Raw genomic sequence first — 72,089 nt, forward strand, 5'->3', positions numbered from 1 at the left:
ACAATTTTTGAGAAATATGAAATGTACACAAACAAAACAATTGAATGTACTACTAACAACTACAGTAGTTTTTATGAAGTAATGCAGTAATAATGTACTGCATTTACCTTAGAGACTGGACTTTTATAGTATCTTCTTCCAGCTGCTTCTCAGTTAAACACACTTGTCTTCTTCTCTCATGGATAAATGTTTAGATATTATTTTAACATTCTTGGCTGGCTTTAGACTTATTCTGCTGCAAACTAGCAGTGATACGCTCAAATTGCTTTGCCAAGTAGGCAACAGGCTCAGTAATGTTTTTCTTTCTTTAATTAGAGTTCATCCACTTCTTCTGAGCACTGTCCTACACACAGAGATGGGTAGAGTAGCCAGAAATTGTACTCAAGTAAGAGTACTGTTACTTTAGAGATTTATTACTCAAGTAAAAGTAAGGAGTAGTCACCCAAATATTTACTTGAGTAAAAGTAAAAAGTATGTTGTGAAAAAACTACTCAAGTACTGAGTAACTGATGAGTAACATACACACACATATCATATATATATATATATATATATACACACATATATACAGTATATAATTTATATTTATTTATTTTGCCGTTTTTGTTTACATGTTAAAGGTGTTTTAATGAATATACATGCATGTTTAACACATATAGATTCCTTTCTTTCATGAAGACAAGAATATAAGTTGGTGTATTACCTGATTCTGATGACTTGCATTGATTGTAATCAGACAGTAGTGATGATAGCGTCCACGTTTTCAAATGGAGGAGAAAAAAAGTTCCTCCTTTCTGTCTAATACCACATGAAAGTGGTTGGTTTTTGGCATTTTATTTGTCCAGCTTCCATATTCGTTTTTATACACTTTACAAGAAATACATTGGCGGCAAACTCCGTAGCTTGCTAGCTTGTTTGCGCTGGCTTTCGGAGACTCTTATTTTGAAAGCGCAGTCGCGATGGAGCGGCACTTTTATTGTGAAGACAGGAACTGTGCAGTCAGTCTTTAGGCTTTTGACGGGATGTACGGTTGAAATAAAAAAAGGGTATTTTTTCCTTCACACTTTTGATTGATTGATTGAAACTTTTATTAGTAGATTGCACAGTACAGTACATATTCCGTACAATTGACCACTAAATGGTAACACCCCAATAAGTTTTTCAACTTGTTTAAGTCAGGTCATGTGACCACTGGCTCTGTTTGATTGGTCCAACGTCACCAGTGACTGCATCTGATTGGGGGAACGAAGTGAACGTCACCAGTGACTGCATTTGTTGAAACGCAGGCACTATGAAGGTCTGTCTGACAGACCAAAACAAACAAAGCGTGCATTAACAGATCGATCAAAATTAGTAGCGAGTAGCGAGCTGAATGTAGATAAATGGAGCGGAGTAAAAGTAGCGTTTCTTCTCTATAAATATACTCAAGTAAAAGTAAAAGTATGTTGCATTAAAACTACTCTTAGAAGTACAATTCATCCCAAAAGTTACTCAAGTAGATGTAACGGAGTAAATGTAGCGCGTTACTACCCACCTCTGCCTACACACTCACGTACTTCCTTCCCATGGTTGGAAAAACAAAGTTATGTCGATTTCTCGCTATAAGCTAATGCTACGGCGAGAAAGATAGGATTCTTTGGACTTACCTTTTGAGGGTCACTGTGACTTTAGCTACACCAACTAATGGCGTTAATACTTGTAACTTGTAATTTCTGCTTGCAACTTAAAGCATAACAATTAACAGAGAGACAGCTCATAATTCAAAACACTCTTAACTTGGGGCACTCTTTAGTTGAGGTATCATTATACTTTTTCCCTACCAGTATAGTTAATGATATTTCAACTACGACTGAGAAGATTAAACTCTCGGCACAGTCCTGTTATGTAAAATATTCTTTATTTATTTTTAAAATATGGAATCACTCTAGTCTCAACATGCTGTCAGCAAAAATACCATGTGGCAATATTTCAGTCCTGTTACTCATTTTGGCTTAGGAACCTTGCACAACATTGTTAAAAAGTTACCTAAAATAAACCAATGCACATTTTTAATAGTTCAATGTGTGTTTTATCAAGTTTATTTGAGTGAGTTCCAGCAAGCAAATGGTACCGATTGGGTGTAATGGCCCTGATGGCCTTATTTACCTCACTATTTGCAAGAGGTGCATTTTGCAAAGATGGACGCTATCTAAGGTTATCCAGGGTAAATCCCACCTAACCTTATCCTTGTCCACACACACACACACCCAATGGTCGTTTAAGACCCCCTGCCCCCACCCCCTCCGTCCACCGGCGCAACGCGTCCTAGTACGCATTCGTGGAAAATAGTCACCTCTAGTGTTGCTTTGTGTGCAATTTCTTAAATTAAATTTAACTTATCTGAACAATGTCCAGTGTTGTGGTATTTCAATGAACTGGAATCCAGTGTGCTGTGGGGCCCTATTGTAGTGAATCACACCTGAGACATCATAAATTAATCACATTTTTATTAGACACGTAAACAATGTGATAAAGAACATTTTACAACAATCAAACTAGGGATTTAGATATCTGGTCAGGACACTCCTCACTCTTTTGCCTTCACCTTCATTGTCCATTCCTTTTTGGTGACTTTATATACTCTGGACCTAGACGTTGAGTCTGCGACATACATGGCACTCGCACCACAGTGTCAGGCGAGCACGCGGCAAGTGTGCGCTCTTTTAGTCAGTTAGTGCGTGAGGAATATATATATATATATATATATATATATATATATATATATATATATATATATATATATATACAGGTAAAAGCCAGTAAATTAGAATATTTTGAAAAACTTGATTTATTTCAGTAATTGCATTCAAAAGGTGTAACTTGTACATTATATTTATTCATTGCACACAGACTGATGCATTCAAATGTTTATTTCATTTAATTTTGATGATTTGAAGTGGCAACAAATGAAAATCCAAAATTTCGTGTGTCACAAAATTAGAATATTACTTAAGGCTAATACAAAAAAGGGATTTTTAGAAATGTTGGCCAACTGAAAAGTATGAAAATGAAAAATATGAGCATGTACAATACTCAATACTTGGTTGGAGCTCCTTTTGCCTCAATTACTGCGTTAATGCGGCGTGGCATGGAGTCGATGAGTTTCTGGCACTGCTCAGGTGTTATGAGAGCCCAGGTTGCTCTGATAGTGGCCTTCAACTCTTCTGCGTTTTTGGGTCTGGCATTCTGCATCTTCCTTTTCACAATACCCCACAGATTTTCTATGGGGCTAAGGTCAGGGGAGTTGGCGGGCCAATTTAGAACAGAAATACCATGGTCCGTAAACCAGGCACGGGTAGATTTTGCGCTGTGTGCAGACGCCAAGTCCTGTTGGAACTTGAAATCTCCATCTCCATAGAGCAGGTCAGCAGCAGGAAGCATGAAGTGCTCTAAAACTTGCTGGTAGACGGCTGCGTTGACCCTGGATCTCAGGAAACAGAGTGGACCGACACCAGCAGATGACATGGCACCCCAAACCATCACTGATGGTGGAAACTTTACACTAGACTTCAGGCAACGTGGATCCTGTGCCTCTCCTGTCTTCCTCCAGACTCTGGGACCTCGATTTCCAAAGGAAATGCAACATTTGCATGGTTGGGTGATGGTTTGGGGTGCCATGTCATCTGCTGGTGTCGGTCCACTCTGTTTCCTGAGATCCAGGGTCAATGCAGCCGTCTACCAGCAAGTTTTAGAGCACTTCATGCTTCCTGCTGCTGACCTGCTCTATGGAGATGGAGATTTCAAGTTCCAACAGGACTTGGCGCCTGCACACAGCGCAAAATCTACCCGTGCCTGGTTTACGGACCATGGTATTTCTGTTCTAAATTGGCCCGCCAACTCCCCTGACCTTAGCCCCATAGAAAATCTGTGGGGTATTGTGAAAAGGAAGATGCAGAATGCCAGACCCAAAAACGCAGAAGAGTTGAAGGCCACTATCAGAGCAACCTGGGCTCTCATAACACCTGAGCAGTGCCAGAAACTCATCAACTCCATGCCACGCCGCATTAACGCAGTAATTGAGGCAAAAGGAGCTCCAACCAAGTATTGAGTATTGTACATGCTCATATTTTTCATTTTCATACTTTTCAGTTGGCCAACATTTCTAAAAATCCCTTTTTTGTATTAGCCTTAAGTAATATTCTAATTTTGTGACACACGGAATTTTGGATTTTCATTTGTTGCCACTTCAAATCATCAAAATTAAATGAAATAAACATTTGAATGCATCAGTCTGTGTGCAATGAATAAATATAATGTACAAGTTACACCTTTTGAATGCAATTACTGAAATAAATCAAGTTTTTCAAAATATTCTAATTTACTGGCTTTTACCTGTATATATATGTATTTATTTATTTATTTTTTCCGGATGCACAGTAAGTGAAGTGAAATATATTTTCTCTAGAGACTCAAAGCGCTTTAGTGTAACCCATTAATTACATCTTTAAGTTACATCTAAACCAGTGTGGGTGGAACGGGGAGGGGAGTTGGTTGGTTAAGTGTCTTGCCCAAGGACACAACGGCAGTTGGCAGAATCGGGAATCCAACCTGGATCCCTCAAGTTGCCGCTCAACCGGGCGAGCCACGCAACCCAGTAAATAACTTATTAAAATTAGTAGGGGTGTCAAAAAAACAGATTTTCAGATTATTCGAAATTATTATTTGTAACGTATCTTAATCGATTAAAAAAAAATAATCTATTTTTATTTTTTTATGTTTCCCAATCTGTCTGGTCCAGCCACTCAGGCAATCATTTTGTTGATGTAGATATGCCCATATCTGTTGTACTCTAGGAAAGAGAAGTGTTGGGTACTTCTCTTGCTGCCTTATTTGTATTTGACTTTATTAAATGTTTGGGAAGCATTTTAATAAACAAACCAGTTTTAATTTTAAGTTATACAGACATTGATCAGAGCTGTTTATCTATTTCATGGAGGAATGTAGTTCATCACAGAACTGGCATCCAATATTATTAAAAAGTATAGATTTTGAATCGTGAACTTGATTCTGAATCTAAACGTTACCCCCAAGAATCAAATCCAAGCGAATCGTGTGGTGCCTAAAGATTCACAGCCCTAGTGGATAGTAGATCCATGCTGCTATACAAGCTGCACACTGACTACTGTTGCGTTTTGGACCAGTTGTTCCTCCCAGGGAATTCAAGTCACAATTCGCTCCCAAGTTCTTTCCGACACTTAAAGCTGAGTTGAAAAACCACCAGAGACAGAATAGGTATTTTGTTGTATATTCTCAAAGCTTTGCCAATATACATTGATTGAGACCAGTCTAACCCTAGAACATTCTATTGCGCCTCCCAAAATGGTCTGTCTTCCCGATCCCACCACCCTCTCTCTCGTCCCATCTCTGTAGACAAAACAAATGCTAGTCAAAACACATTCCAAAGAACTCAAGGTTAACACACACAGTATACTTGCTGACAGAGCATCAAGAGAAGAAATGGAAAACACGAGCTGTTTTCCATTTCGCCACACCTAGTGTGTGTGTGACAATCATTGGTACTTTAACTAACTTCTCTTGCTGCCTTATTTGTATTTGACTTTATTAAATGTTTGGGAAGCATTTTAATAAACAAAACAGTTTTACTTTTAAGTTATACAGACATTGATCAGAGCTGTTTATCTATTTCATGGAGGAATGTAGTTCATCACAGAACTGGCATCCAATATTATTAAAAGTATAGAATTTGAATCGTGAAATTGATTCTGAATCTAAACGTTACCCCCAAGAATCAAATCCAAGCGAATCGTGTGGTGCCTAAAGATTCACAGCCCTAGTGGATAGTAGATCCATGCTGCTATACAAGCTGCACACTGACTACTCATAAGTATAGCCAACTTTACTTTCTATCATCTCGTCCCTCGAGAAGATCACGTGTCCTACAATTCCACTCCACGCCTACAGGGGGAGCCTGTGTGCAAAAAATATTAGGAGAGCGTTTACACTGTACATTGGTTTGTGATATCTAGAACATACTTGCCAACCCTCCTGGATTTTCTGGGAGACTCCCGAAATTCAGCGCCTCTCCCGAAAACCTCCCGGGACAAATTTTCTCCCGAAAATCTCCCGAAATTCAGGCGGACTCAGGTCCTCCACAATATAAAAAAGCGTACCTGCCCAATCACGTTATAACTGTAGAATGATGGAGGGCGAGTTCTTGGTTTCTTATGTGGGTTTATTGTTAGGCAGTTTCATTAACGTCCTCCCAGTGTGGCAACAACACACAACAACAGCAGTCACTTTTTTGTATACCGTAAAGCAGTTCGTCTGCCGTAAACAGCAATGTTGTGACACTCTTAAACAGGACAATACTGCCATCTAGTGCATTTGATGAAAGCACTTTTGTGCGTGCCACACAGCAATGCATCATCATCAGAGAGGGTGTTCAGCATGGTTCGAAAAATAATGACAGAGAATAGAACAAGGATGGACAATTCAACCCTTAACTCAACAATGAGTAGGTGAGTGTTATGTGTGTGTATATGTGTAAATAAATGAACACTGAAATTCAAGTATTTATTTTATATATACAGAGGTGGGTAGTAACGCGCTACATTTACTCCGTTACATCTACTTGAGTAACTTTTGGGATAAATTGTACTTCTAAGAGTAGTTTTAATGCAACATACTTCATATCTACATTCAGCTCGCTACTCGCTACTAATTTTTATCGATCTGTTAATGCACGCTTTGTTTGTTTTGGTCTGTCAGACAGACCTTCAAAGTGCCTGCCTTACTGGTGACGTTTCACTTCGTTCCACCAATCAGATGCAGTCACTGGTGACGTTGGACCAATCAAACAGAGCCAGGTGGTCACATGACCTGACTTAAACAAGTTGAAAAACTTATTGGGGTGTTACCATTTAGTGGTCAATTGTACGGAATATGTACTGTACTGTGCAATCTAATAATAAAAGTTCCAATCAATCAATCAAAAGTGTGAAGGAAAAAAGATACTTGTTTTATTTCAACCGTACCGTCAAAAGCCTCAAGACTGACCGCACATGAGGACGTTCCTGTCTTCACAATAAAAGTGCCGCGCCATCGCGCCTGCGCTTTCAAAACAAGAGTCTCCGAAAGCCAGCGTAAACAAGCTAGCAAGCTACGGAGTTTGACGCCAATATATTTCTTGTAAAGTGTATAAAAACGAATATGGAAGCTGGACAAATAGGATGCCAAAAACCCACCACTTTCATGTGGTATTAGACAGAAAGGAGGAACTTTTCTTCTCCTCCATTTGAAAACGTGGACGTTATCATCACGACTGTCTGATTACAATCAACGCAAGTCATCAGAATCAGGTAATACACCAACTTATATTCTAGTCTTCATTAAAGAAAGGAATCTATATGTTAAACATGCATGTATATTCATTAAAACACCTTTAACATGTAAACAAAAACAGCAAAATAAATACTTATAAATTATATACTGTATATATCAATGTATATGTATGTATGTATATATATATATGATATGAGTGTGTATGTTACTCATCAGTTACTCAGTACTTGAGTAGTTTTTTCACAACATACTTTTTACTTTTACTCAAGTAAATATTTGGGTGACTACTCCTTACTTTTACTTGAGTAATAAATCTCTAAAGTAACAGTACTCTTACTTGAGTACAATTTCTGGCTACTCTACCCACCTCTGTATATATATATATATATATATATATATATATATATATATATATATATGTATATATATATATATATATATATATATATATATATATATATATATATAATAAAAAAAAATAAAAAAAAAAAAAAAATATATATATATATATATATATATATATATATATATATATATATATGAAATACTTGACTTGGTGAATTCTAGCTGTAAATATACTCCTCCCTTTTTTTAGCCACGCCCCCGTCCCACCCCGACCACGCCCACCCACACCCCTCCCCCCACCTCCCGAAATCGGAGGTCTCAAGGTTGGCAAGTATGATCTAGAATAGCTTTTGCCTTGAAGTGTTCAAATATCTGTCTTTTTCTCTGGTGTTAATTGTTTTTTTTCTAAGCAAAACCTTTTGCTGTGTCTTTAAATGCAGCACTAGCACCTCCTAGTGTCCATAATATGATTAACTGCATGTGGGGGGGCTGCTTATGTACTCAGTGATGCATATAAGAGGAGTTTTTCTAATAATTAACTCATTATTTTAAGCATTTAACGTTCAGTTTGGTGCCCCAGCAAGTCAAAAGTGACTTAGTATGGTCACAGTAGGTAATGTGGTGTTTTTGCTCAGTTGAATAGAGTAACAAAATAGGCACATTGCTGGGTAGTCTGCATTCCTGTCATCGCAAGAGGCATGCCTATCAGCATCACGTCTGTCACACCCTAGCGCGCTATGAGACTTTCATACTTTTGATCAGTCACGTAATAGCGGCACTCCCATAGCACCCAGTACGCTCGCAAGTCTTCTACAGTAACCTGTTCCCCTGGTAAAAAGAAATTCCGGCCTTTACTAGGTGTGTGTATTGATTTTTTTTTTTTATAGTTCATTCCAAGAGTAACTATTATGAATCAGCGGGCTGCTCTGCTGCCGTTTAGTCATGTGATGAGACCGTGAATGACTGGGATGTTTGTAATGGCTTCGGTATTATTGCTACTGTATGATCATGTGAGCTGTTCAGTTAACACGCTTCCCTCATAGAAATAATGGAAATAGAAATAAAGATGGAAAGCCCTTATCGCCTGTAGAGGTCCTGTTTGAAAGCTACATTTTGACTTTAAATGCCATTTAAGTGTAAAAAGAAGTAATCCACGGCTAATAATCTTAAAGTAGAACTGCACTTTTTTTTTCTAGGAATTTTGCCTATCTTTCACAATCATTATGAAAGACGTGACGATGGATGTTTTTGTTCTAATGCATTCTAACCCATAAAACCCAATAAATAACCATCCAAAAATCGCCAACAATGCTCCATTTACATTTCGTGACTCGAATATTAACCGAATATTAGTTATATTGTTTTGATAAGTGCTAACACTATTTGTAGCGGCGCCATAATCAAATCATTGTGTGCCAATGTTGACATGATCGATTGTTTAGCTGCTTCTTCATTTCCGTGCTTGTCAAGCTTTATTGTAGCTCATAAATCATGCCTCTCACCTGGATAGTAGAAGGACAAGGACGTATTCCAACATGTTGGTAAAAGCTGACATCCAATTTAGACCCGGAAATGGCAAGAACGACATAAAAAGACACTTGGTTCCATGTGGAATATACCTGTAAGTCATTCTTCATCTAAATTGGAATAAATGAACATCCTCACAGTCGGAATCCTAATGAGAGCATGTATTGTACAGTAAGTGTTGTTTTTTTTATGTTTGTTGGCTCTCATAAAGTCTGCAGTGAGCAGTAATCAGGGATGTTGTTGAAAAAAAGAGAACGTTGTGATGCGTTTTTTAAATTAATGCGCCGCGTATGCTTAAAATGAGCTAAATACATTGCATTTTATTGTAAATGTGCCTATTACTACATTACATATATACTTACAGTATGTCATGTATATAAAACCTTAATGGAGGTGTTTGGATGTTTTTTAAGGGCTTTATAGGCAGAATAGAGCAGCTCGCATCTAGTGTAAGCAGACTTTTGATCTCATTTATTTACGAGTTAAAATGCATTGAAAAAAATTACAGCCGTCGTCATGTCTTTTATAATGATTGTGAACGATAGGCAAAATAAAATTAAAAAAAGCGCAGTTCTCCTTTTAACTTTAATGTCCATCCATCCATCTTCTTCCGCTTATCCGAGGTCGGGTCGCGGGGGCAGCAGCCTAAGCAGGGAAGCCCAGACTTCCCTCTCCCCAGCCACTTCGTCCAGCTCTTCCTGTGGGACCCCGAGGCGTTCCCAGGCCAGCCGGGAGACATAGTCTTCCCAACGTGTCCTGGGTCTTCCCCGCGGCCTCCTACCGGTCGGACGTGCCCTAAACACCTCCCTAGGGAGGCGTTCGGGTGGCATCCTGACCAGATGCCCGAACCACCTCATCTGGCTCCTCTCCATGTGGAGGAGCAGCGGCTTTACTTTGAGCTCCTCCCGGATGGCAGAGCTTCTCACCCTATCTCTAAGGGAGAGCCCCGCCACCCGGTGGAGGAAACTCATTTGGGCCGCTTGTACCCGTGATCTTGTCCTTTCGGTCATAACCCAAAGCTCATGACCATAGGTGAGGATGGGAACGTAGATCGACCGCTAAATTGAGACCTTTGCCTTCCGGCTCAGCTCCTTCTTCACCACAACGGATCGATACAGCGTCCGCATTACTGAAGACGCCGCACCGATCCGCCTGTCGATCTCACCATCCACTCTTCCCTCACTCGTGAACAAGACTCCGAGGTACTTGAACTCCTCCACTTGGGGCAAGATCTCCTCCCCAACCCGGAGATGGCACTCCACCCTTTTCCGGGAGAGAACCATGGACTCGGACTTGGAGGTGCTGATTCCCATCCCAGTCGCTTCACACTCGGCTGCGAACCGATCCAGTGAGAGCTGAAGATCTTGGCCGGAGGAAGCCATCAGGACCACATCATCTGCAAATAGCAGAGACCTAATCCTGCAGCCACCAAACCAGATATCCTCAACGCCTTGACTGCGCCTAGAAATTCTGTCCATAAAAGTTATGAACAGAATCGGTGACAAAGGGCAGATTTCCATCCAAAGGTTTGGAAGTCAAACCCTGCTCTGGACTGGCTGTCCAACCAGCTGAAGAGTCAGAAATGATCCATTCCACCTGTCCAGCTTTTTCTTTGTTGTTTCTTCGGGGTGGTGGTTCCTCTCTTTAAGAAGGGGAACCGGAGGGTGTGTTCCAACTATCGTGGGATCACACTCCTCAGCCTTCCCGGTAAGGTCTATTCAGGTGTACTGGAGAGGAGGCTACGCCGGATAGTCGAACCTCGGATTCAGGAGGAACAGTGTGGTTTTCGTCCTGGTCGTGGAACTGTGGACCAGCTCTATACTCTTGGCAGGGTCCTTGAGGGTGCATGGGAGTTTGCCCAACCAGTCTACATGTGCTTTGTGGACTTGGAGAAGGCATTCGACCGTGTCCCTCGGGAAGTCCTGTGGGGAGTGCTCAGAGAGTATGGGGTAACGGACTGTCTTATTGTGGCAGTTCGCTCCCTGTATGATCAGTGTCAGAGCTTGGTCCGCATTGCTGGCAGTAAGTCGGACACGTTTCCAGTGAGGGTTGGACTCCGCCAAGGCTGCCCTTTGTCACCGAATAAATATTTCAATTTGGGAATAAGGCAAAAGGAATTCAGAATCGATCGTCACTACGTAGTTTGTGCTGTTCTCTGGCGTTACCATATCTGAATTATTGCTATAAAAGTACACTTCATGCATTAACAATACAGCCGTCACCCTTGCCATATTGGGCTTCAAATATTGCGGCTTTACCACATCACAGTTTTTTCTTTTTTTACTGTATATTCTGCAACATTTTTGCCCTAAATTAAGCATTTTCAGTCATAAAAATCGCTAAATGAACTAAAAATAACAATACTATAGTAGTAGATTAGATGAGACCAAACCAATCTGAGCATGCTGTTCAGTATCGTGGCCACTGATTGGCTCAGCCACGGGAAGCATTACTAAATTGGAATAAAGGAGTGTAAAAGTGACTAAACCAAGCAAGCACAAGAGATTGAAACATAGTTGAGAACTTGTTGAATTAGGTTCTGACGTTGAGCAACTCAAACCTCACGTTGGAACAACATGCTTTTTGACAATGTTTAATCCATGGTGGGTTCTGACGTTGATTTGACCATTGAAATTTGGTCATTTCCCAACCAATATTTTCCAACACAAATACGTTAAAACGACACGCTTTTTGACGACATTTATTCACTGTCAGGTTGTGACGTTGATTTGACCATTAAAATGTGGTCATTTCCCAACCAACAATGTGGATCTAACATTAGACAGCAACGTTGTCTCAATTTACAAACACAACTATTTTGCAACGTTGTTTAGAAGTCATTTAAAAAAACGTACATATGTGTAATCAACGTTGTATCAATGTCTTGTGGCTGCTGGGAAGGTTGTTACTTCATGTTTAGAGGGCTCTCATAATGTTGAAATATGTGTTTAGAAGGTAATAAACACTTTTGTTATGCTGTAGCTATGATAATATTCAATTCATAATTAATTATTTCTACTTTGCAAAAATTAATTAATCACGGTCAAGTGCAGCAGCAATTAAAAGCAATAAAGGAGGGATCACTGTACTGTGGAGGGGAGCAGTTAGGATAATCCATAAGGCTGGTTAGAGGGAACACACACATTCCTTGTTCTTTGATAATACAACAACACAACAGAAAAACAAATGTTTGTTAAAAATGAATAGAAAATAACTTTAAAAAGTGTGATATTGTCTAGTGCACGGGTGCTCATTACGTCGATCGCGATCTACCGGTCGATCTCGGAGGGTGTGTCAGTCGATCACCAGCCAGGCATTAAAAAAATAGTCCTAAAAATGAGCGATCATAAATCTTCACTATGACGTCACTTTCGTCACTTGATTGACATTCACGGCACCCGAGGGTCTTCTGAGATGACGCTGGCTGCTGCCAGCTCATTAAAATTACCGACTGGAAGGCGAGAAACACTTTATTTCAACAGACTCTGGCGCCGTACCTGTCGTCAAAACTCCAAAGACCGACTGCACAGTTGCACAATAAAAGCTCTGCTTCATCCTGCCTGCGCTACCAAAATAAGAGTCTCATAAAGCTGGCGTGCACAAGCTAGCAAGCTACGGAGTTTGCCGACAATGTATTTCTTGTAAAGTGTATACAAAGGAGTACGGAAGCTGGACAAATAAGATGCCAAAAACCAACCACTTTCATGTGGTATTGGACAGAAAGGAGGACTTTTTTTCTCCTCCATTCGAAAATGCGGACGTTATCATCACCACTGTCTGATTCCAATCAATGCAAGTCATCACAATCAGGTAATACACCAACTTATATTCTTGTCTTCATGAAAGAAAAGAATCTATATGTGTTAAACATGCTTGTATTATCTTTAACCACCTTTAAGTTGTTAACAATATTAACTATATGTGTTAAACATGCTTGTATTATCTTTAACCACCTTTAAGTTGTTAACAATATTAACTATTTGTGTTAAACATGCTTGTATTAGGGCTTCACGGTGGCAGAGGGGTTAGTGCATCTGCCTCACAATACGAAGGTCCTGAGTAGTCTTGGGTTCAATCCCGGGCTCGGGATCTTTCTGTGTGGAGTTTGCATGTTCTCCCCGTGACTGCGTGGGTTCCCTCCGGGTACCCCGGCTTCCTCCCACCTCCAAAGACATGCACCTGGGGATAAGTTGATTGGCAACACTAAATTGGCCCTAGTGTGTGAATGTGAGTGTGAATGTTGTCTGTCTATCTGTGTTGGCCCTGCGATGAGGTGGCGACTTGTCCAGGGTGTACCCCGCCTTCCGCCTGATTGTAGCTGAGATAGGCTCCAGCGCCCCCCGCGACCCCAAAGGGAACAAGCGGTAGAAAATGGATGGATGGATGCTTGTATTATTTTTAACCACCTTTAACTTGTTAACAATATTAACTATACAGGTAAAAGCCAGTAAATTAGAATATTTTGAAAAACTTGATTTATTTCAGTAATTGCATTCAAAAGGTGTAACTTGTACATTATATTTATTCATTGCACACAGACTGATGCATTCAAATGTTTATTTCATGTAATTTTGATGATTTGAAGTGGCAACAAATGAAAATCCAAAATTCCGTGTGTCACAAAATTAGAATATTTCTTAAGGCTAATACAAAAAAGGGATTTTTAGAAATGTTGGCCAACTGAAAAGTATGAAAATGAAAAATATGAGCATGTACAATACTCAATACTTGGTTGGAGCTCCTTTTGCCTCAATTACTGCGTTAATGCGGCGTGGCATGGAGTCGATGAGTTTCTGGCACTGCTCAGGTGTTATGAGAGCCCAGGTTGCTCTGATAGTGGCCTTCAACTCTTCTGCGTTTTTGGGTCTGGCATTCTGCATCTTCCTTTTCACAATACCCCACAGATTTTCTATGGGGCTAAGGTCAGGGGAGTTGGCGGGCCAATTTAGAACAGAAATACCATGGTCCGTAAACCAGGCACGGGTAGATTTTGCGCTGTGTGCAGGCGCCAAGTCCTGTTGGAACTTGAAATCTCCATCTCCATAGAGCAGGTCAGCAGCAGGAAGCATGAAGTGCTCTAAAACTTGCTGGTAGACGGCTGCGTTGACCCTGGATCTCAGGAAACAGAGTGGACCGACACCAGCAGATGACATGGCACCCCAAACCATCACTGATGGTGGAAACTTTACACTAGACTTCAGGCAACGTGGATCCTGTGCCTCTCCTGTCTTCCTCCAGACTCTGGGACCTCGATTTCCAAAGGAAATGCAAAACTTGCATGGTTGGGTGATGGTTTGGGGTGCCATGTCATCTGCTGGTGTCGGTCCACTCTGTTTCCTGAGATCCAGGGTCAACGCAGCCGTCTACCAGCAAGTTTTAGAGCACTTCATGCTTCCTGCTGCTGACCTGCTCTATGGAGATGGAGATTTCAAGTTCCAACAGGACTTGGCGCCTGCACACAGCGCAAAATCTACCCGTGCCTGGTTTACGGACCATGGTATTTCTGTTCTAAATTGGCCCGCCAACTCCCCTGACCTTAGCCCCATAGAAAATCTGTGGGGTATTGTGAAAAGGAAGATGCAGAATGCCAGACCCAAAAACGCAGAAGAGTTGAAGGCCACTATCAGAGCAACCTGGGCTCTCATAACACCTGAGCAGTGCCAGAAACTCATCGACTCCATGCCACGCCGCATTAACGCAGTAATTGAGGCAAAAGGAGCTCCAACCAAGTATTGAGTATTGTACATGCTCATATTTTTCATTTTCATACTTTTCAGTTGGCCAACATTTCTAAAAATCCCTTTTTTGTATTAGCCTTAAGTAATATTCTAATTTTGTGACACACGGAATTTTGGATTTTCATTTGTTGCCACTTCAAATCATCAAAATTAAATGAAATAAACATTTGAATGCATCAGTCTGTGTGCAATGAATAAATATAATGTACAAGTTACACCTTTTGAATGCAATTACTGAAATAAATCAAGTTTTTCAAAATATTCTAATTTACTGGCTTTTACTTGTATGTGTTAAACATGCTTGCATTATCTGTAAACACCTTTAACTTGTTAACAATATTAACTATATGTATTAAACATGCTTGTATTATCATTAAACACCTTTAACTTGTTAACAATATTAACTATATGTGTTAAACATGCTTGCATTATCATTAAACACCTTTAACTTATTAACAAAAACATATATTTCATAAATAAGTAAATATAAATGATATATATGAATGAGGTAGATCCCCACGGCTTGATCAATTGAAAAGTAGCTCGCCTGCAGAAAAAGTGTGAGCACCCCTGGTCTAGTGGGATCCCTACCAATACTACCCTTGGTATAGATGCTTTCGATATTCCACCCACCTCTGGTCTAAAGTCCTGTTTGAGGGGGGTGATTTATTAAAGGGACACGGCTGTAATGCAGGCGCTCAGTAGCAACGAGTCACGTGTAAAGACACAAATCACAGTATATGGCCTTCAACTCCACACCCAATTCGGAATTCTACTCCATTCTTGGTGACGAAACCCTGCACCCACACCCACTTTGCTCTATTATGCTTCCTCCGACACCTTAAGTTGACGTGCAGGTCTTTTCGCTGCGCTCCACCTTCATTCCATGGCCGCCGAGACACTGGCTTGTTTTGAGGAGAGTAAAACATTTTTTTTTCAAAGCAAGTGTGACTGTCACAGCGAGGAGGCCACACCCACAGGTTGACCTTCTCCCAGTCCCCTCCCTTTATGGTTAAAAGGCTTGGGCGAGGGTGTATTTAATTGCACACTGCGTTGTAATAGGCAGGTGTCAAGACGCGCTTTAGAATAGGCTTTGAACCCATTTTTGTGTTTTTTTCTGGAGCTCTTCTGTAGAGGTATGTACTCCTTGCATTTACATGTTTTTATATTACAACCTGCCTTATTGTTGTTTTTAGGATTGGCCACTGCAATATTTGTCAAATGTTTTGTAAAAAGGCTAAAAAACAACAACATTATAGATATATTTGAAGACAAAGGTTTGTTGTATTTTTAGTTATTAGTATTAACACTTCAGCTTTTTTTCCCTTACATTGTGCCTTTTTTTGGTTTAATTGTATATCTACAATAAGAATGTCTCTCAGGATGCACTTTGGACACCCTTAGCTTATGTTACACATGACAGAAGAGTTTGCTGTCAAGTCTTGGAAACAAGGAGAGGATTTTAACAAGAGTATTGGCATAAAGTGAGCAATAATGTTTACATCTTGGTGTGTAGGTGGACAAAGAGTACAAGATTAAACGTATTTAGTGGTCAGTACAGTCTGTAGACTCCTAAAATGAGTCCAATTGAGTTTTAGTTGACAGACGGGGACGCTCCCCCTCAGTAATGTGGTTGCATTTTTCCGTCCTTTTCGAAAAATGCTTGCTGCCAGTACGGCCTGTCACTCATATTGCTGTCAGTGGTGTGTTTGGAGAGGGTGCGTGGGGCCCGGGGATGGAACATAGGTGTGTCTTGGTGCGGGCTTCCATCCAGATAAACCAGTTTCAAAGAAAAAGGAAGGCACTGTCAGGGGTGGGGGTGCTGAGAGGAACACAACAGCTCAGGTGTTAGACACAAGGGAGGAAAGGTATTGTGTTCATCTCATAGTGACACCTCGTGGTTCAAAAAGTGCTAACATCTTCTTCTTCTTACGTTTGAACATGCAGGAGGTGACAACGACAAAGCAACATGTCGTTTAATCAGAGTAAGTATTCATAACTGCACCAATTCATATCATTCAGTTAATGTCTTGAATTATTGTCACAGCGTGTTTAATGTTATTTTTATTATTTACACAGAAAAAAAATTAATGCTAATTTAATAATAGGAATTTATCATTAGAACTGAATTAATTTTAAATATGTTTTGTTCATGCTGATATGACGTTGATATTAGAATTTATATGTTGTAATTAGGGATGGCTAATGGCTTTTTTGCCGAAATTCCGATATTGTCCAACTCTTAATTACCGATTCCGATATCCACCGATACCGATATATACAGTGGTGGAATGAACACATTATTATGCCTAATTTTGTTGTGATGCATTAAACAATGTAACAAGGTTTTCCAAAATAAATCAACTCAAGTTATGGAAAAAAATGCCATATTTATTATTGAAGTCACAAAGTGCATTCTTTTTTTAACACGCCTCAAAACAGCAGCTTGAAATGTGGGACATGTGCTCCCTGAAATAATCCTGATACCCACTACAACTATGGGAAACACTGTACTTTGACTTTCACAAAGTGCTTTTTTAAAATGTATTTATTTTTTATAAACATGCCTCAAAACATCAGCTACAAAAACAATGAAGGCACACAGCTTCAGTCCAGAGTATACTATAAACTGGGCTCAATCTGCCCTGTTCTTAACGTATTTGGATGAGTAACAAAAAATGTGCAAATAAAAACAAGAAAGGCACAAAAATAAAAAACTGCTTCAGTCTAGACTAGTAGATAACACAGCCATTTTTTAAAGTGCATGAACATTAATAAAACTGCTTCAGTCTAGACTAGTAGAAAACACAGCCATTCTTTAAAGTGCATGAACATTAATAAAACTGCTTCAGTCTAGACTAGTAGAAAACACAGCCATTCTTTAAAGTGCATGAACATTAATAAAACTGCCTCAGTCTAGACTAGTAGAAAACACAGCCATTCTTTAAAGTGCATGAACATTAATAAAACTGCCTCAGTCTAGACTAGTAGAAAACACAGCCATTCTTTAAAGTGCATGAACATTAATAAAACTGCTTCAGTCTAGACTAGTAGAAAACACAGCCATTCTTTAAAGTGCATGAACATTAATAAAACTGCTTCAGTCTAGACTAGTAGAAAACACAGTCATTCTTTAAAGTGCATGAACATTAATAAAACTGCCTCAGTCTAGACTAGTAGAAAACACAGCCATTCTTTAAAGTGCATGAACATTAATAAAACTGCTTCAGTCTAGACTAGTAGAAAATACAGCCATTCTTTAAAGTGCATGAACATTAATAAAACTGCTTCAGTCTAGACTAGTAGAAAACACAGTCATTCTTTAAAGTGCATGAACATTAATAAAACTGCTTCAGTCTAGACTAGTAGAAAACACAGCCATTCTTTAAAGTGCATGAACATTAATAAAACTGCTTCAGTCTAGACTAGTAGAAAATACAGCCATTCTTTAAAGTGCATGAACATTAATAAAACTGCTTCAGTCTAGACTAGTAGAAAATACAGCCATTCTTTAAAGTGCATGAACATTAATAAAACTGCTTCAGTCTAGACTAGTAGAAAACACAGCCATTCTTTAAAGTGCATGAACATTAATAAAACTGCTTCAGTCTAGACTAGTAGAAAACACAGTCATTCTTTAAAGTGCATGAACATTAATAAAACTGCCTCAGTCTAGACTAGTAGAAAACACAGCCATTCTTTAAAGTGCATGAACATTAATAAAACTGCTTCAGTCTAGACTAGTAGAAAATACAGCCATTCTTTAAAGTGCATGAACATTAATAAAACTGCTTCAGTCTAGACTAGTAGAAAACACAGTCATTCTTTAAAGTGCATGAACATTAATAAAACTGCTTCAGTCTAGACTAGTAGAAAACACAGCCATTCTTTAAAGTGCATGAACATTAATAAAACTGCTTCAGTCTAGACTAGTAGAAAATACAGCCATTCTTTAAAGTGCATGAACATTAATAAAACTGCTTCAGTCTAGACTAGTAGAAAATACAGCCATTCTTTAAAGTGCATGAACATTAATAAAACTGCTTCAGTCTAGACTAGTAGAAAACACAGCCATTCTTTAAAGTGCGTGAACATTAATAAAACTGCTTCAGTCTAGACTAGTAGAAAACACAGCCATTCTTTAAAGTGCATGAACATTAATAAAACTGCTTCAGTCTAGACTAGTAGAAAACACAGCCATTCTTTAAAGTGCATGAACATTAATAAAACTGCTTCAGTCGAGACTAGTAGAAAACACAGCCATTCTTTAAAGTGCATGAACATTAATAAAACTGCCTCAGTCTAGACTAGTAGAAAACACAGCCATTCTTTAAAGTGCATGAACATTAATAAAACTGCTTCAGTCTAGACTAGTAGAAAATACAGCCATTCTTTAAAGTGCATGAACATTAATAAAACTGCCTCAGTCTAGACTAGTAGAAAACACAGCCATTCTTTAAAGTGCATGAACATTAATAAAACTGCTTCAGTCTAGACTAGTAGAAAATACAGCCATTCTTTAAAGTGCATGAACATTAATAAAACTGCTTCAGTCTAGACTAGTAGAAAATACAGCCATTCTTTAAAGTGCATGAACATTAATACAACTGCTTCAGTCTAGACTAGTAGAAAACACAGCCATTCTTTAAAGTGCATGAACATTAATAAAACTGCTTCAGTCTAGACGAGTAGAAAACACAGCCATTCTTTAAAGTGCATGAACATTAATAAAACTGCTTCAGTCTAGACTAGTAGAAAACACAGTCATTCTTTAAAGTGCATGAACATTAATAAAACTGCCTCAGTCTAGACTAGTAGAAAACACAGCCATTCTTTAAAGTGCATGAACATTAATAAAACTGCTTCAGTCTAGACTAGTAGAAAACACAGCCATTCTTTAAAGTGCATGAACATTAATAAAACTGCTTCAGTCTAGACTAGTAGAAAACACAGCCATTCTTTAAAGTGCATGAACATTAATAAAACTGCTTCAGTCTAGACTAGTAGAAAACACAGTCATTCTTTAAAGTGCATGAACATTAATAAAACTGCTTCAGTCTAGACTAGTAGAAAACACAGCCATTCTTTAAAGTGCATGAACATTAATAAAACTGCTTCAGTCTAGACTAGTAGAAAACACAGCCATTCTTTAAAGTGCGTGAACATTAATAAAACTGCTTCAGTCTAGACTAGTAGAAAACCCAGCCATTCTTTAAAGTGCATGAACATTAATAAAACTGCTTCAGTCTAGACTAGTAGAAAACACAGCCATTCTTTAAAGTGCATGAACATTAATAAAACTGCTTCAGTCTAGACTAGTAGAAAACACAGCCATTCTTTAAAGTGCATGAACATTAATAAAACTGCTTCAGTCTAGACTAGTAGAAAACACAGTCATTCTTTAAAGTGCATGAACATTAATAAAACTGCTTCAGTCTAGACTAGTAGAAAACACAGCCATTCTTTAAAGTGCATGAACATTAATAAAACTGCTTCAGTCTAGACTAGTAGAAAACACAGCCATTCTTTAAAGTGCGTGAACATTAATAAAACTGCTCCAGTCTAGACTAGTAGAAAACACAGCCATTCTTTAAAGTGCATGAACATTAATAAAACTGCTTCAGTCTAGACTAGTAGAAAACACAGCCATTCTTTAAAGTGCATGAACATTAATAAAACTGCTTCAGTCTAGACTAGTAGAAAACACAATCATTCTTTAAAGTGCATGAACATTAATAAAACTGCTTCAGTCTAGACTAGTAGAAAACACAGCCATTCTTTAAAGTGCATGAACATTAATAAAACTGCTTCAGTCTAGACTAGTAGAAAACACAGCCATTCTTTAAAGTGCATGGGGGAAAAAGGCACAAAACATAAATAAAACAGCTTCACTCAGTCCAGACTATTAGTCTATTTGTGCAACAGATGAAGCTCAAAGAGTGGGCTAATTCTTTTTCTCCTTGTCATCACGTGTGAGAGGTAGATTTTTCTGAATGAAAACAAGCATCTGCAAGGGGTTCTGGGTATTTGTTCTGTTGTGTTTTAAGTTGTGTTACGGTGCGGATGTTCTCCCGAAATGTGTTTGTCATTCTTGTTTGGTGTGGGTTCACAGTGTGGCGCATATTTGTAACAGTGTTAAAGTTGTTTGTACAGCCACCCTCAGTGTGACCTGTATGACTGTTGATCAAGCATGCTTGCATTCGCTAGTGCGTGTGTCAAGCCGTAGATAGTATGTGACTGTGCCAGTACGTAAAGGCACCGCCTTCAAGGATTAATTGGCACTCTGTACATCTTCCTGCGTCCGTGTACACCATACTTGCCAACCCTCCCGAAATTCAGCTCCTCTCCCGAAAACCTCCCGGGACAAATTTTCTTCCGAAAATCTCCCGAAATTCAGGCGGAGCTGGAGGTCGCGCCCCCTCCAGCTCCATGCGGACCTAAGTGACGTGTTTTCCTCTACCGTAAAGCAGTTCGTCTGCCGTAAACAGCAATGTTGTGACACTCTTAAACAGGACAATACTGCCATCTAGTGCATTTGATGAAGACACTTTTGTGCGTGCCACACAGCAATGCATCATCAGTTCGAAAAATAGTGACAGAGAATAGAACAAGGATGGACAATTCAACCCTTAACTCAACAATGAGTAGATGAGTGTTATGTGTGTATATGTGTAAATAAATGAACACTGAAATTCAAGTATTTCTCTTATTTATTTATTTATATATATATATATATATATATATATATATATATATATATATATATATATATATATAATAAAATAAATATATATTTATAGCTAGAATTCACTGAAAGTCAAGTATTTCTTATATATATATATATATATATATATATATATATATATATATAGAACCCACGCCAGGAAACCAGCCAAAAAAGAACAGAAAACGAAACGGCATCATCTGGTACAACCCCCCATACAGCAAAAACGTCTCAACGAACATTGGACACAAATTCCTCAACCTGATTGACAAACACTTTCCCAAAGACAACAACCTAAGAAAAGTATTCAACAAGAACAACATCAAATTGAGCTACAGCTGCATGAACAATATACGACAAATCATCTCAAACCACAACAAAACAATTGCAAATGAGCCGTCGACCCCCAGTCAGAACGACTCCAAAACCCACAAAGCATGTAACTGTCGAAAGAAACCTGATTGCCCCCTCAACAGGGGATGCTTACAAACATCAGTTGTCTACCAATCTAAGGTAATACGCAAGGACATTAACACATCCGACACATATGTAGGATTAACCGAGGGTGAATTCAAAACCAGATGGAACAATCACAAGGCTTCTTTCAGGAACAAAAACCTGCGAAATACCACAGAACTCAGCAAACACATTTGGGACCTCAAAGACAATAATGTTGAATATTCAATAACATGGCAAATTCTTGCATCCAGCACACCTTACAATAGTGGTAATAAAAGATGCAACCTATGCTTGAAAGAGAAACTGTTTATTATCTACCGTCCAGACCTGTCATCCCTCAACAAGCGCAGCGAAATTGTAACAACATGCCGCCATAGACGGAAACACCTCCTAGGTAACACATGAACCAATCACCACGCCCCTAGGCCAGCCTGTACCCACCCACTCTGTGCCCTATATAAACCATGGTATGCGAATGCTCCCATTAAAATTTCCTGACGATTGAGGGTACCCCCCTCATGAAACAGGCCTGTAGAGATGAAATAGTCTTGTGATTTTTTCCCACACATACATATATATATATATATATATATATATATATATATATATATATATATATATATATATATATACATATATATATATATATATATATATATCCCTCCATCCATCCATTTTCTACCGCTTATTCCCTTCGGGGTCGCGGCGGGCGCTGGAGCCTATCTCAGCTACAATCGGGCGGAAGGCGGGGTACACTCTGGACAAGTCGCCGCCTCATCGCAGGGCCAACACAGATAGACAGACAACTTTCACACTCACATTCACACACTAGGGCCAATTTAGTGTTGTCAATCAACTTATCCCCAGGTGCATGTCTTTGGAGGTGGATATATACATAAAATACTTGACTTGGTGAATTCTAGCTGTAAATATACTCTTCCCCTCTTAATCACGCCCCCCACTCCCCACCCCCCACCTCCCGAAATCGGAGGTCTCAAGGTTGGCAAGTATGGTGTACACAGCGGCGTTTTAGAAAGTCACAAATTTTACTTCTGGAAACAGATACCGATAATTTCCGATATTACTTTTTAAAGCATTTATCGGCCGATAATATCGGCGGTCCGATATTATCGGACATCCCTAGTTGTAATACTGCAATAACATAAAATTGCTTATAAGTTATTATTACAATTAAATGACTTGTAATAATTGCATTCATCCATCCAACCATTTTCTACCGCATGATTCATGCAAATGACTCGGGGCTGCAACGATTAATCAGTTAATTTGATTGGGAAAAAGCTTTGATTTATATTCTGTTGCTTCAATTAAGTGTTTAATAAGTGTAAAAAATGTTAAAGTCCCGACCGCATGTAGTGTTCCAAACTTTAAGTACGCAGACATAGCGTAGTTTCCACATGAGAGAGCACATGAGAGCGATGGTGTGTGATGGATATTTGATTTTAATAGTACACACATGTTAGAAGTGCAAATTCAATGTTGACAATATGCATTTGTTAAAAGAAAGAACAGGGGCACGTAGAAAAATATGTGTTTGATTAAACTATGTTCCATAAAATATGCAGTGAGGCTGTAAAGTGTGTTTTATTTCAAACAATCGAAGAAACTACCGTAGATTACTAAAATAATCTGCAGCTCTCCAAATGACAATCAATTTTCTGTCATGATTGTGGCAATGAAGAGTCAAAAGTTATGTAATTATTGTAATATATATAATTTTTAATTTATTAATGAAAATAAAGTAATTAATTTATTATTCAAACAAAAATGTGTTTCATTTACTAATTATAAAATGTACCAATGATTATCATGATAATGATTGTGTTGTAGATAATGTATATCATACAAATTATAATTCATATTCATTTTTAATTACAACAAAATTATTTAGAAAATATTTATGATAATATACTTATAATATAGATAGATAATTGATATTAATAAAAAAATATATGATTAATTTAATACAGCAAGTCTTAATAAATGTAATAATAATACATTATTACAACAGAAGCACTGCTAATTATTTTAATATCCATATAAGTTATATATTTCATCATTATTAAAACATGTTTAAAATTGATTGTAATCCATCATCCTTTATCAATAATGTTATTTTTTCACGAGAGTTTTGACAGAGATGATGAATGACTTTACGCTCTATTATCTTTGATGCATAAATGCTTTTTGCAGCCAGGACCGTCCACTCTTCTACTCTGCTGAAAGACAGCAGCTGGATCAGAAGAGACGAGGATGAGTTTGAGCCTATCGAGTGAGTACAATTCATCACATGACACAAAAATGGAATGCACCCAAAAAGAATTTGTATGTGATGTCATCACCTCGTTTTTTTTGGTTTGTCTTTTTTCTGTAGCCGAGACCCGAACTTTGGCACATCTGTTCTGAGTCCGTACACATCCGGCGACAGCATAAGCAGGTAAAGCAAACTTCAAAAGCAGCCCATGATTCAGTCTGTCATGATGAGAATTTTAGTAGGATTTTGTACAAAAAATGTGCAATTAGTTGAAATGAATAGAAAACTAGAACAAGCTCAATTTGTACATATTAATTGTGTTGAAAGTGTAGAAAAATATTAAAGGTTCTGCATTTATAGCTCAAGCATGTCCACCATTGTCTTGTAGTCAATTTCAGTAATTATATTTTGTACAGTTTCCTACTAAATTGCTTTCTATTCGATCAGGGTTTACCAAACGTTTTGGACTCAAAACCAAAATGGGAAGTTTGGTCCTTTTTCTATAGGCTTTAATACAACAGTCATTCATTTATTTAAAGGTCCCTTATTGTCATATCACGCCTTACCGTGTGCTTGAATTTGGACGGTTTAAAAGTGCTTTTACTGGGAACACATGGTTTTATGTGCCTGTGGCTTTCATGCTAATAAGCTGTGCCACGCTTGCCCCCGAAAAAGTGTGAGTCTACTTTTTACATCTATGCTGTAACACAGCACTTGTCCAACGTTATAGATAGCATATATCACATACGGCGACGTAACTTGAAGAAGTGGAACAGAAGGACACAAATGTTACAAACACGAGTGGTCTAGCATTCGACACTCGAATCCAGGAGCACGCTAGCCTGTAGGCTAACAGCCCAGACTCCTAAACCCACGGCGCCAGGTTGTGATGTTTACTTAACGTTCCGGCGCACCACTCTGCTAGCTGGCATCCTTTACACTAGCATAGCTACTAGGATTGTGAATCTTAAAACAACTCACGATTCCATTTAAAATCATTCCTAATTCAACACGACTCTCGATTCAAACCGATTCTGGCATAACATTATTTGGTATAAAAATGATAATAAAACCTCAAGAAAAGTTACATGGTACAAAACCTCCTATCGGCTGCTGACATATGACAAATACTCATGCAGATGGCCTAAAAATCAATTTTTTTTAAATTGATTAAAAAAAATCTATACTTTTTTTTTTGGAATTCTTACAGTTTTTCTTCAGATATTTTAAAATGAGAAACATAATAAGTAAGAATCACCAGAAGCACCATGCTAGGTTAGCCCATACTTGCCAACCTTGAGACCTCCGATTTCGGGAGGTGGGGGGCGTGGTTGGGGGCGTGGTTAAGATATATATATATAAGAAATACTTGACTTTCAGTGAATTCTAGCTATATATATATATATATATTTTATTACATATATATATATATATATATATATATATATATATATATATAAAATAAATACTTGAATTTCAGTGTTCATTTATTTACACATATACACACACAACACTCATCTACTCATTGTTGAGTTAAGGGTTGAATTGTCCATCCTTGTTCTATTCTCTGTCACTATTTCAGAACACACACATTATACAAATATACATTATAAAATCAATAAGAAAACGGGAGCTCTAATTTGGGAGTCTGAATTAGGATCAGAAGTTCCTATATAAACATTGCGTACTCACGTCGCCTTTTTGTATTGATTACTGCAGCTGTGCACTGGATTCATTCACAAATAATAACTACAACTCACAAACACTTTAGAGTTAGGCTCCACCAGAATGTGTACTTAAACTTATAAAGATCACATGGATATTATTCAGTGAGCTGATTCACCAAAACTAACCTGTTATACAGGAGGAAAAAGCACACAGGACGTTTCAATTGTTCACAGACTGGTCGCTCTCATCAGAATGACAAGACACTTCCGGTCTGCAGGTGACAGCATTCAATTGGGAAGAAACGCCCTACTGCCCCCTACTGACCAATGTGAATACTGATAAATGTGTAATGACAGCTCCAAAAACGAATTCAAACCACTAAATAAAATAAATAAATCAACACAAAAATGTGACACATTATGGGTGGGTCACATATGCATGTACAGTCGATGGCAGTATTGTCCTGTTTAAAAGTGTCACAACATTGCTGTTTACGGCAGACGAACTGCTTTACAGTAGACAAAACATGACTGCTGTTGTTGTGTGTTGTTACCGCGCTGGGAGGACGTTAATGAAACTGCCTAACAATAAACCCACATAAGAAACCAAGAACTCGCCCTCGATCATTAGCTGGTCATATTGTGGGAAAGCGGACGTGTGAACAGGCTGTCAACACGTCACTCAGGTCCGCATGGAGCTGGAGGGGGCGTGGCCTCCAGCTCCATCTGAATTTCGGGAGATTTTCAGGAGAAAATTTGTCCCTGGAGGTTTTCGGGAGACGCGCTGAATTTCGGGAGTCTCCCGGAAAATCCGGGAGGGTTGGCAAGTATGGGTTAGCCTATTCATTGAAGAAAAACAAAGTGACCAAATACAGCTGCCACTGACACATAGTTGACTGAGCTTTATTTTTAAGATGTGTGGTGAAGCCCTTTTTTTGTACAATAATGCCTTCTGTTAATGTTGCCGTGCTTCTCAATTATTTTCTGTAGCGCCCTACTCCAATAAATGGTATCATTAGTCTATAAAATTGTTTTAAGTACATCGCTGCAAAACATTGTGTCCTTGTTAGCATTAAAGAAAACAAGAAATAGAGATGAACTCACAACAAACAATATCTTTAATAATATTGTTTTAAACTGCAACAGAAAAATATTTAAAGTGCAACAATGTAAAAATGTAATCCTTATTAATTTACAAACATTTTTTTGACCAGCTTGAACTACAAACGTATTTGATATTTACAAATAAAATGAAATAAATAATACTAAATTCTAATTGATCAACAACATAATCTCAGGAGCACAATATATAAGACCTACAGTACAATAAAACAATTTGTGCTGATCCTTTCATTTTTAATCAAAATGAGGAAGTCAGGATTAACGCCTACAATGAGCACATTTTGAAGTACGCAGCTTTTCGAAGCGAGGTTTGAAGAATGATATTGCTAAAAAATGTTCCCTGGGGTCGCACCGTGCCCCACTATTTGAAGAAGCCAGGCTCATCTACAGTAGACGCACTATCATATACACAAAGAAGTGTTTTTCCTCCGTGATGTAATAACAAGCAATAACTTTAAAATTAGCCAGTGAAAAGGCAGAGCAAACACATGATAGATTTTTCTCATGTTTGGTGCTCCTAAACGGACGGTTAGCACATCATTAAAAAACACTTTTTAGATAATAGGGGACCTTTTAAATAAAAATTGGTGGACCCAATAGGAATCGACTGACAGTTTGGGAAACCCTGTTTTTGATTGATTGTGATATATCTCTTAAAGCTGGGGTACTTGAATCTCGTGTCGTCAGGCAGAATTCAAACTTTAAATCCCGCCCCCCACTTTGCGCACCTGGCTAATCGTCTCTCCCAGTGTCCTCCACCTGGCTAATCGTCTCTCCCAGTGTCCTCCACCTCGCTAATCGTTTCTGCCAGTGTCCTCCACCTCGCTAATCGTCTCTCCCAGTGTCCTCCACCTCGCTAATCGTCTCTCCCAGTGTCCTCCACCTCGCTAATCGTTTCTGCCAGTGTCCTCCACCTCGCTAATCGTCTCTCCCAGTGTCCTCCACCTCGCTAATCGTCTCTCCCAGTGTCCTCCACCTCGCTAATCGTTTCTGCCAGTGTCCTCCACCTCACTAATCGTCTCTCCCAGTGTCCTCCACCTCGCTAATCGTTTCTGCCAGTGTCCTCCACCTCGCTAATCGTCTCTCCCAGTGTCCTCCACCTCGCTAATCGTCTCTCCCAGTGTCCTCCACCTCGCTAATCGTCTCTCCCAGTGTCCTCCACCTCGCTAATCGTCTCTCCCAGTGTCCTCCATCTCGCTAATGGTTTCTGCCAGTGTCCTCCACCTCGCTAATCGTCTCTCCCAGTGTCCTCCACCTCGCTAATCGTCTCTCCCAGTGTCCTCCACCTCGCTAATCGTCTCTCCCAGTGTCCTCCACCTCGCTAATGGTTTCTGCCAGTGTCCTCCACCTCGCTAATCGTCTCTCCCAGTGTCCTCCACCTCGCTAATCGTTTCTGCCAGTGTCCTCCACCTTGCTAATCGTCTCTCCCAGTGTCCTCCACCTCGCTAATCGTTTCTGCCAGTGTCCTCCACCTCGCTAATCGTCTCTCCCAGTGTCCTCCACCTCGCTAATCGTCTCTCCCAGTGTCCTCCACCTCGCTAATCGTCTCTCCCAGTGTCCTCCACCTCGCTAATCGTTTCTGCCAGTGTCCTCCACCTCGCTAATCGTCTCTCCCAGTGTCCTCCACCTCGCTAATCGTCTCTCCCAGTGTCCTCCACCTCGCTAATCGTCTCTCCCAGTGTCCTCCACCTCGCTAATCGTCTCTCCCAGTGTCCTCCACCTCGCTAATCGTCTCTCCCAGTGTCCTCCACCTCGCTAATCGTTTCTGCCAGTGTCCTCCACCTCGCTAATCGTCTCTCCCAGTCTCCTCCACCTCGCTAATCGTCTCTCCCAGTGTCCTCCACCTCGCTAATCGTCTTTCCCAGTGTCCTCCACCTCGCTAATCGTCTCTCCCAGTGTCCTCCACCTCGCTAATCGTTTCTGCCAGTGTCCTCCACCTCGCTAATCGTCTCTCCCAGTGTCCTCCACCTCGCTAATCGTCTCTCCCAGTGTCCTCCACCTCGCTAATCGTCTCTCCCAGTGTCCTCCACCTCGCTAATCGTTTCTGCCAGTGTCCTCCACCTCGCTAATCGTCTCTCCCAGTGTCCTCCACCTCGCTAATCGTTTCTGCCAGTGTCCTCCACCTCGCTAATCGTATCTCCCAGTGTCCTCCACCTTGCTAATCGTCTCTCCCAGTGTCCTCCACCTCACTAATCGTTTCTGCCAGTGTCCTCCACCTCGCTAATCGTCTCTCCCAGTGTCCTCCACCTCGCTAATCGTCTCTCCCAGTGTCCTCCACCTCGCTAATCATCTCTCCCAGTGTCCTCCACCTCGCTAATCGTCTCTCCCAGTGTCCTCCACCTCGCTAATCGTCTCTCCCAGTGTCCTCCACCTCGCTAATCGTTTCTGCCAGTGTCCTCCACCTCGCTAATCGTCTCTCCCAGTGTCCTCCACCTCACTAATCGTCTCTCCCAGTGTCCTCCACCTCGCTAATCGTCTCTCCCAGTGTCCTCCACCTCGCTAATCGTTTCTGCCAGTGTCCTCCACCTCGCTAATCGTATCTCCCAGTGTCCTCCACCTCGTTAATCGTCTCTCCCAGTGTCCTCCACCTCGCTAATCGTTTCTGCCAGTGTCCTCCACCTCGCTAATCGTCTCTCCCAGTGTCCTCCACCTCGCTAATCGTTTCTGCCAGTGTCCTCCACCTCGCTAATCGTCTCTCCCAGTGTCCTCCACCTCGCTAATCGTTTCTCCCAGTGTCCTCCACCTCGCTAATCGTCTCTCCCAGTGTCCTCCACTTCGCTAATCGTTTCTGCCAGTGTCCTCTACCTCGCTAATCGTCTCTCCCAGTGTCCTCCACCTCGCTAATCGTCTCTCCCAGTGTCCTCCACCTCGCTAATCATCTCTCCCAGTGTCCTCCACCTCGCTAATCGTTTCTGCCAGTGTCCTCCACCTCGCTAATCGTCTCTCCCAGTGTCCTCCACCTCGCTAATCGTCTCTCCCAGTGTCCTCCACCTCGCTAATCGTCTCTCCCAGTGTCCTCCACCTCGCTAATCGTCTCTCCCAGTGTCCTCCACCTCGCTAATCGTCTATCCCAGTGTCCTCCACCTCGCTAATCGTCTCTCCCAGTGTCCTCCACCTCGCTAATCGTCTCTCCCAGTGTCCTCCACCTCGCTAATCGTTTCTGCCAGTGTCCTCCACCTCGCTAATCGTCTCTCCCAGTGTCCTCCACCTCGCTAATCGTCTCTCCCAGTGTCCTCCACCTCGCTAATCGTCTCTCCCAGTGTCCTCCACCTCGCTAATCGTTTCTGCCAGTGTCCTCCACCTCGCTAATCGTCTCTCCCAGTGTCCTCCACCTTGCTAATCGTTTCTGCCAGTGTCCTCCACCTCGCTAATCGTCTCTCCCAGTGTCCTCCACCTCGCTAATCGTCTCTCCCAGTGTCCTCCACCTCGCTAATCGTTTCTGCCAGTGTCCTCCACCTCGCTAATCGTCTCTCCCAGTGTCCTCCACCTCGCTAATCGTCTCTCCCAGTGTCCTCCACCTCGCTAATCGTCTCTCCCAGTGTCCTCCACCTCGCTAATCGTTTCTGCCAGTGTCCTCCTCTCTGGAAGTGCACAATATTGCGCGTGAGAGCTGTAGGTGCACACGCATAGGTTGTTAACAATCTGAAGTTGCAGCGAAGGATCCCCTCCTTCGTATTTTGTTGCAGACTATCGGTAACGCACGTCGTCACGTAAAAGGATAGACACAAAATATAAGAAAATGGTACATTAGGATACTTGTCTTGAAGGAAAACAGCCACTTGCGCATCCAAAGTTATTCCAAGATTGGCCTGCAATGCACACTATCTTGAATACGCCGGATCAATATTTATTAAAGTTTTGGCTCTCCTTTGTTTTTTTTAGAAGTACAGCATATTTCTTTTCTTTCTCTGATTTACTCTTTTGGGATTTTTAGCAGTATATGCTGTAACAGCAAGGTATTGCAATCTTTCGTGTTCGGCAGCCATGCTTTACTGCAAACAAGTTCGCACAGTGCACGCGCTTCACTATACATCACGTCAGCCAATGAGGAGGCTTTTTCATGGCCTCTGCTCTCCCCTCCTTTCTCTAAATCCTGTGGTTGGATCTGGAGGGGTTGATCGCCACGAAAACAAATGATTTTGTCTTCCAGGGTTTTATTTACAAAAATACTTAATTATAAAGCAGACCGCACGCAGACGTACGATTTTTTCAGAAATTATTTCTGTTACGATATGATGCTAATATGATTTTTTTACCCCAGTACCCCAGCTTTAAGTCACCCTTTTCTTCGGCCTGTAACAAATTTTAATAAATGTATTTATTTATTATTGGTATAATTATTTTTTTTATTCTTACCAAATTCCCTTAATAACACTTACTAGCGTGGGTGCAGAAACACAAATTACCAAAAGCAAGTCAACATCTGTGCAGGCTCTCACCAAGAGGTAAAAGTCTTCGCGGTGCCACAAGTTATTAGTTTCAGCCTCAGGCGGGAGAAGAATTAATTGTCGGTGTTTTCTGTCATTGCAGATTCAGCAGCGGTCAGGACGAGCTGAGTAGCAGGTTTGTGTTCTAATTTATGGCTCTGCAGATGGCCATTAAAGGACTTATTTATGTATTATTGTGGCTTCACCGCCTTGTCTCCTGCATGCAGCCCCTACAGCGTGTCGAAGTCGTACTCCAGGTAGATTTTCATTCAAACAAAGCCTGGCGCTTATACAAATAAAATGCAAAAGTATAGATCACGATAAGAATACTTGTCCTCATGCCTCCTACAGCTCTTCCTATTCAAACATGGATCCAAGTTCAAGGTGCTCAAACACTTTTATATGAGTCAAAGTCACACTTAGATAAGACATTTTTTAAACACGCTGTGTTCCATTTTCAGCACGACGACCACCACAATCAGCAGGGATGGGAAAACAACCGAGACCACGGTCTCCACAAGTCTCCGGTGTGTGTATTATTATTAATACATAATGATACGTATTAACATGCCGCTGATTCATTACAATGTTTTTTTGTCTTTCTTTGATTTGCAGAAAAACTCCCTCCGAGACCTTCAGTGAGCGCGTGCAGTCTTCCAGCAAGGGGTAAAACTTTTGAAGAGACTTAAGATCGATGTTGTCAGTCACAGCCGCGAGGGGGCATAGTTGCATGTTTACTCTGGGGGATTGCTGATACACTGTGATCATCACATTGGCTTTTTCAGCATTTGAGCTCTAAAACAGCACTTCTCAGCTTTTACATGCACTTTCTAGAATTCTTATGGGGTTACAAGCACTGTCAGAACATTAAAGATATACTTCAATGGAAAGTGCACACGTTAAGTGCAAATGAACAAATAAACAGCGTCATGGAAACAAGTTCTTTCAATGCTCCATTTTCCTCGAAGGAAAAAAAAATGCAATTTAAGTTTGAACTGAAATATATTAAAAACTACATTTAATTATTGGACACTATCATTATTTATTGCATCAGTTTGAATTTTTTTTTAAATATACAATTAATCTGATAAGTATAAAAAAATGGTCTAAATATTTTAACAATGATAAGTTTTATTATTTGCAATATAATAATAATGTGCATTTTTAGAGTTAACACCTTAACTCTTGCGGGTAATCACAAAACATTAAAAAGTTTAAAGTTAAAGTACCAATGATTGTCACACACACACTAGGTGTGGCGAAATTATTCTCTGCATTTGACCCATCACCCTTGAACGACCCATCACCCTTGATCACCCCCTGGGAGGTGAGGGGAGCAGTGAGCAGCAGCGGTGGCCGCGCCCGGTAATCATTTTTGGTGATTTAACCCCCCAATTCCAACCCTTGATGCTGAGTGCCAAGCAGGGAGGTAATGGGTCCCATTTTTATAGTCTTTGGTATGACTCACAACCTACCGATCTCAGGGCGGACACTCTGACCACTAGGCCACTGAGTAGGTTGTTATCCCATTAATCATGAACAAACAATTAATTAATTGTGACCACACATATTATTTTACCTTAACCACGTTTTTACACAAAATTACTGTGAATTAAAAAAACCTACCACTTTTTAACTTTTACAATAAAATTCTGTCGACTGAGCTGCCAGTTTGTTTGTTTTATACCATAAAATCTACCAACTTTTTTGAGTGTAGATAAAACGTTTTTTCTTTATGACATTCTGACTTTAAAGTTGTATTTGTGTCCAAATATTGGTTATGGTTAAGGTTACTGGTTTATTTTGAACATGCATACAATTACAACATGGTACTGTACATCACACATTTCCAGTTTCTTCTTACAACATGTCCAAAAAGGAGTAGGACGAAGCAGAGTTTATTTAATCTTATACCCCTTTCCGTTTCATGGCAATTCCTAACACGTTTGTTTGTTACATAAACAGTTGATAAATAATTTAGTAAGTAAGTAAATAAACAATAAGGTTCCCATGAATAAATAGTCATATAAATTGTGATTCACATAATGAGATGAATAAGATTATCTATTTTTTTAATAGATGTTTACAAGTTATTTTTCCCTGTACTTTGTAAGCAAGTGTGTGTGTGTGTGTGTACGTATTAATATATACATATATATATATATATATATATATATATATATATATATATATATATATATATATATATACAGTATGTATATATATATATATTCTGTATATATTTTATGAAGTTAATTTAATTTTGCAGTAATTTACCGGGATTAATCAAAATGCAAATGTATGATTAATCTGATAAAAAAAATATAGTTGTTTGACATCACTGATGAATAATAATATATTCAGGTAATAATTAATTAATATATGTATTTTAGAATAAATGCAAAATAATTATTCAGATGTATTATTTTATTATCTATTTTTACATTACACAAAAATATATTTTAGAAAAAGTAATACATTTTTAACAAAAACAAATACAATCCAAGGCTTTTTTCCGTTTTGGCCAAAGTATTACATAATAGTAGGGTTCAAATAGTCAATTATTGTATTAGTTATTAAAGTTAAAGTGAAAGTACCCATGATTGTCACACACACACACTGTGGCGAAATTATTCTCTGCATTTGACCCATCACCCCCTGGGAGGTGAGGGGAGCAGTGAGCAGCAGCGGTGGCCGCGCCCGCGAATCATTTTTGGTGATTCAACCCCCAATTCCAACACTTGATGCTGAGTGCCAAGCAGGGAGGTAATGGCTCCCATTTTTATAGTCTTTGGTATGACTCGGCCGGGGTTTTGAACTCACGACTTAAGTTCGATTAGTAAGGTGTTAACTATCAGAGCTACGTTGCTATGTGATTTTTAATGCTGCGGGTGTGAGATTCACTCGTCTCATCGCCTCTCGCAGGTTACTCTACTCAAACCTCTCACCGACCAGGACGACAAGCGTGACGGAGACGTATAGCAGCCAAAAAGAGTAAGATTTAACGGTCTTATCCTGAAATGTCCTGTGAATAAAGATTCTTCGCGCTCATCTTTATTGTTGCACATCTTTTCACCATTATAAAAGCATAGCTTTTCTAGCTTCTGACAATTTATTTACCACCGTAAAATAGAAGTATGTTACATTCCACACCTGTAGGGGGACCCCTAGTGATATTCAGTTAAGTGCTTCTCAATTATTTTCTGTTACGCCCCCCCGCCCAGGAAGAAGAAAACATTTTGCGATTGCGAATATAAACAGTATAATTTAATGCTATAGGTACACCTCTGCACATTGTACCCTTCTTATTATGAGAGAACCCCACAAAAAGAAAGAAATATAGAATGAGAATAATAATTGTATTAGCATTGTTTTTTTTCTGTAACAAAACATTTAAAGTGCATCAATTTCCCGGAAATAAAAAAAAATGTAATCCTTATTTTTTTGACCGACTTGGACCCTTTGACGCTGAAAAATATAATTAAGTAAACTCAATACTTAAAATAAATTCCAATTGATTGAATTGAGGAGCACGTTAAAACACTTTAAAGTGCAAAACAAAAATGAATTAAAGCTGCAAGCAGCATTGGTCGGGCCCGCGTATTTGGCAGGTGCTAGTCCTAACTGTCCCAATACTTTTGTCCAGTGATAGTCATAAGTGTCCCAATACTTTTGTCTACTTTTAGTCTGAAGTGTCCCAATACTTTTGTGTAGTGTACCTACCTTGTCTGCATTGTGTGGGCATGTTGGTGATTCCTGCTTTTAAGCAGCCATCTGAAAAAAACAGCAGCGCAGCAGCATTAGCGCAGCGGGTCTTTGAAGGGTCATAAAATCAAAACCGGAGCAGTTTGTCATTGTAATCACAAGGGTTCAATCTCTCTCCTGTGTTAGTTTGAAGGCGAAACGACAAACGCGCTCAGAGGAGTTTGTTTTTGAAGGAAGGTGACCGGTTTTTACAAAAAATTTGTTTTGAAGGGGGAATAGCAAACTTCCTGTTGATTTTTGCTGGGGGTTGTTAATTTATGAAATGTAGTTCTAAGTGAGACCTACATAGAGGTTTTTGTTTCATGTCTCTCCGACCTTCCCAGTGGGAGTTACAGGCAGTTTTGTCTTTTTTTTCTTCCGAGGAGCAGTTTTTTTTGCGTTTTATTAAAAAAATTGCAGTAGAGCGCAATTTTGAGATTTGGGGTTAGTTTTTTTTTTAGATCGCAATGTTTGCCAGTCCTGATGTGTGCGTTCAGTTTGGTGAGTTTTGAAGCATGTTAAGGGGGTCAAAATACAGCTCAAAGAGGCAAAAGTTACTGTTTTTAGTACTTTTTTGTCTTGAAGGGGGAATTGCCAACTTCCTGTTGATTTTTGCCCGAGAACATACTATTATGAAATCTAGGTCTAAGTCAGACCTACATAAAGGTTTTTGTTTCACGTCTCTCCGACATGTGGGAGTTACAGGCAGTCTAGTTTTTTTTTTCGTAGGGGGCGCTAGAGCGCAATTTTGAGTTTTGAGGTTTGGTTTTTTGATAAAAAGTTTTGCCGTATATTACTGATGTGTGTGTAAAATTTGGTGAGTTTTGAAGTATGTTAAGGGGGTCAAATTACAGCGCAAAGTTGCGGAAGAATAATAATAATAATAATAATAAAACCTTCGGGAGTCCTTTTGCAATGGGCCATGCGGGCCCTAATAAAACCATTTGTGCAGATTTTTTTTTAAATGAAAATGAGGAAGTAGAGATGAATGGCTACAATGAGTACGTTTTGTAGTGCACAGCTTTTCTAAGCAAGGTATGTATGATACTGCATGGTACTGATAAAGCATGTTCCCCAGGGTCACACGGGCCACTGATTGAGAAGAAGTGTCATAAATGGTATCTAAGTGTAGTATTTAAGCGTTGTAACTTTTTACTGACAGATGATGTTTTTGTCCGCAGCACTGAGGACAGACTGTATGATACGCTCCTCCCCAGTGCTCTCAGGGATGACATCAGTGACAGGTGAGCTGTTTGTTAATGCTAATGCTAATAATAATGCTAATGATAATGTTAATGTTAATGTTGTTGTTAAGATAAATTGATATTGTTAATGCTAAAGTGAGAAGAAAATACTGTATGAGTATGAGCAGCACTGAGACTGTGACAGTAAAAAGAAGCATCAACAGGTGAGTCTCGTGTGTACTTCATGGAACCAGCATAAATCGGTGCACCGCTTATTTCGCCAACCAGTTTATGTCGACCAACTCATCAAGTGTCGCTTAAGTATGCGTTAACTTTCACGGTCGACCGTTTCTGTCGACATAAAATTTGAGAGAGGCCATTTCTTTGAAAAAATGGGTCCGTTTATGTCAATATTTGATGTTTAGAAGTACCTGCATTAGTTGGTTCTGTTTATGTCGACCAACTAATCAAGTCCGGGTTCATTTGTTGTTATTATTAATAAAACGTAATTAAGTATGTTTTCAACATACAGACTTAAAATTTTGACACCCATGAAAAATCCACCTGTTTATGTCAACATACACAGTGGAATCCGCTTATGTCCCCAATTTGTCAATGACCACTGTTGCGTTTTGGACCAGTTGTTCCTCCCAGGGAATTCAAGTCACAAGTCGCTCCCAAGCTCTTTACGACACTTAAAGCTGAGTTGAAAAAACCACCAGAGACAGAATAGGTATTTTGTTGTATATTTTCAAAGCTTTGCAAATATACTTTTTTTTAGACCAGTCCAGCATAGAACATTCTATCACGCCGCCAAAAATGGTCTTTCCTTCCAACCCCAAAAACCTCTCTCTTGTCCCCTCTCTGTAGTCAAAACAAATGCTAGTCAAAACACACTCCAAAGAACTCAAGGTTAACACACACAGTTTACTTGCAGACAAAGCAGCAAGAGAAGAAATGGAAAACACGAGCTGTTTTCAAATATGACTATGAAAGAAAATAAGTAACACTAAAATTCGGATATATGTAAATATCTGCCTCCGACAATTCCCCCTTCAGATCTTCTAAAAAGATCTTTATCACTAGTACAACACTTCTAAAATACGCCTCTCTTTGAGCAAGCTAGTAAAAAATTAAAAGCATAGTTACATGGGAGATAAACGGATGGAATCTATGTCATTGTCGTCACTGTCAGGGAAGGAAACTAGCATTTCTCGAAAGTCACCACTTTGCTTGACCCCCTTCAGTGACATAGCAAACCCAGGTTGTTCAGCAAGCCCCTCAACAGCATCACAAGTCAGGTTGGTCAGTCTCAACAGATTATAAAAAACATAGTTAATGCGTTCTACATTTTTAGTAGCAGTCACAGGGAAAATAGCACCAATTATAGGAAGGTTCTCGAAACCTGCACAGGATTCACACCACAATTTATGTTGTGGTGGGACCCCCCTTGGTTGTCCAATTGCATCAAAGTAAACACCATCAGGGTTTCTCATCAAATCAAAAGAGCCCGTTACACTCCTCCGAGATAAAACATGGCGTCTTCTGCGGGAAGTTAGAGAGGCCGCTGAAACAGGAGTTCCAAGGGGTGCCAATTTGGTACCCACTAGGGTGACCGGGGTCACCAGTCTAACCACAGCACAAAGTCCAATGGCTGACGTCGGGATTCTAATGTACAATCTGTGCTCCCCACAATACCAGAATAAGTCAGCTCGTGCCCAAGGGCCTATCCTTGAGCCATCTATCAGGGTGGTGCACCAGGAGGGGGTAATGTCACCCAATTTGTAGGGGGATGAAGGGGGTCCTGTAAATTTGAAAACACATGTATTTCAGCTTTTAGGCCACAAAGGGAAGAAGTCGGGTGAAATTGTCAACAGGAGGGTACACACTAACCAACAAATCACAACCTGGCGGTGTGGGTTCAGAAAACAAGTGAAAACCATTTTCCCTCTTGAAGCTCATCGAGAGAATGCCGAGAGTGTGCGAAAAAGTAATCAGAGCAAAGGGTGGCTATTTTGAAGAAACTAGAATATAAAACATGTTTTCAGTTATTTCACCTTTTTTTGTTAAGTACATAACTCCACATGTGTTCATTCATAGTTTTGATGTGACAATCTACAATGTAAATAATCATGAATATAAAGAAAACCCATTGAATGAGAAGGTGTACTGTACTGTATATATATATATATATATATATATATATATATATATATATATATATATATACTGTATATATATATATATACTGTATATATATGTGTGTATTTATACTAAAATTACCCTTTTTTATATGTAATACGGTAGAAAATAGATGGATGGACGTATTTGTATTATTTATATAAATATATGATACAGATAATTGTTATTATTACATTATATTGTATTCGATATTTATTATTATTATTTTTTATTTATATAAAGTACTTTGTATTTCACTTAAATCAAATAATGATATCACTAAATAACATTGTTATGTACATTCTTGGACATGTAGCCGGACCTACATTGACGATAACCCCACCACCCGCATCACCTCCTACACCGTCAGCAGCAACAGCCTACCCAGGTACACACACACACACACACACACACACACACACACACTCACACACACGCAAATATTATGCTAATAATGTATTTCAATGCACGCAGTCAGGACTACAGCAAAAGCTACTACTACCAGTCCTCCTCCTCCTCCTCCAAACCCAGTTATGAGTACAGCAGCATCGGCAACCCAACTGAGTACACCTCAACTATCTACAGGAGGTACTGCACCATGCCACACACGTGACAAAGGCGACTGAATATGCAGCAAACTAATACTGTACTGTACGTCCAACTCACAGCAGCAGCACCAACGACATCCTGTCGGCACCCATCTCCTCCAACTCCATCAGAACCGTCTACACGTCCCCTGATAGGTATTAAAGCTGTGCAAAACAAACTGCAATTGGGAAAAAAAACATATATAACATGAATGTCTTTACTAACTCAGGAGCGTATTTGAGAGGGAGCTGTGCACCTACTGCCATAAGCCCTTCAACGGCGACGCCAAGATGATCTTGGATGACATGAATATCAACTGCCATGCCTTCTGCTTTAAGGTGCCTCTCCCTTCCTTTGTACTTATGGCCGATTAGTCGCTAAGTCCTGCCAGTTTTGCTTGTTTTTCAAACAATCTTGCTCTCACACTCGTGCTTGTCAGTCCCCTTTAGGCAGGGGTGTCCAAACTTTTGGACTTGGGCTAAAAAAATTTGATTGAATAACTATCTATCCATTTACCTATCTATCTATTATAGTCTATACCAGGGGTGCTCACACTTTTTCTGCAGGCGAGCTACTTTTCAATTGATCAAGTCGTGGGGATCTACCTCATTCATATATATCATTTATATTTACTTATTTATGAAATATATGTTTTTGTTAACAAGTTAAAGGTGTTTAATGATAATGCAAGCATGTTTAACACATATAGTTCATATTGTTAACAAGTTAAAGATGTTTAATGATAACACAAGCATGTTTAATACATATAGTTAATATTGTTAACAAGTTAAAGGTGTTTAAAGATAATGCAAGCATGTTTAACACATATAGTTAATATTGTTAACAAGTTAAAGGTGGTTAAAAATAATACAAGCATGTTTAACACAAATAGTTATTTTGTTAACTTAAAGGTGGTTAAAGATAAAACAAACATGTTTAACACATATAGTTAATATTGTTAACAAGTTAAAGGTGTTTAATGATAACACAAGCATGTTTAACACATATAGTTAATATTAACAAGTTAAAGGTGTTTAAAGATAATACAAGCATGTTTAACACATATAGTTAATATTGGTAATAAGTTAAAGGTGTTTAAAGATAATACAAGCATGTTTAACACATATAGTTAATATTGGTAATAAGTTAAAGGTGTTTAAAGATAATACAAGCATGTTTAACACATATAGTTAATATTGTTAACAAGTTAAAGGTGGTTAAAAATAATACAAGCATGTTTAACACAAATAGTTATTTTGTTAACTTAAAGGTGGTTAAAGATAAAACAAACATGTTTAACACATATAGTTAATATTGTTAACAAGTTAAAGGTGTTTAATGATAACACAAGCATGTTTAACACATATAGTTAATATTAACAAGTTAAAGGTGTTTAAAGATAATACAAGCATGTTTAACACATATAGTTAATATTGGTAATAAGTTAAAGGTGTTTAAAGATAATACAAGCATGTTTAACACATATAGTTAATATTGGTAATAAGTTAAAGGTGTTTAAAGATAATACAAGCATGTTTAACACATATAGTTAATATTGTTAACAAGTTAAAGGTGTTTAATGATAATACAAGCATGTTTAACACATATAGTTAATATTGTTAATAAATTAAAGGTGTTTAATGATAATACAAGCATGTTTAACACATATAGTTAATATTGTTAACAAGTTAAAGGTGTTTAAAGATAATACAAGCATGTTTAACACATATAGTTAATATTGTTAATAAGTTAAAAGTGTTTACTGATAATACAAGCATGTTTAACACATATAGATTCCTTTCTTTCATGAAGACAAGAATATAAGTTGGTGTATTACCTGATTGTGATGACTTGCATTGATTGGAATCAGACAGTGGTGCTGATAACGTCCGCATTTTCGAATGGAGGAGAAAAAAAAGTCCTCCTTTCTGTCCAATACCACATGAAAGTGGTTGGTTTTTGGCATCTTATTTGTCCAGCTTCCGTACTCCTTTGTATACACTTTACAAGAAATACATTGTCGGCAAACTGTAGCTTGCTAGCTTGTGCACGCCAGCTTTCTGAGACTCTTATTTTGGTAGCGCAGGCAGGATGAAGCAGAGCTTTTATTGTGCAACTGTGCAGTCGGTCTTTGGAGTTTTGACGACAGGTACGGCGCCAGAGTCTGTTGAAATAAAGTGTTTCTCGCCTTCCAGTCGGTAATTTTAATGAGCTGGCAGCAGCCAGCGTCATCTCAGAAGACCCTCGGGTGCCGTGAATGTCAATCAAGTGACGAAAGTGACGTCATAGTGAAGATTTATGATCGCTCATTTTTAGGACTATTTTTTTAATGCCTGGCTGGTGATCGACTGACACACCCTCCGAGATCGACCGGTAGATCGCGATCGACGTAATGAGCACCCCTGGTCTATACATATATGTGTACATGTTATATTCATTTAATGGATATATGAATAATAATTTCTATAATTGGATATTATAAGTATCTGAAAGTTTGACTCTTGCCATGTTTACTTCCGTGACGACCTCCTTAAAGTTTTGTTATCAATCAGAAATATACGCAGCCCCCGAAGGGACATGGGGGAAATTTTGTTTTAGATATGTGTCTCGTGCGCAAGAGAAACTATCTCATGCTCACGCAAAAGTTTCTCGTGCACTCGAGATAGTTTCACGTGCGCACAAGATGTTTTCCCGTGAGCACAAGAAACATATCTAAAAAATAATTTGCCCCGTGTCCCTATAAGTTTCTTGTGCTCACTGAAACTTTTGCGTCAGCACGAGATAGTTTCTCGTGAGCACAAGATACATATCTAAAAAAAAAAATTCCCCCGTGTCCCTTTAGGGGCTCCGTAGAAATATCAAGCAGCTAAAATGCGGCAAACATGGATAAGTGTGGAGAGAGTGTTTTGCATTTCCCCCATCATGCTTTGTAATAGATTTAAATAGGTGTCATTTGGATTTGTTTTTATGGTGCACAGATATGTTTTAAAATATACACAACGTTCAGTGAGCAGGTTGTGTAATGCAGTGGTTCTCAAACTTTTTTTGTCATCCCCCACTTTGGACAAGGGGGAGTTTTCGAGCCCCACCTGCCCCCATCGCCCCAACAGAGCGCTAATGCCAAGCTTTAACATTTTCAAATTTATTGAACATCAAGTTGTATACATTCGAACTCAATAACATAAAATAACATTAAGTTCAATAATAAATAAAATAACTGTGCAGCTGTGGTATAACTTGCATCAAGTTCAATAATAAATCAAATAACTTCCATCAAGTTCAATAATAAATAAAACAAAAGTGTTATAACTTGCATCAAGTTCAATAATAAATCAAAAAAAGTGTTATAACTTGCATCACGTTCAATAATAAATAAAAAAAACTGTTATAACTTGCATCAAGTTCAATAATAAATCAAAAAAAGTGTTATAACTTGCATCACGTTCAATAATAAATCAAAAAAAGTGTTATAACTTGCATCAAGTTCAATAATAAATCAAATAAAAGTGTTATAACTTGCATCAAGTTCAATAATAAATCAAATAATAAATCAAAAAAAGTGTTATAACTTGCATCAAGTTCAATAATATATCAAAAAAGTGTTATAGCTTGCATCAAGTTCAATAATAAATCAAAAAGTGTTATAACTTGCATCACGTTCAATAATAAATCAAAAAAAGTGTTATAACTTGCATCAAGTTCAATAATAAATCAAATAACTTGCATCAAGTTCAATAATAAATCAAAAAAAGTGTTGTAACTTGCATCAAGTTCAATAATAAATAAAACAAAAGTGTTATAACTTGCATCAAGTTCAATAATAAATCAAAAAAAGTGTTATAACTTGCATCAAGTTCAATAATAAATAAAACAAAAGTGTTAAACTTGCATCAAGTTCAATAATAAATCAAAAAATGTGTTATAACTTGCATCAAGTTCAATAATAAATAAAAAAAGTGTTATAACTTGCATCAAGTTCAATAATAAATCAAATAACTTGCATCAAGTTCAATAATAAATCAAAAAAAGTGTTATAACTTGCATCAAGTTCAATAATAAATCAAATAACTTGCATCAAGTTCAATAATAAATCAAAAAAAGTGTTATAACTTGCATCACGTTCAATAATAAATAAAAAAAACTGTTATAACTTGCATCAAGTTCAATAATTAATCAAAAAAAGTGTTATAACTTGCATCACGTTCAATAATAAATCAAAAAAAGTGTTATAACTTGCATCAAGTTCAATAATAAATCAAAAAAAGTGTTATAACTTGCATCAAGTTCAATAATAAATCAAAAAAGTGTTATAGCTTGCATCAAGTTCAATAATAAATCAAAAAGTGTTATAACTTGCATCACGTTCAATAATAAATCAAAAAAAGTGTTATAACTTGCATCAAGTTCAATAATAAATCAAATAACTTGCATCAAGTTCAATAATAAATCAAAAAAAGTGTTATAACTTGCATCAAGTTCAATAATAAATAAAACAAAAGTGTTATAACTTGCATCAAGTTCAATAATAAATCAAAAAAAGTGTTATAACTTGCATCAAGTTCAATAATAAATAAAACAAAAGTGTTAAACTTGCATCAAGTTCAATAATAAATCAAAAAATGTGTTATAACTTGCATCAAGTTCAATAATAAATAAAAAAAAAGTGTTATAACTTGCATCAAGTTCAATAATAAATAAAACAAAAGTGTTATAACTTGCATCAAGTTCAATAATAAATCAAAAAAAGTGTTATAACTTGCATCAAGTTCAATAATAAATCAAATAACTTGCATCAAGTTCAATAATAAATACAATAAAAGTGCCACTTTGCAATCTTTGCAAAAAAAAAGGAGGAGCTATGCATTTGGCAAGACAGGGCAAGTGACAGCACTTTCCCCCAGGAGAGCCACCTTGCTTCACTGTGAAACAGCACGGCTGTATGATCAGCTCCCATTTCCTCACACAGTGCAGAGAACAGTCGCACTTTCAGTGGTCGTGTTTTGATCAAATTTACCGCACTCACAACATGTTAAAACCTCATTGAGTTCGGGGCTGAGCTGCCTTGACGCGAGTGCTTCCCAGTGAATGACAGTGTGTGCCCGTCACATTTTTGTTTCTCTGCAGGCGCTGGCTCTGGCTCGACGACGTTTGAGGTGCGAGTCACAAATGTATATATTTGTGTAATTGTGATCCACACATTAGCCTGCTACCCATCCGCGCGAAAGTTTGTTCCGCTTAGCCCCGCCCCCATTAGTTACTGTTGCTATGTCTGTCAAACTTTCGCTCCTACCGAGAAATATAAAGCCTACAGTAAAAATAAGTACCGGTAATTTCCATTTATTTATATAGCGGATTTCACAGACAGAATCACAAAGTGATTTACAGTGTGTATAGAAAATGAAAGCATATTAAAAAAAATAATCTAAGAATATAATAATTAAAAAAAAAAATTTAAAGTGAAATTTCCTCCCGTTCCTCGCGCCCCACCTGTCATGTCTCTATTCCCCACCAGTGGGGCGCGCCCCACACTTTGAGAAACGCTGGTGTAATGTGTGTTGACATTTTGTGTTGGTTGGATTTTTTATTTTTTTGTACCAAACTAGAGAAGGATGTCTGCATTGGGTCATATAAGTAAATACTGCACATAGTATCAGTCAAAGCATAATTGATGTAATTTACTTGATGGCAACAATATGGCAGCATCAAAGTCAGTCTTTTAAAGTGAATGCAGTCTTCTTGGGGGCAACATTTCTTGACTCATGACTTTCACGGGCCAAATTGAAGACGTCAGCAGGCCACATTTGGACTGTACTTTCGACACACCTGCCTTAAGGTGTGTATCAAATCTGGCTGTAAACACCCTGAATAGTTACAGTGGTCAGTTTTGTAGCTGTGTGAGTAATGCCAAGTCAATCCCACTTATGAGGGGTTCAAACTTGTAGTGAATTTGTCCGAAAACAAGATGGTAGAGAAAGGTTTTGTTGTTGTTTTCATAGATGACTTCAATTAGCAAAACTTAGCTTTTTTTTTTTGTACAAAATTGCTTTCATCACTGCAGATCCACTTGAGCATTTTAGAGCCCAGCAAAGTAGGATATTGTTGCAACTCTGTGCATTCTCACATCCCAGCAAAATCAATGTATTGATGAAATACTTGTCAGACTGCAAAAATCGCTCTCAACAAAAGAGTGGAAGGCAGGCAGACATCTGTTTCAGCGCTGATAAAACCGCAACATGGACAAAAGGGGAAAAAAGGGCTGTGTTTTTCGAGGCAGTGTGATAAGAGCTATTCAAGGGAGGATTTTGAACTAGTGATGGTCAAGGTAGATTTATTTATATAGCACCATTTTTAAAACAGACTACTGCCCCTAACTGCTGTACAGATTAAAACAGCAAGGTAAAATAAAAAAAATATATAATAATAATCAAAATCACAATAAGTACGGAACATTCTATATAAAAACACAGTAAAAATGCGTAAAAATAGTGCAAAAAAACAGAATAGTAAAATATTAAAAATTATGATAATAATCAAAATCACTAAGTCAGAGGTGGGTAGAGTAGCCAGAAATTGTACTCAAGTAAGAGTACTGTTACTTTAGAGATGTATTACTCAAGTAAAAGTAAGGAGTAGTCACCCAAATATTTACTTGAGTAAAAGTAAAAAGTATGTTGTGAAAAAACTACTCAAGTACTGAGTAACTGATGAGTAACATACACACACATATCATATATATATATATATATATATATATATATATATATATATATATATATATATATATATATATATATATATATATACACACACACACACACATATACATATATATATATATACATACATTGATATATACAGTATATAATTTATATTTATTTATTTTGCCGTTTTTGTTTACATGTTAAAGGTGTTTTAATGAATATACATGCATGTTTAACACATATAGATTCCTTTCTTTCATGAAGGCAAGAATATAAGTTGGTGTATTACCTGATTCTGATGACTTGCATTGATTGTAATCAGACAGTAGTGATGATAACGTCCACGTTTTCAAATGGAGGAGAAAAAAAGTTCCTCCTTTCTGTCTAATACCACATGAAAGTGGTTGGTTTTTGGCTTCTTATTCGTCCAGCTTCCATATTCGTTTTTATACACTTTACAAGAAATACATTGGCGGCAAACTCCGTAGCTTGCTAGCTTGCTAGCTTGTTTGCGCTGGCTTTCGGAGACTCTTATTTTGAAAGCGCAGGCGCGATGGAGCGGCACTTTTATTGTGAAGACAGGAACTGTGCAGTCAGTCTTTAGGCTTTTGACGGGATGTACGGTTGAAATAAAAAAGGGTCTTTTTTCCTTCACACTTTTGATTGATTGATTGGAACTTGTATTAGTAGATTGCACAGTACAGTACATATTCCGTACAATTGACCACTAAATGGTAACACCCCAATAAGTTTTTCAACTTGTTTAAGTCAGGTCATGTGACCACCTGGCTCTGTTTGATTGGTCCAACGTCACCAGTGACTGCATCTGATTGGTGGAACGGAGTGAAACGTCACCAGTGACTGTATTTGTTGAAACGCAGGCACTATGAAGGTCTGTCTGACAGATCAAAACAAACAAAGCGTGCATTAACAGATCGATAAAAATTAGTAGCGAGTAGCGAGCTGAATGTAGATAAAAGTAGCGGAGTAAAAGTAGCGTTTCTTCTCTATAAATATACTCAAGTAAAAGTAAAAGTATGTTGCATTAAAACTACTCTTAGAAGTACAATTTATCCCAAAAGTTACTCAAGTAGATGTAACGGAGTAAATGTAGCGCGTTACTACCCACCTCTGCAATAAGTACAGAACATTCTATATATAAAACACAATTCAAATGCATAAACAGGAAGGTAAATCATTTTAATAATACAAATCACAATAAGTATAAAACATTCTATATACAAAACACAGTTAAAAGTGGATACAAAGAAAAACATAACAATGTCTATACATATGTCTGTGTTAAACGCCAGCGCCAATAAGTGAGTTTTTAAAGAAGATTTAAAAGTATTGACAGATGTTGTCACTCTGAGATTCAAAGGGAGAGCGTTCCAGAGCTTTCTAAACACATGTAAAAAAAAACGTATATCGATTTTTGACTTTTTTAATATGGGATTAACATATGAAAATACCTAATAAACCATCCTAAATAATGTAGTGTACGTTTTTTTCTTACACAAAAGTGCCAAAAAATTCAATATAAAGTGATCATAATAGGAATGAAAATAATCCTATAATCTGTCATTATTAATTTAAATACTGAATGATTATAAATATGTCCAGTTTTCCCCTTTACTTCAAAATAAAAAGATTCAAATCAAATCCAACTTTATTTTATTTTATTTATTTTCACGTGCTTTAAAGACTTCTAAACAATGCCCCAATGACCCACCAGCCCCCATCATCAGACACACATGCACACACAGATGAATACATGGCTGAGTACAGAGGAGCCAGGTGAAGAAACACTATCACGGGAACCGTCACCAGACCGCGGCCAACAGGATGCTGACAAAAAGCACTCCCACAGCCATGGCTGATATAATCCCTGAAGCAGAGGGCTCCTTCCGAGGAACGCTGGGAAGTAAAAATAATAAAAGATGTAGAAATAATAAGAACCATACAAATAATGGATACAATATGAAGAAAAAAATATATGGACAGTAAATATATAATAAATAAATAAAATCTAGCACAAATAATAAGAATAAATACTAAAGTATATATTTTTTAAATGATCGAAAAAGACCTCTGAAAGAAAAGCAAAGAACGAATGACTTTTAAGAATTGTATAAATATTTGCTGATTAGCTAATTATATTACCATCAGTATACAACACAAATCATAGTAATATATCATTGTTATCATTAAATTATTATTAGGGTTTCTAACTTCAATCGAGGGTCCTTGAACGCACCACAGTTATGTTTAATGATATGCAAAAGTGAAACTAATCGTAACGTTCTCCTATGACTTAGACTTAGACTTACTTTTATTGTCATTCAAATTTGAGCTTTACAGTACAGATAAGAACAACATTTTGTTGCATTAGCTCCTTTTAGTGCAGGACAAAAGAGCAATAAGGTGCAGATATAAATAAATAGATTTACTGTACAGATAAATATATTGCACTTTTGCATATGCATCCACGTTTACGGATGTATGTTGTATTGTCTTTATATTCCAGCAAGTTAATCCGTTTTGGGGGGGAATTGAGGGGATTATTATGATGAGTTCAAGAGTCTTACGGCCTGAGGGAAGAAGCTGTTACAGAACCTGGAGGTTCTGCTTCGGAGGCTGCGGAACCTCTTTCTAGAGTCCAGCAGTGAAAACAGTCCTTGGTGGGGGTGGGAGGAGTCTCTACAGATTTTCTGAGCCCTGGTCAGGCAGCGGCTTTTTGTGGTTTTCCGAATAGGAGGAAGAGGAGAGATTGATTATATTTTTACCATTCTTCTATCACCTCATACTTGTTCCGAAATGCTGGTGCTGTGTGTGAATGCTTAAAAAGGTGATCTTTGATGACGTTGTGGCACTTGTGCTGAGTGAAGTTTTGCTGCTAAGATGTAGTTGCTCTTCGACCTTCTCAATTTCCGTAAACTATTGTACTTTCACGGCTATACTTAGTTTATATTGACAACATTTTTATAACGTACGTATCTAAATGACATTAAAAAAAAAAGGCCACCCAACATATGCACACTATAGCATCATAGGCACGTTTATTAGGTACTTACTGTAATGAGGTCCAATACTAGACATGTTCATTAAATATTGACTTCTTGTACCAATAAACACCTTTTTTACACCGCACTTCAAATAAACACCTACTTTTCCCCTTCAAGTACAAAAGAAAAAAGAATACAAGTACATAAATAATTAAAACGCTCATCTATACTTTTAATCACAAGGGTTTAATCTCTCTCCTGTGTTAGTTTGAAGCCGAAACGACAAACGCGCTCAGAGGAGATAGATTTTGAAGAAAGGTGACCGTTTTTTACAAAAAAATTGTTTTGAAGGGGGAATAGCAAACTTCCTGTAGATTTTTGCTGGGGGGTGTCAATTTATGAAATGTAGGTCTAAGTGAGACCTACGAAGAGGTTTTTGTTTCATGTCTCTCCGACCTTTCCAGTGGGAGTTACAGGCAGTTTTGTCATTTTTTTCTTCCGAGGAGCAGTTTTTTCTCCGTTTTATTCAAAAATTGCTCAAGAGCGCAATTTTTAAATTTGGGGTTAGGTTTTTTTATTAGATCGCAATATTTGCCAGTCCTGATGTGTGCGTTCAGTTTGGTGAGTTTTGAAGCATGTTAAGGGGGTCAAATTACAGCTCAAAGAGGCAAAAGTGACTGATTTTACTAAAATTTAGTGTTGAAGGGGGAATAGTAAACTTCCTGTAGATTTTTGGCCGAGGAAATAAATTAATAAAATTTAAGTCTAAGTGAGACCTACATAGAGGTTTTTGTTTCATGTCTCTACGACATTCATACTGGGAGTTAGAAAAAGTTTACTTGGTAGGGGGCGCTAGATCGCAATTTTGAGTTTTGGGGTTTGGTATTTTTACCAAAGAGTTTTGTTCGAGTTTTTTTATGTGTGCGTCAAATTTGGTGAGTTTTGAAGCATGTTAAGGGGGTCAAAGTAGTGCGCAAAGCTGCGGAACAATAATAAAGAATAATAATAAAACCTTAGAATAACAATAGGTCCCTTCGGGAGTCCTTTTGCAATGGGCCATTGCGGGCCCTAATAATAATAATAATAATAATAATAAAACCTTACAAAATTCAATAGGTCCTTATGTCCCATTGCATCAGGACTCCCTGTGGGAGTCCTGATGCAATGGGCCATGCGGGCCCTAATGACAACAGTTACCTAGCTGTAATGATTAAAGTACAGTGTTTTATTTTCCTACATTCAAACAGTGTTATTGTTCAAACTGTGTGTAGTGTTACAGTGGCCGAAAATGTGAAATATACTTGCTAAATAAAACCTCTGCCTTGTTTTTCAATGAATACTTAAGCCTACAACGCTACTGTACCGTATTTTCCGCACCATAAGGCGCCCTGGGTTAAAAGCCGCGCCTTCAATGAACGGCATATTTCAAAACTTTGTCCACCTATAAGCCGCCCCGTGTTGTAAGCCGCATCTAACTGCGCTAAAGGAATGTCAAAAAAACAGTCAGATAGGTCAGTCAAACTTTAATAATATATTAAAAACCAGCGTGATGTGGGCGCGCATGGAGTCGTATATCAACATGGACGGAGCTGCGTGAAAAAAGCCACCCGGCCTCTTCGCGTAAACTTACCTTAACCACTCGCTCATCTTTTCTTCATCCATCCATCCCTTCGAGTTAGCTTTTATGATGACGCCGGCTGGAAAGGTCTCTTTTGGCAAGGTCTTCCTTTTGAATATCACCATGGGTGGAAGTTTCTGGCCATTAGCATGGCAAGCTAGAAACACAGTGAAGGATGACTTCTCATTCCCTGTGGTGCGAATATTCACCGTACGTGCTCCCGTTGTATCCACAGTGCGGTTCACAGGAATATCAGTTGCTGTGAAATAGTAGTCCGTGTGCGGATGGAGAGATTGCGTCTTTTCATGAACCGGATCCCTGACGCTTAGTAGGAGCCATTTTGTGGTCTTTACAGATGTAAACACACAAAGGAAATGAAACGTACGGTATATCCGCGCGCTTTTTCTTCTTATACGCGGGCGGGTGGTTGCTTACAGTAGAAGAAGAAGCGCTTCCTGTTCTATGGGGGCGGGTGCTTACCTTGGCGGTTGCTTGCGTAGAAGAAGAAGCGCTTCCTGTTCTACCGGGAAAAAAGATGGCGGCTGTTTACCGAAGTTGCGAGACCGAAACTTTATGAAAATGAATCTTAATATTAATCCATATATAAAGCGCACCGGGTTAAAAGCCGCACTGTCAGCTTTTGAGTAAATTTGTGGTTTTTAGGTGCGGCTAATAGTGCGGAAAATACGGTACTTTAATGTTTGTCGTTGTGTTGGTACTTGGAGAGCCAAGTGTTTTCTGAGGTGGTGCTTGGTGAAAAAAAGATTGAGACCCACCGATTTATGCGACTGTTTGTCGCACTTGTAAACAACATGGCATCTGTAAAGCTGAAATTTACAGTGCGGGTTCGCGAGAAAGGTATGCGGCGCTTAACATTTTGATACATTTATTGCACTTTTTTGCAGCTGAGTGAATAAACAACCCAGGCCACTGCCTGTAAACAATATGGCCTCTATAAAGCTACATTTTACGAGAAGATGCTGCAGCATTTCAGTGACTGACATAATAACGACAGAGGCATTATAACGGCGTTGTTGTTGTTTTTTTTTTGCAGTGCGAGGTGTGTAACGGCACGCTGGGCCACATGAAAGCGGGCGACTACATGTGGGTGTACAACCGCATGGTGCACTGCGAGAACTGCTTTGACAACACCAGAGGTGATCAAGACAGAACATTTTGAACTGGTTTGGTTCACGTCAATACAGTTTGGTGCTTGTTCATTCAATCAAATAAATTCCTTTTTTTTGTCCCGCAGAAAAGTGGCGACGCTGAGTGACCCTCGCTTGGCTCCGGTGAAGAAAAGCAAGTGATTTAAAAAAACGTATTAAAGATATTAATGCGTTTAATCAGTTTGCCATATTTGTTAATCAAGGTGTTTCTAGACAATGATGATCACATGGAATATATATTTTATTTCTATTATTTCCTGTAGGCTTTAAGGGACTCTTCTTAGTACTATGAAAACAATACTGTGATGTGGATGGCCGGGTGTTTGTTCCTGTGTGCAATAAAAGCAATCACTGTATTGATATCAGTTTACTGGCTTCAATTGTTTGCTCTTTTATTGGTGCTGTGACTTGGCTTATTATGATGCATGAAATACATTACAACATTAATACAAACCCCGTTTCCATATGAGTTGGGAAATTGTGTTAGATGCAAATATAAACGGAATACAATGATTTGCAAATCCTTTTCAAGCCATATTCAATTGAATATGCTACAAAGTCAAGATATTTGATGTTCAAACTCATAAACTTTTCTCTTTTTTTTTGCAAATAATTAATTTAGAATTTAATGGCAGCAACAAATTGCAAAAAAAGTTGTCACGGGGCATTTTTACCACTGTGTTACATGGCCTTTCCTTTTAACAACACTCAGTAAACGTTTGGGAACTGAGGAGACACATTTTAGAAGCTTCTCAGGTGGAATTCTTTCCCATTCTTGCTTGATGTACAGCTTAAGTTGTTCAACAGTCCGGGGGTCTCCCTTGTGCTATTTTAGGCTTCACACATTTTCAATGGGAGACAGGTCTGGACTACAGGCAGGCCAGTCTAGTACCCGCACTCTTTTACTATGAAGCCACGTTGATGTAACACGTGGCTTGGCATTGTCTTGCTGAAATAAGCAGGGGCGTCCATGGTAACGTTGCTTGGATGGCAGCAAAAGCTGTATGTACCTTTCAGCATTAATGGTGCCTTCACAGATGTGTAAGTTACCCATGTCTTGGGCACTAATACACCCCCATACCATCACACATGCTGACTTTTACACTTTGCGCCTATAACAATCCGGATGGTTCTTTTCCTCTTTGGACCGGAGAACACGACGTCCACAGTTTCCAAAAACTATTTAAAATGTGGACTCGTCAGAACACTTTTCCACTTTGTATCAGTCCATCTTAGATGAGCTCAGGCCCAGCGAAGCCGACGGCGTTTCTGGGTGTTGTTGATAAACGGTTTTCGCCTTGCATAGGAGCGTTTTAACTTGCACTTACAGATGTAGCGACCAACTGTAGTTACTGACAGTGGGTTTCTGAAGTGTTCCTGAGCCCATGTGGTGATATCCTTTACACACTGATGTCGCTTGTTGATGCAGTACAGCCTGAGGGATGGAAGGTCACGGGCTTAGCTGCTTACGTGCAGTGATTTCTCCACATTCTCTGAACCCTTTGATGATATTACGGAGCGTAGATGGTGAAATCCCTAAATTCCTTGCAATAGCTGTTTTTTTCTTAAACTGTTCAACAATTTGCTCAGGCATTTGTTGACAAAGTGGTGACCCTCGCCCCATCCTTGTTTGTGACTGACTGAGCATTTCATGGAATCTACTTTTATACCCAATCATGGCACCCACCTGTTCCCAATTTGCCTGTTCACCTGTGGGATGTTCCAAATAAGTGTTTGATGAGCATTCCTCAACTTTATCAGTATTTATTGCCACCTTTCCCAACTTCTTTGTCACGTGTTGCTGGCATCAAATTCTAAAGTTAATGATTATTTGCAAAAAAAATTGTTTTTATGAGTTTGAACATCAAATATGTTGTCTTTGTAGCATATTCAACTGAATATGGCTTGAAAAGGATTTGCAAATCATTGTATTCTGTTTATATTTACATCTAACACAATTTCCCAACTCATATGGAAACGGGGTTTGTAGATAAGGAATTTGTGCAATTAAACACTCCCTGCCTAATGAACACCTTACCCCTAACAGACACCTAGGACCATACTTGCCAACCTTGAGACCTCCGATTTCGGGAGGTGGGGGTGGGGGCGTGGTTGGGGGCGTGGTTAAGAGGGGAGGAGTATATTGACAGCTAGAATTCACCAAGTCAAGTATTTTATATATATATATATTTATCCTGAAAATATGCAAACAAAACTGTGTTTAGATAATTGATACTTCAAACTTGCATAAATAAATATTAAGGAATATAACATAACTTGGCTTCTGAGAGCTTCAAAATGTAATGAATAAAATGCTAAAGTTGTTGATAAACAAGCAATTATTTTAATAATTAAATATGGTCATTTTAAATAATTTTTATGATAATTTAAAATCAATTATTTCAAATATGTTTATTTTAATGTATAATTCTATGGCTGGATGTAATAAGGAGTCACAAAAAAATACAAAAAAATACAATTAATTTTGATGTTTTTAGCAAAATATAGTAAAAATGTATTTAGTTTTTTTTTTTAAATTAATAAATATATGTATTTTTAGGTAAGATAAACATAATAATACAATTTATCTCTAGTCTGGATGATTTAGTTCTTGTCACCCTGTTGTCCTCCTTGTGAAAAAAGGCTGTCCTCACTCAGGTCCGCATGGAGCTGGAGGGGGCGTGGCCTCCAGCTCCGGCTGAAAAATCGGGAGATTTTCGGGAGAATATTTGTCCCGGGAGGTTTTCGGGAGAGGCGCTGAATTTCGGGAGTCTCCCGGAAAATTCGGGAGGGTTGGCAAGTATGCCTAGGACTCTCTGTAGTTGAGTACTTTAACAGTTTCGACAACTATATGAGGACATTATATGATGTGTTATTGTAGATAAGGAATTTGTGCAGATGATGTGGTCCTGATGGCTTCATCTGGCCAGGATCTTCAGCTCTCGCTGGATCGGTTCGCAGCCGAGTGTGAAGCGACTGGGATGAGAATCAGCACCTCCAAGTCCGAGTCCATGGTTCTCGCCCGGAAAAGGGTGGAGTGCCATCTCCGGGTTGGGGAGGAGACCCTGCCCCAAGTGGAGGAGTTCAAGTACCTGGGAGTCTTGTTCACGAGTGAGGGAAGAGTGGATGGTGAGATCGACAGGCGGATCGGTGCGGCGTCTTCAGTAATGCGGACGCTGTATCGATCCGTTGTGGTGAAGAAGGAGCTGAGCCGGAAGACAAAGCTCTCAATTTACCGGTCGATCTACGTTCCTATCCTCACCTATGGTCATGAGCTTTGAGTTATGACCGAAAGGACAAGATCACGGGTACAAGCGGCCCAAATGAGTTTTCTCCGCCGGGTGGCGGGGCTCTCCCTTAGAGATAGGGTGAGAAGCTCTGCCATCCGGGGGGAGCTCAAAGTAAAGCCGCTGCTCCTCCACATGGAGAGGAGCCAGATGAGGTGGTTCGGGCATCTGGTCAGGATGCCACCCGATCGCCTCCCTCGGGAGGTGTTTAGGGCACGTTCGACCGATAGGAGGCCGCGGGGAAGACCCAGGACACGTTGGGAAGACTATGTCTCCCGGCTGGCCTGGGAACGCCTCGGGATCCCCCGGGAGGAGCTGGACCAAGTGGCTGGGGAGAGGGAAGTCTGGGCTTCCCTGCTTAGGCTGCTGCCCCCGCGACCCGACCTCGGATAAGCGGAAGAAGATGGATGGATGGATGGAAGGAATTTGTGCAGTTAAACACTCTTTGTCTAATGAACACCTTCCCCCTAATAAACATCAGCAGTCAGGTGTTATGATGAGTGTGTGACACCCTTGGAAATGCCCACGCATTGTACCAAAACACAACTTCCTGGACATGTGGTCAGTGCTGACCAATCAGAAGGCAGCGTGCAAGTCATGCCAGCATCAGCATCAGCGGTGCGCGTGCGCGTCGCCTCCTCCTCCGCGTTCAAAGCCCATCTTTACCCATCTTTACCCGTCTTTACCCAGCGAGAAGCCCGCGGCCTCCCTCCTCCGCGCCGCCCTCCTCCATGTGCTCGGCGGCGGCCAATGGACGCCGAGGTGCAGCTGCTGGGCTCCCCCGTGATGGCGGACGTCAACGGCAACAATAAGCTCGCCAACGCCGAGCTGGAGGTGCTGAAGCTGCAGGAGCTCGTCCGCAAGCTGGAGCGGCAGAACGAGCAGCTGAGGACGAGGGCCAAGGCCGTCAACAATTGTCCCGTCGCCAGCTCGCATCATCGCCACCATCCTCCTGCCCAGCAGCAGCAGCTTCTGTCGGCCTCGCTGGCTGCTTGTCTCCCCGCAGCCGGAGAGCCTCCCTCGGCTAAGTGGGATCCGTGCGCCCGGGAGACCTTCGCCTATTTCCAGCCCAGCTCGTCGTTGTCTCCCGATGCGGCCGAGGAGGAATTAGATGACGACGACGACGAGGAGGAGGACGATGGAGCCCCGACGGTTCTGGACGAGCTTGACGTCCTGGATCTTTGCAGCGTGCTCCCTCCAACACAGCCTGACTGCTGGTAATGTGCCTTTTCTTTGCTCGCCATGCTTCTGTCTGCATGCAGCTTTCACATCTTTCACATGTTTGACATGTTTGACATGTTTGACATGTTTGACATGCAGGCCACATGCAACAATTCACTCTCAGCATGCAAACAAAAGATCTTTCCAGTTAAGCCATCAGCAATGTGATCAAAAATGCACTAAAGTCATAAAAAAAATGTATGAAGCTTTAATTCCTTTTATAAGCCAAAAGGAACCAGTGTTGCTAATGTAGGTGTTTACCAGAGGTGTGGACTCGAGTCACATGACTTGGACTCGAGTCAGACTCGAGTCATGAATTTGATGACTTTAGACTCGACTTGACAAAATGTAAAAAGACTTGCAACTCGACTTCGACTTTAACATCAATGACTTGTGACTTCACTTGGACTTGAGCCTTTTGAATTGACATGACTTGACATGACTTGCTACTTTCCCCAAAACCCAAAGATGAAAAAGTTATTCGGGAGCGCTCCGTATTTTTCATTGTGTACTTGTCTATCAGCGTTGCGTGTGTCAGCTGGTGTGCTCTCAGTACAACAGCCAATCAAATTACATCTACTTTGTTTTCATCACACAGCATTCATCCAATCAAATTGCAGGCCAACCAACGAAGAAGACATGTCCAAACCACACGCCAGTGAACAAAAAATGATACCTAAAATAATTTTGTTTGGGTATAAAAATTACGAGGTGGTCAACACAAAACGGTTTGCAGTATGCAACACATGCGGTTCCAAAATGACTGATGGAGAGGCAACAACTTCCAACTTCGTCCGGCATTTGAAGTTGCACAAAGAACGGTAAGTTTTGAATGTAAGATAACGTTTATTGGCTAAGTAACGTGACTTTTATTTGCTGTGTAGTTAAATCAGTGAGGCTGTAAACTCACTGCTAACGTTATAACGTTATTGCAAACACGGGAATCTGTTGCAGTTCACTACCTTATTCATACTTTTTGTTCAGTGATTTTTTTCAAGCAGGGTTACGTTAGTCAATATATCACACGTAACGTTAGACGGCGGTCAGCAGCACCGCGTATTTTAGCCACCTAAAAAAAGACAAAAATAGTCAAATAAAGGTCAGTTAAAATGTATACTATATTATGAATATGTGTACCGTTTTAGCTAGCTTTCTGACATACTGTTGGTTGTTTACCTCAGTGGTCCCCAACCACCGGCCCGCGGCCCGGTACTGGTCCGTGGATCGATTGGTATCGGGCCGCACAAGAATTTTTTCTTTTTTTTCTTTTTTTAATTAAATCAACATAAAAAACACAAGATACACTTACAAGTAGTGCACCAACCCAAAACAACTCTCTCCCCCTTTTGTTCTGGGCATTGAACATGAAGACTCTTCCTTCACTGTTCCGAGTGGCCATGAGAGTCTTGGCAGTGCCTGCCTCCAGTGCTCCAGTGGAGCGAGTTTTCAGCCATGGTGGCATCATACTACGCCCCCATCGTGCACAAATGACTGACAGACTCTTGGCTAATTTGGTCTTTTGCAAATGCAATGCAGCATAGGGCCCTGACATATAAAAAGTACAACTTTTTTGTTATGTTCACGTGTATGTCATGTTTTTTCAATGTTAACACTTTTGTACAAATAAGTACATTTGCACTTTATTTTTCAATGTGTTTGTTCTGTAAAGGAATGAGTTAATGTTTAAAATGACTGGTTAATAGTGCTATTATAAAGTGCAATGTCAGCACAATTTTCTTTCCTGCAATTTAAAATGCACTTGTTTTAATAAATAAATACAGCGTTTGAAAAGCATACACAATCTGTGTTAATATATTAGTCTGTGGTTAAAAGGACTTGAAAGGACTCGAAACTCAAAATGCAGGACTTCGGACTTGACTTGAGACTTTCCAGTCTTGACTTTGGACTTGACTCGGGGCTTGCCTGTCTTGACTCGGGACTTGACTCGGACTTGAGGGCAAAGACTTGAGACTTACTTGTGACTTGCAAAACAATGACTTGGTCCCACCTCTGGTGTTTACTAGTGATGGGTCCGGCAACACCGATGCATCGGCGCATGCGTCGAGCTCATAGAGCAAAACCCTGTGTCGGTGCGCGTACCGCTTTTAGAAAGTCACGTGACCGATCATGAGCTGTTTTGGTCACGTGACCGACCAACTGTGTCGCCTCCTCTGTGCCCTGTGAGCATGTCTTTTCTACAGCCGGAGAAATAATAACTAAGAAGAGAAAGCGTCTAAAATTGAATACGTTGGAAAAACCGGTTTTTTTTTTTAAATAAAAATGTGTAAAAATAGATAAATAATATTTTCCAGGTCCACAAGCAACCTCATTCACAACACGTTCTCTTAGATTTCCATGTTATGATACATGTTCACATTATTTATTGACTGTATCTAAAAATTTTTATTTAAATGAAGTTATGAAATAATCCTAAATGAAATACAATGACTTGGTTTATATTATTGTATATACTAGGGCAGGGGTTCTCAACCTTTTTTCAGCAATGTACCCCCTGTGAATTTTTTTTTTAAATTCAAGTACCCCCTAATCAGAGCAAAGCATTTTTGGTTGAAAAAAAAGAAGTAAAATACAGCACTATGTCATCAGTTTCTGATTTATTAAATTGTATAACAGTGCAAAATATTGCTCATTTGTAGTGGTCTTTCTTGAACTATTTGGGAAAAAAAGATATACAAATAGATAAAAACTTGTTGAAAAATAAACAAGTGATTCAATTATCAATAAAGATTTCTACACCTAGAAGTAATAATCAACTTAAAGTGCCCTCTTTGGGGATTGTATTAGAGATCCATCTGGATTCATCAACTTCATTCTAAACATTTCTTCACAAAAAAAATAAATCTTTAACATCAATATTTATGGAACATGTCCACAAAAAATCTAGCTGTCAACACTGAATATTGCATTGTTGCATTTCTTTTCACACTTCTTTTTGACAGACATTTTAGTGAGAAACCTGAGCTTGTGCTTCACGGAGTTTATGAACTTACATTCATATTTTGTTGAAGTATTATTCAATAAATATATTTATAAAGGATTTTTGAATTGTTGCTATTTTTAGAATATTCAAAAAAAAATCTCACGTACCCCTTGGCATACCTTCAAGTACCCCCAGGGGTACGCGTACCCCCATTTGAGAACCACTGTACTAGGTCATCAAATCAGTGTCAGTTGAGTCGGTCCATAGGTTGCCTGTAGGGATTTTTAATGTCCAGCAGATGTCAGTATTTAGTGACACAGTATCGACACAGTATCAATACAGTTTTGCAATGTGTCCAAACGCTTCATGACGCCTCATCAACCCATCACTAGTGTTTACCATAGTCAAAAAAAGGTTGTAATTAAAAATATCACTCAAGAAATATTGGGGGCAGCACGGTGGTAGAGGGGTTATAGTGCATGTGCCTCACAATACCAAGGTCCTGAGCAGTCCTAAATTCAATCCCAGGCTCGGGATCTTTCTGTGGTGGAGTTTGCATGTTCTCCCCGTGACTGCGTGGGTTCTACTCCGGCTTCCTCCCACCTCCAAAGACATGCACCTGGGGATAGGCCCCTCCCACCTCCAAAGACATGCACCTGGGGATAGGTTGATTGGCAACACTAAAATGGTCCCTAGTGTGTGAATGTTGTCTGTCTATCTGTGTTGGCCCTGTGATGAGGTGGCGACTTGTCCAGGGTGTACACCGCCTTCCGCCCATGTGCAGCTGAGATAGGCTCCAGCGCCCCCCGCGACCCCAAAGGGAATAAGCGGTAGAAAATGGATGGATGGATAACGTAACCAACTGTTTTATTATGAACATTACTAACAAACACATTGTTGAGCCTCCATCCATCCATCCATTTTTCTACCGCTTGTCCCTTTTTTGGAGTTGCATTCAGGCAGAAGGCAGGGTACACCCTGGACAAGTCGCCACCTCATCGCAGGGCCAACACAGATAGACAGACAACATTCACACACTAGGGACCATTTAGTGTTGCCAATCAACCTATCCCCAGGTGCATGTCTTTGGAGGTGGGAGGGGCCTATCCCCAGGTGCATGTCTTTGGAGGTGGGAGGGGCCTATCCCCAGGTGCATGTCTTTGGAGGTGGGAGGGGCCTATCCCCAGGTGCATGTCTTTGGAGGTGGGAGGAAGCCGGAGTAGAACCCACCAGTCACGGGGAGAACATGCAAACTCCACACAGAAAGATCACGAGCCTGGGATTGAAGTCAGGACCTTTGTATTGTGAGGCACATGCACTAACCCCTCTACCACCGTGCTGCCCGCATTGCTGAGCCTAATTGAGCAAAATAAGCCTTTACATGATACTGTACTCACGTAACTATTCTAAAACCATCATGTCCATTCATGATTTGCTTTTAACTAGGGCTGGGCGATATGGATGAAAAAGTATATCTCAATTTATTTTTGCTTAAACTCGATATTTGATATATATCTCGATAAATTTTCCGGTGAAAGTATACATATAAAGCTATTCATTTTTGAGCGATATTCAGTGGAATTGAAGTGAATGACAAGTGTACTGTAAACACTTTAATTAACCAGTTAGTCAAGATGGGTATTAACAGCACAGAAAATAAAATGTTTAAGTAGTACAGAATTACATAACATAAATAAAATAGAAAAATATTATTTCTACGTAAAATAAATAACAAAGCTGTGCAAATAATAGAAAATGTATCAAACTCAGGTACAAAATACATTTGCAAGCAGGCACTTTTTAATTCCCAGTGTAGGATGTAATGGACTGTCACACACGTCCGCTTCAGGCTTGGACAGAGGAAGGGACTCAGATGCAGAGAGGTGATTCCAAATAAAGCTTTTATTTTGAAATACTCTTTAAGCCTCCAGAGCCGAGTAAATTCAATTACTATGAAATACAAAAATACTATTGACAAAATGTTCCAAAAGGGAAAAAACGAAAATCACTCCAAAAAAGGAGGAATACAAAAATAAGGACGATATAATTAGCACCGTATCTGTTATCAAAAAAGTTTAACAAAAAAACGCTCCAAACAGGAGGAAGAAAATAAAGACTATAAAACTTAACTACTCTAATCAATGTAAACAAAAAATCACTCAACAAACTTTGAGGAAAAAATCTTTAAGGAAAAATAATAACTCACCACTGCGGTAGAAAAAGGTAGGATAACAAAAGTCGCTCTGAGGGAGGAAAAAAGTTAATTCAAAATGACAGCGTGGGATATTCTGGGAGCAAGGACGTAGACGTGAGACAAGGCAAGGCATGGACATGAACAGGGACATGGAACGCAAGACAGGCACGAAAGCTCGAGACAATCTGGCACAGAACAAGGGGAGGCTTGGGCTTATAAAGAACATGAGGGTAATGGGAAACAGGTGGAAACAATCAAGGGTCAGGAATGACGTCAGACTGGTGACACAAGAGGAAGGACCCGTGATCTGAAACAAGAGGAGTTGCTTTTCAAAATAAAACATGTAAATCACAAGACAGAAAAAACCAAGACAAGACTTCCCTCACCGCGGTGTGACAGTACGCTTCTGGTCAGCACCAAGTAAGTGACTTGACTTCAATGTGCTGCTATCATCTTCCTCACTTCGGCGTACATTTTTGGCAGCATTTCTCCTGCGAAATATGCAACTGGAGAGCAGTTTTGATTTGGGCTAACATGGTAAACAACTCAAATGAATGTTTTATCATACTTTTGTCCAAATGTGGCCAAGTAGATGCAATGTGGGTTTTCTGGACGTGGTCTACATCGATAAAAGAAACATCTAAAGAAGAGAATCCTTCTGCCATCTTCCACTAGTTTTTAACGTAAATCGCCCGCCTGAATATTCCCTCTTCTCTTCTCCGACTCTCTCTCTCCTCTCATTTGGGATGTCTGTTGTGATTTCACTTCCTGGTTCCATCACCCGTCCTATCTTGCCTCTGATTGGCCTGTCCCTAATGTTTTGCCTTAATCTCAACCAATCGTGACCCATCATAGTAAACAACCAACCAATCATGGATGCTCTTATACATGCAAGCAGGTCTTGGAAGGAGGAAGGGGAGGGGCTTAGTAGGTTCATGGAGGGGGAGAACAAGGAACACAACAAATAAGCAGCGTTTGGTCATTTTAACGTGAAATAAATTATATCGATATTACGATATTTTATTAGATCATATCTTGTTTAAAAATATATCGATATGTCTTACAAACTCCATATATCGCCCAGCCCTACTTTGAACTATATATCATCATCAACGTACATGCTCACTAAGAAAGCTTTGTGCTTAGTGAGCAAAATACCCAAATAATTTACATTTCACCGTTTTTTAATATAGCAATTCTATTATTATAATGTTCACTCATTAATTATCTTAATACATCAGCCAAACTGAGCAGAATAAGCCTAATGAACTGTTGAAACTACTCTACCATTATATTGTTATTATGCAAATATGCACACTTATAAAGTGTTTTATTTTTTTCACTAAATTGAGCAAAATAACCCTAATTATTTACTGTTTTAATTTACTATTGAATTCACCACTTGTACACTATTTATTTTATCGAATTTTAAACCTTTTTTTAAAATTTAATTGAGCAAAAACAGCCTCATAATTTACATTGCGCTCTTTTGACTTATGCAAATATGCACATTTATCAAATATTTTATCCCATTTTTTCACTAAATTGAGCTAAAACAGCCTATTAATTTACATGATGATGTTTTAACTTACCATTTAGAGCAGTAAATATGCACACTTATTGATTATTGCAACACATTTTTCATTAAATTGAGCAAAACAGCCCAATAATTCACATTATGCTGTTTTAATGTACCATAGTAGTACAGTATTATTAACAAATATACACACTCATTAGATATTTATAAAAAAAAAAATGTTTACAAAATTGAGCAATAAGAGCCTAATAATTTACATAATGCTGTTTTGACTTATCATTCTATTACAACTAAGCAAATATGCACATTTATCAAATATTTTATCCCATTTTTTTCACTAAATTAAGCTAAAACAGCCTTACAATTTACATAATGCTGTTTTAACTTACCATTGAGTGCAGTATTATTCCACAAACATGCCCACTTTTTAAATTGAGCAAAACCATCCTAATCATTTAAAATATGTTTTTTTAAGTTACAATTACAGTATTGTTATGCAAATAGGCATCCTTATCAAATATTTGATCAAAATGTTTTACTAAATTGAGCAAAAAAAGCCTAATCACTTACATAATGCTGTTTTGATTTATCATCCTCACGATGCAAGTATGCACATTTATCAATATTTGTTCATTTTTTAACTACATTTAGCAAAATGTTTGACCATTTACCTTTCACACATATTCAATAATGAAATATAATGAAGAAATTCCATTTTTATTCATATATTTCTACTAAATTAGGCAAAAAATAGGCCTATCATACTATTTTAATTTGCCATTGTATATTTTTATTCACATTAGAATATTTTAAAACATTTCAATTTGAGTAAAAATAGCCTAATAATTCACATTATACTGTTTTAACTTACCATTCTATTATTTTGATGCATATTATACACACAGAATAAATATTTTATCACATTTGACAACTAAATTTAACAAAAATATCCTTATAATTGACATTACACTGTTTATCTTACCATTCTGTTATTGAATATTTAAATATAATTAAAATATTTTTAATATCGTTATTCAACAATTTCAGCTTTATTGAGTAAAAATAGCCTAATAATTTACATTATACTATTTTAACTTACCATTCTATTGTTATGATGCATATTATACACACTTAATAAATATGTTATCACATTTTACAACTAAATTGAACAAAAAAGCCTAATAATTGACATTACACTGTTAATCTTACCATTCTGCTATTGAATATTTAAATAAAGTTTTAATATTTGTAATATTGTTGTTCAAACTTGAATATTAAAAAAAAAAAAAATCAGCTAAATTGAGTAAAAGTAGCCTAATAATTCACATTATACTATTTTAACTTACCATTCTATTATTATGATGCATATTATACACACTTAATAAATATGTAATCACATTTTACAACTAAATTGAACAAAAAAGCCTAATAATTGACATTACACTGTTAATCTTACCATTCTGTTATTTAATATTTAATTATATTTGAAATATTTAAACTTAAATGAAATGTTATTTAAATATTTCCACTAAATTGAGCAAAATAAATGTAATAATTGACATGAGAGTGTTTTAATGTCAAGTAATGCAGCAAATAAAACCTCTGCAATATGTTATAACAACACCAAAAGATATGCCTATAAAACTGTACATGCAGAAACACCTCCCATCATGCACCAGTGCGAGGAGCATGATAGTGAGGGATGTATTTGTTTGTGTGATGATGTGATGATGTGGAAAGTGGAGCGCACGCATCAATGCATGCAGCCATGATAGCTTGCAACATTCAGCTCGCCGCCATCCTTCCATCCTTCCATCCTTCCATCGACCGAAGACAAACCCTGGACCCTCGATAGACGCCTGACTGTGACCTACTTGCTCAATGAGGGTCAGCCCTCGCCGCCATGTCTCATGTGGAGTAGCAACTCAGCTGCAGTATTTCCTCAAATAGTGGCCTCCGCCCTAATAAACTGCTACTGAAATGACATCTTTACCCCCTCTTTATACACGGTATGGCATCTGTAAAGCTGGAGTGCAACCAAGTTATGTGGAGAAAATTAACACATTGGACGAATAAAAGCCTCCTTGCTAATAAACGCCTCACCTTAATAAAGGCCTCAGCTCTTATAGGCACTCTGCAGTTGAGTAAATAGACAACACCACTCTATGACAGATATGGTATGATTAGTACAAATAAAGTCCCCCCCAATAAATGCCTTACCCCTAATTCATGCTAGTACTCTCTGCAGTTGACTCCACAAACACCTCCAGCAATTATATGAGAATATTGAGTATTGTTATGAAAACCCATACAATTAAACACCTTCACTTATATAACGCTTATAAAGTCATTTATATAGTATGCTAATATAGACACTTACATCATGTGATCCCTTCATTATAACACTTATATAAGACTTTTAAAGTCATGTTGATAGTAGGCTAATATAGACACTTACATCATGTGATGCCTTCATTATAACACTTACATAAGACTTGTAAAGTCATTTTGATAGTAGGCTAATATAGACACTTACATCATGTGATGCCTTCATTGTAACACTTATATAAGACTTTTAAAGTCATTTTGATAGTAGGCTAATATAACTAATATATACACTTACATCATGTGTTGCCTTCATTATAACACTTATATAACGCTTTTAAAGTCATTTTGATAGTAGGCTAATATAGCTAATATAGACACTTTCATCATGTGTGGCCTTCATTATAACACTTGTATAAGACTTTTAAAGTCATTTTGACAGTAGGCTAACATAGCAAATATAGACACTTTCATCATGTGTGGCCTTCATTATAACACTTATATGGCACTTAGAAAGTCATTTTTTATAGTAGGCTATTATAGCTAATATAGACACTTTAATCATGTGATGCCTTCATTATAACACTTATATAACGCTTTTAAAGTCATTTTGATGGTAGGCTAATATAGCTAATATAGACACTTACATCATGTGTTGCCTTCATTATAACACTTATATAAGACTTTTAAAGTCATTTTGATAGTAGGCTAATATAGACACTTACATCATGTGTTGCCTTCATTATAACACTTATATAAGACTTTTAAAGTCATTTTCATAGTAGCCTAATATTGCTAATATAGACACTTTCATCATGCGTTGCCTTCATTATAACACTTATATAAGGCTTTTAAAGTCATTTTAATAGTAGGCTATTATAGCTAATACAGACACTTTCATCATGTGTTGCCTTCATTATAACACTTATATAAGACTTTTAAAGTCATTTTAATAGTAGGCTAATATAGACACTTACATCATGTGTTGCCTTCATTATAACACTTATATAAGACTTTTAAAGTCATTTTGATAGTAGGCTAATATAGCTAATATAGACACTTACATCATGTGTTACCTTGATTATAACACTTATATGAAGCTTTTAAAGTAATTTTGATAGTAGGCTAATATAGATAATATAGACACTTACATCATGTGTTGCCTTCATTATAACACGTATATAAGACTTTTAAAGTCATTTTGATAGTAGCCTAATATAGCTAATATAGACACTTTCATCATGCGTTGCCTTCATTATAACACTTATATAAGGCTTTTAAAGTCATTTTAATAGTAGGCTATTATAGCTAATATAGACACTTTCATCATGCGTTGCCTTCATTATAACACTTATATAAGGCTTTTAAAGTCATTTTAATAGTAGGCTATTATAGCTAATATAGACACTTTCATCATGTGTTGCCTTCATTATAACACTTATATAAGACTTTTAAAGTCATTTTGATAGTAGGCTAATATAGACACTTACATCATGTGTTGCCTTCATTATAACACTTATACAAGACTTTTAAAGTCATTTTGATAGTAGGCTAATATAGCTAATATAGACACTTACATCATGTGTTACCTTGATTATAACACATATATGAAGCTTTTAAAGTAATTTTGATAGTAGGCTAATATAGATAATATAGACACTTACATCATGCGTTGCCTTCATTATAACACGCATATAAGACTTTTAAAGTCATTTTGATAGTAGCCTAATATAGCTAATATAGACACTTTCATCATGCGTTGCCTTCATTATAACACTTATATAAGGCTTTTGAAATCATTTTAATAGTAGGCTATTATAGCTAATATAGACACTTTCATCATGTGATGCCTTCATTATAACACTTATATAACGCTTTTAAAGTCATTTTGATGGTAGGCTAATATAGACACTTTCATCATGTGTTGCCTTCATTATAACACTTATATAAGACTTTTAAAGTCATTTTGACAGTAGGCTAACATAGCTAATATAGACACTTACATCATGTGTTGCCTTCATTATAACACATATATAAGACTTTTTAAGTCATTTTGATAGTAGGCTAATATAGACACTTACATCATGTGTTGCCTTCATTACAACACATATATAAGGCTTTAAATTTTTTGCGTCTCCCGGCAGATTTTTTTTTGGTACTTTTGGTCCAATATGGCTCTTTCAACGTCTTGGGTTGCTGACCCCTAGTGGTGCGCCAAAGAATCACTTCATGAAATATTGTAATGACGTGATTTAAAGGTTTATCGGACCTTCAACGGAAGTCGTTATGATCCGACTACTGTAGACCGCAGTCGACGCCAAAATAAACGTCATTTCGATCACTCATAGAAATGTTCCCAACACAGTGTTACCGTTCAAACTGGGTGTAATGCTACATTGGCCGAAAATATTCAATATACTTGTGAAATAAAACTTCTGCCTTTTTTGATGAATGCTTACGCCTACTACGCTACCATATTATATTATACTACTCTCTATTTTATGCTGCCCTTTTTTTTTATTATATATTGTGTATATTATATAAAAATATAATATATCTGTATATACAACATGTAAATATTACAGTATTTTATATTGCTACTATGGTACATTTTTAGTCTACTTAATACCTGCCGTAAAATAATTCCTTTCCATCCGTATACTTTCCATCCTTTGTAACTGAGCTACTGTGTGGAACAATTTCCCTTGTGGATCAATAAAGTTTGAATGTAGGTCATTACTTGGAGAGCCAGGTGTTTTCTGGGGTGGTTCTTGGTGGAAAAAAAAGTTGGTGAACCGCTGATACGAAGTGTTTTCTGGTTGCTATGGCAACAAAACAACAACAACAAGACTGTCCCGGTGTCTCCCAGGCTCTACACGAGTCCCAGGGCCAAGCTGCAGGGCAGCGACGGCGGCCTCAGCCCGCTCCAGTGGTGCAGGCGGGTGCTGGACCACCCGGGACCAGAAGTGGAGCTGGCCAGGATGACTCTGTGCCACAGATTGGACCAAGGTAACCCGATTAGCGTCCGACAACATGTGGACAACATCTGGCCCTCTCGGCTAAGCCGCGACACATGTTGCTCCACACGTGCAAGGAACAAAATGGACATAATAGATGATTTTAATACGTAGTCTTTATGCAGAGTGTACACATGTGAGTTAGTACACTTTCAGGGTGCCTCCTGGTAAAAAAACAGCTAAATGTGAAGTTAGTTGTGACGTCTGCAATCCCTGATTATCCTACACAAATCTCTACTTCAGTCCAATAATCTGTGTCATGTACAACATCAATAGCAGATGACTCATGGCTTACTATTCAATCAATCCCTTTTCTGTCCTGTTTAGCCAAGCGCTGGCGAGGAGCCGCTTCCGCCCGTCCGTACAGCTGCATAGACGGGCTGGCCACCTTCAGCTGCCCCGTCCTGCCTTACGCCAAACCCGCGACGCCAAGCGAGTCCACGGGTAACGCCACGCGCATGCCATCATACAGGGACATTGGGGCAGGCGCGGCTTATACTTGCCAACCCTCCCGAATTTTCCGGGAGACTCCCGAAATTCAGCGCCTCTCCCGAAAACCTCCCGAGACAAATATTCTCCCGAAAATCTCCCGATTTTTCAGCCGGAGCTGGAGGCCACGCCCCCTCCAGCTCCATGCGGACCTGAGTGAGGACAGCCTTTTTTCATGACGGGAAGAACTAAATCATCCAGACTTGAGATAAATTGTATTATTATATTTATCTTACCTAAAAATAAATATATTTATTAATTTAAAAAAAAAAAAAACTAAATACATTTTCACTATATTTTGCTAAAAACATCAAAATTAATTGTATTTTTATTTTTTATTTTTTCTGACTCCTTATTACATCCGGCCATAGAATTATACATTAAAATAAACATATTTGAAATAATTAATTTTAAATGATCATAATAATTCATTTAAAATGACCATATTTAATTATTAAAATAATTGCTTGTTTATCAACAACTTTAGCATTTTATTCATTACATTTTGAAGCTCTCAGAAGCCAAGTTATGTTATATTCCTTAATATTTATTTATGCAAGTTTGAAGTATCAATTATCCAAACACTGTTTTGTTTGCATATTTTCAGGATGTATATATATATATATGTATATATATATATATATATATATATATATATATATATATATATATATATATATATTAGAGATGCACGGATAGGCAATTTATTTCATCCGCAACCGCGTCAGAAAGTCGTCAACCATCCGCCATCCACCCGATGTAACGTTTGATCAGAACTGCACCCGCCCGCCATCCGCCCGATCTAATATAGATGATGCAAGGCATTAGTGAGGCACCTGCCAACTACTCCGGTTTTCCCGTAATTCGTACGGTTTTCATCAACCTATTCCGGGTTTTTCATTAATTAAAAAAAAAAAAAAGGGTGAAAACTACGCGAATTGCACCTTGTGCAGACAAGATTTTTCGATCGGACACGGAGGAATTAGCGATGTAAAAGACCACGTTGGGACAAAAAAACACAAGTCTAATGCCGTTGCTAGCGATACAAGTGGAAAACTTTCAACGTTTTTCGTCGCCCAAACAGATTCTTTGGATGTGATAAATGCCGAAGTTTTATTTACGGAGGCAATAATTGAGCATGGACTTCCAATCGCACTGGCTGATCACATGGGACAGTTACATGTTTGTAATGCAACCTTTAAAAATCATTACGCGGTGATCGCGGTCCCAAAAATAAACTTTTCTTGCATGATAATGTCCAGAAAAATTTGCTTTATATTACTATAGAGTCCTTTTAACGAATGAGTTTGATGGTTTATCACAAACCTTAAATGAAAGAAGTCCTTTGTTCTCCTGCACCATGGCCTTGCTTCGTGTTTGGTGCGCAACCTCACTGAGGTTATAAAGCTTTTGCCTGTTAAAGAAAGGAGACTGATCCAATGCAGCACAGATATTCGCGTGCCACGCTGTCACGACCCAGACGCACACCAGTGCGCAATCATATGGGAGCCGCGCTGAGCGCACCTCCAAGCGCGTCTCGCTGCCGACGACGGCCGGGTATGGGCCCGACGCTCCAGCGCCATCCATTTTCAGGGCTAGTTGATTCGGCAGGTGGGTTGTTACACACTCCTTAGCGGGTTCCGACTTCCATGGCCACCGTCCTAGCTGCTGTCTATATCAACCAGGGTGAGCCCCACCCCTTTCGTGAGCGCACTGCGCGCGGAGTGACCCCTGTTACGCGCCCCCGGCAACAGGGGTGGCGGGCAGGTAAGCTGCGCGGGCGGAGCGCGCGGAGTGACCCCTGTTACGAGCCCCCGGCCACGGGGGTGGCGGGCAGGTAAGCTGCTTACCTGCTGCGCGTGACGCCGGCCGCGGCGAAGGCGGACGAGGCGGGGTGTCGGTGCGGTGGGCGCGGTGGTGACCCTGGACGTGCGTCGGGCCCTTCTCGCGGATCGCCTCAGCTAGGGCTCCCGGTGGGGCCCTCTCGGGGGAAGGGGCCTCGGTCCCGGACCCCGGCGAGGCGTCCCTTCTCCACTCCGTAAAAGTGTCCATCTCTTTTCTTTTTTTTTCTTCTGTTGTGGCATATGCTGCAGGTGCCTGCTCGTTTTTCGTATGTGGGTAACAACATTTAACTATGTATATATATTTACCAATTGGTTTAACTGCCACCCGCAAAAAAAATAAAATAAAATAAAAAAATATATATATATATCTAATTAATCCACCCGACCCGACCCGCGCGCGGATAAAATCGTATTTTTTTTTATTTCATCCGCCTGATCCGCGGATAATCCGCGGACTCCCCGGTTGTGTCCGCAAACCGCGCATCTCTAATATATATATATATATATATATATATATATATATATATATATATATATATATATATATATATATGAAATACTTGACTTGGTGAATTCTAGCTGTCAATATACTCCTCCCCTCTTAACCACGCCCCCAACCACGCCCCGCCCCCAACCCCCCACCTCCCGAAATCGGAGGTCTCAAGGTTGGCAAGTATGGGCGCGGCAGCTTGAGAAAAACGAAGAAAAATGTATTTTTCAACTTGCTAAGCTAACTTTAGCTATGTAAAAGTCAAAGTTGGTGTACTTTTTGTAGTTTAGTTGAATTTGTCAGTAGTTTAGTTTAGTATGATTCCTATGGCACACCAAAAAAGGTGCAGCAGCTTGAGAAAAAACAAAAAAAACTTGCTAAACTAATTGGAGCTATGTTAACGGCATAATTAGTGTAATGTTAGTAGATTAGTTTAGTTGAATTTGTCAGTAGTTTAGTGTCAGTTACTAGGTTCATAGGGGACACCAGACATGGTGCAGCAGCTTGAGAAAAACTTTTTTTTTTTTTTTCAAACTTGCTAACATAAGTTTAGTCATGTTGAAGGCATCGTTGGTGGAATTTTAGTAGTTTAGCTGAGTTGAATTTGTTTTTAGTTTAGTGTCAGTTACTAGGTTTTGAGGGGACACTATTGCAGTAGCTTGAGAAAAACAAAGAAAAATATATTTTTCAACTTGCTAAGCTTACTTTTTGTAGTTTAGTTGAATTTGTCAGTAGTTTAGTTTAGTATGATTCCTATGGCACACCAAAAAAGGTGCAGCAGCTTGAGAAAAAACAAAAAAACTTGCTAAACTAATTGGAGCTATGTTAACGGCATAATTACTGTAATATTAGTAGATTAGTTTAGTTGAATTTGTCAGTAGTTTAGTGTCAGTTACTAGGTTCATAGGGGACACCAGACATGGTGCAGC

General features: G+C 38.7%; 2 protein-coding genes across 4 annotated transcripts in view; both read left to right on the forward strand.

Annotated features, from left to right (window-relative positions):
* The first annotated feature begins 16,818 nt into the window (after positions 1 to 16,818).
* On the forward strand, positions 16,819 to 52,177 carry scel (sciellin). 3 transcript variants are annotated; one of them, XM_072914542.1, is made up of 17 exons: positions 16,819 to 16,936; positions 24,349 to 24,427; positions 24,530 to 24,592; positions 31,581 to 31,643; positions 31,729 to 31,761; positions 31,853 to 31,882; positions 31,977 to 32,009; positions 32,087 to 32,152; positions 32,241 to 32,291; positions 34,551 to 34,619; positions 36,551 to 36,613; positions 39,051 to 39,122; positions 39,209 to 39,322; positions 39,403 to 39,477; positions 39,552 to 39,660; positions 51,701 to 51,803; positions 51,902 to 52,177. In XM_072914542.1, the coding sequence occupies exons 1-17, from the start codon at positions 16,921 to 16,923 to the stop codon at positions 51,916 to 51,918; spliced, it is 1,056 nt and encodes a 351-aa protein (XP_072770643.1). In that variant the 5' UTR covers positions 16,819 to 16,920; the 3' UTR covers positions 51,919 to 52,177. The 3 variants fall into 3 exon arrangements, with proteins under 3 accessions (XP_072770643.1, XP_072770644.1, XP_072770645.1); XM_072914543.1 differs by lacking the exon at positions 31,581 to 31,643 and having other exon boundaries at positions 16,822 to 16,936; XM_072914544.1 differs by lacking the exon at positions 34,551 to 34,619 and having other exon boundaries at positions 16,869 to 16,936.
* A 3,640-nt stretch (positions 52,178 to 55,817) lies between these two features.
* Positions 55,818 to 72,089, forward strand: part of slain1a (SLAIN motif family, member 1a) — a 33,731-nt gene continuing 17,459 nt past the window's right edge. The window contains exons 1-3 of the mRNA XM_061970685.2: positions 55,818 to 56,319; positions 68,190 to 68,329; positions 68,665 to 68,781. Coding sequence (XP_061826669.2) covers positions 55,853 to 56,319; positions 68,190 to 68,329; positions 68,665 to 68,781 — 724 coding nt within the window. The 5' untranslated portion in view covers positions 55,818 to 55,852. The remainder of the gene's footprint in view (positions 56,320 to 68,189; positions 68,330 to 68,664; positions 68,782 to 72,089) is intronic.

Source organism: Nerophis lumbriciformis, linkage group LG13 (genome assembly GCF_033978685.3).
Source record: "Nerophis lumbriciformis linkage group LG13, RoL_Nlum_v2.1, whole genome shotgun sequence".
Classification (NCBI taxonomy): domain Eukaryota; kingdom Metazoa; phylum Chordata; class Actinopteri; order Syngnathiformes; family Syngnathidae; genus Nerophis; species Nerophis lumbriciformis.

Excerpts from the sequence above, each read along its gene's own strand:
- scel (XM_072914542.1), top strand. Across the intron at positions 31,644-31,728 it reads GTGCAGGCTCTCACCAAGAG|ATTCAGCAGCGGTCAGGACG; the intron begins GTAAAAGTCTTC and ends CTGTCATTGCAG. Across the intron at positions 34,620-36,550 it reads ACGTATAGCAGCCAAAAAGA|CACTGAGGACAGACTGTATG; the intron begins GTAAGATTTAAC and ends TTTTGTCCGCAG.